Below are 72,089 nucleotides of genomic sequence, written 5' to 3' on the forward strand. Positions count from 1 at the left end.
AGGTATATGTGAAAGTGGTGGCAGCCCCACAGTTCCGCAATGGCCTCTGTCTCAATGTGGGAGTACCGTTGTTCATTGGGAGTTAAAGCATGGAATGCGTAAGCAATCAGCTTAGTTTCTCCTGTCTGGGCAACTTGGACCAGGATCGGCCCGAGGCTGACGGGGCTGGCGTCAACATATAATTCTGTTGACATTGTGGGGTCGTAGAATGCCATTGTGGTATTGGCTGTAGGGACGTCTTGATCTGCTAGAAAGCCTCCTGGCAGTTGGGGCTCCAGACCCATTTTGTGTTTGATTTAGTGAGTTCCCTGAGTGGCTCGGACATCGTTGCCAGGTTGGGGATGAATCTCCCACAGTACGTCGCCATCCCAAGAAGCTGCGTACTTCTGTAGGTGTTGTTGGGGGTGAGGCTTCTTTGATGTCAGCAATTTTTTGTGGGTCGGCTGAGACTCCTGCGCCATTGAACACATATCCAAAAAAAGTGATTTCTTCCTTCATGAACTCGCACTTCTCCCGGTGAATGGTTAGCCCTGCGGTCCCCAGCCTGCTAAGTACCATCTCGAGGCAATGCATGTGTTCTTGCCTGTCGCTGGCGTGGATGAGAATGTCATCACTGCCATTGAGTACTCCCGGGATGCCCTGTATCACTTCCTGGATGGCTTGCTGGAAGACTTTGGCCACTGAGGATATGCCAAAGCTCAGTCTTTTGTTTTGGCTTCTTAGTCACTACCATAGGTGATACCCATGGTGTTGGCCCAGTTACCTCCTCTATGATACCAGCTTTCTTGATCCGCTCGAAAGCCTCCTGGCAGTTGGGGCTCCAGACCCACTTTGTGTTCGATTTAGTGAGTTCTCTGAGTGGCTCGGACATTGTTGCCAGGTTGGGGATGAATCTCCCACAGAACGTCGCCATCCCCAAGAAGCCTCGTACTTCTGTAGGTGATGTTGGGGGTGAGGCTTCTTTTATGTCCGCAACTTTCTGTGGGCCGGCCTGTCACTGGCGTGGATGAGAATGTCATCACTGACATTGAGTACTCCCGGGATGCCTTGTATCACTTCCTGGATGGCTTGCTGGAAGACTTCGGCCGCTGAGGATATGCCAAAGCTCAGTCTTTTGTTTTGGCTTCTTAGTCACCATCATAAATGATACCCATGGTGTCGCCCCAGTTACCTCCTCTATGATACCGGCTTTTTCAAGTTCACGCAGCTCCTTTTTGACTTGGTCTCTCATGTGAAAGGGTGTCCTTCTGTGACGCACCGCTCGGGGCTGTACTGATTCGTCGATATGGAGTTTGATGAGTTTGCCTTTCAGGCATCCGATACCTTTGAGGAGGCCTGGGTGCTTGTTAAGGAGGCTGGCAATGTCCATTGGGTTTGTTATGTTACAGATGAAGCGTATTAATTCTAGGTCTGCATCCCCACTCAGCAGGCACTTGATGCCCTCATCGACGACATATACCTTGGATTTTAGTGTTCGGTCGCCTCTGCTGGGAGTTGTCTGAAAGCGCCCTACCACTGGTAGTGGATTTTTGCACCTGTAGGCAAATAGAAGCGTGTCTGTCTTCTTTAGGACTGGGGTGGCGTAGCTTTCAGAACATGGTCACCGGCATAACGTTCACTGATGCCCCAGTATCGATTGTCATTTTTGTCTCTTGGCCTTGTATGGCCACTAGGCATTTCCGTCTTCTTTGCCTTTTTGTCGACCCTGTGCTTCTCTGGTCAAGTGCTGAGACTAGGTACATTTTCCTCCCTCTTCTCAGTTGTCCACGTTCTGTCTCTTTTGTTGTGACGCCGTCACCATCTCCTTCTTCTTCGGTGGATGAGTTATCTATCTCCACACGGCGGGCATTGGCCTTTTTCTTTTTCCTCTGGGCCCCTTTTTCTTGTTGCGGCTGGGGGCATTGTGTGGGTCCTGACAATCTGCAGACTACCGCATAGTGATTCTTCCGCCACATGCTCCGCATGTGGTTCCTTGTGCTGGGCAGTTTCGCCTTCCATGATGTACGCCTCCGTACCACCCACATTCAGCGGGCCCTGGAGTCCTTGATTGCTGCCACCAGGGTGAGGTGTCATTGGAGTCTTCTCTTGACTGTTGGGGGCTGGCAATTTGTGCTATTGTCACTGTCGTCAGTGTTAGCTGGAGCTTCTGCAGGGTTGTGCTCATGTGTCCGACCCTCGTATGTGATAGTTCCCTCTGACGTCCGTATTCAAGGATTCTGTCTAGTGAGATACCCTTTTTGCTCAACACCATCCCTGCGTAGCTTTTCCGAGTGCATGCCGTTGATGATCTGGCATCTGATTTCTTTTTCGACGTTGTCGAACTTACATGATAGCGCGAGTTTCCGGAGTCTTGTGTGATATGCGTCGAGCATTTCCTATTCTAGCTGGATGTTGGTGCAGAAAATGAAAGTTTCATAGTCCGGGTTTAGTTGTAGCATAAAGTGGGCTGTGAGGGCGTCCTTTGCTAGCTGATAAATGTCTGAGCCATCTCTGATGAGGAATGAGTTAAAGATGCGTAGGACTTCATCAACCTCGTTGAGTAGGACGTGTGACCACATTTTCCTGGGCGTTGTGACGTCCTGGCAGTCCATAGCCATTTCAAATTTCTGGACCCACAACAGCCATCGGGGGCCCACAGATGAGGGGTCAGTGTATGGGTCAAAAGGTCTGAATGCCATCGTGGTTCCCCCTTGCGGTCACGGGGACGGTGTTGTGGGGGATAGATTTGCTGCAATCCTCAATGGCGTGCTAGGCCTGGGTGTGGATAGGCCTGTCGCCATGATGTGCTGACATGTGGGCTGATGTAGAGAGCGTGCAACAAAGTTTTCTCTCCTCAGGGAGATAGTTGCTGGCAGTACTGTGTTGCCTGGTCTGTAGCGTTGTTGTGGGTCACGCACGTTGGTGTGTTGGAATCCGTTCCTCTCCAGATGGTGTGCCGGCGAGGGAGAGAACCTGTGGAGCTCCGGAGGCCGAGGCCTGGCTGCGGAGCGCGAAGAAATGCACACACTCACACACATGGATCTCATTTGAGAGAGAGATAGAGAGAGAGAGAGAGAGAGACAGTCAAAATACAGCTAAGAATAGGTACTTATCCTTTCCTGGCGTGCTGGTCTGCCAGCTTCCTTGTCTTCTGGCCGGGCCCCATCACCTGCTTGATGCATAATTCCTCATAGCCAGAAACTCTTAAGGGTGGTGCTTCCTGATGTGGTCATGGGCAATAGCAACACTTTTTGAAGCAGCAGCTCACCACACCCGAGAAAAATCCCATATGATTGAACCAAGCCACCAAGCAACCACTTGCAGCCCTGTGCTGGCACTACTGGGATCCCACAATGAAATAGAGCAGGAATTTAAGGAACCTGCTGAGCTCGTTTCGCTGGCATGCTTGTGGTCATGACCTGAGGCACTTTGAGAAGCTCTGTCCCTCGTTGCTACTGTGCTAGTCCTTGTGGTGGAGGTTGTAATTTTTGCAGTGGTAGTGGATGTGCTGCCTGAGATAGTCGTCACCGGTGGGGCTGCTGGGCCCTCAGAATCTCTGGAATATTGTGATGTCTTTGCAGGTGTATGGAAATTGTCCACAGTGGAAGCAAATGACAGTTGTAGCAGTATTGCTCATATTAACTCCATGTGGAAAGGCAAAGTGGTTCCAGTTCCATTGCTTTCCTCCAGCGTTGGTGGCGGGGACTGCTGCTCTGTTGGTGCTGACAATGGCTGATGGTCGAGCAGTGCTGGTGGTGGGAGCTGATGGTCCGGCAGAGGTGCTGGGAGCTGATGAAGTGGCAGTGGTGGTGAAACTGATAGTCCCGTATTGGTGGTTGGATCTGATGGTCTAGTAGTGGTGATAGTAGCTGATGGTCCGGTGGCTGCTAGTCCTTTGCTGTAGGGGTGGTTGCAGGCCATGTGTGTGCAGGGCAGAGACTGCTGGCTTGGCAAATATTGGTGCTGTGGTGCCGTTTCTGGACTAGTTTTGGTGGTTACTGCCCCTCTCCGCTCTGTGTTGATTTTGACACTGGGTCATCCTCCTGCTCACAGTTGGTGAGGCAGACATTGCTTCCAGGTACGATGATGGTGGCTCCCTCAAATGCTGATTCAATGGTGGTGTCATCTGCTAGTGCAGTAGTGTTAGCTACTGGCCAGTGCTGATGGTGTTTGTGGTGGTGTTGTCTGCTGGTAGAGTTTGGTGGTGGCGATGTTTGCTGATGCAGTGGTGGCTTCTCTCTTCCACTTCTGTACTTGTGGTGGCTCCTGAGAGTCCTCCTCAGGCCTCTTTACTGGCAATAGATGTTCAAGAGCTGCGAAGTAGGAGGTTGGAGAAGTCTCGACATGGTGTGGTGGTGGCAGCTACTGGTTCAGTGGTGATGGTGGTGGTGGTGTCTGCTGGTATGGTGGTGGTGATGGTTGCTGATGCAGTGGTGGCTTCTCTCTTCCATGTATGTACTGGTAGTGGCTCCTGAGAGTCTCCCTCAGTCCTCTTTACTGGCAGCAAAAGTTTGAGAGCAGCGAAATAGGAGATTGGAGGCGTGTCATCATGGTATGCCACCTCCTCCTACTCCTCTGCTTCATCTTGCTGTTCGATGATGATGGTGGCCTCCTCCTCGGAATTTGATTCCACAGAGGTTGTGCTGGGTTGCCAAATATGCTCTCACTGAAGCCCACATCGGACAGTGAATGGCTCAGGCTATCATCATCTGACGGGACTCTGTTACCAGGAAACTGGTCCTGCTCCTCTTGTAGATGTGTGTTGCTGCTGCTGTTGGCTGCACACAGTGGGAAATCGCCTCCCGTCGCCATGATGAGCTGATGCCGGCTGACGCTGCTCCTCCTGCTGCTGGTGATGGTCCTGCTGCTGGTGGTGGTCCTACTGCAAGAAGGTGCTACTGCAGTGCAAGAAGAAGAAGCCAGTGGTGGTATTGCTGGTGCTGCTGCTGCTGCTAGTACTGCCGTTCTTGACCAAACAGAAATGGTGTGGTGGAGACTTGGATGGAGGTAAGGCTGCATTATATAGGCAGGGTTCAAACAAGGCGAGCAATCACGGGGACACCATTTTGCGTGTCTACTGGTTTTGTGCATGCGTAAAACGTATATTTTGCCTTCTCACTGAGCCCAAGTGCGAAACGAAGCGTGAAGCGCATGTATGAAGCTTTCGCACTGGTACTCATCACGTTATTCATTATATAATGCCCAGGCGCACAAAACTGAAATTCAGAATTTGTCATTCATGGTGACCCACGATGCAAAGCGCATTTATACAATGACCTGGATGTCCTGCAAGGCCCGAAACCAAACTGAACAGGCGAGTGTGCATGTGAAAGCAAATCGTGCGCCGGGCGAAATACAAACACCTTCGAGAAACAAACAACGAAGTGCATCCCGCATGCGAGCAAAACTGCTGAGGCAAAACTTGAGCTTCGCTTCGGGCCGGGTTTGCTAGGGAATCAGGCATGCAAAAGAGACCATTTAGCATTTTTCTGCCCAGCCGGCTGGCGTGGAAATTTGAGACAAATCTATGGGTGCAGCTGGACGGCAGAGCAGGGCGAAGTGGATCGAAATCTGACAGATTTCGTTTTTTGCAGATGGAAGACCGTAATCTAACATTTTCTCCCACCCCCAATCCTCCTACAACGAATCTGAAGAAGGTGATGCACAGTCAGGGGCGTTGCTAGGGGGGGCCAAGGGGGCTATAGCCCCTGATCTTTTGGTTGTAGCCCCGGATAGAATCTCAGGAGCTACAGCCAAAAGACTAGCTAGCCCCCAGTCCCAACAGTTCCGACATCAGCGTAGCCCCGGGTCTTTTCCAGAGCTAGCAACTCCCCTGTGCACAGTTATTAAGCATGTTTAGTCTTGTAGCTCTCAGACAATGTGATGCTATCTCCAACACCTGCCAAGCGTGTCTGTGCACTGAGAGAGTCCTTATGTAGTGATGGGGTCATACCCAATGATCCAAGGCCCATATAAATTACAAGCAGCATCCTATGGTGTGCGGTTCCAATACCATTCTCCAGAGAGCATCATCACAGACAACATGGCCCAACAACTCAGGACATGCTGCCTAGTGTGTGGCACAACATTAGCCGGAGAGAGATATTTTGCAATAGCTGAGATTCTTAAGTGGGTTGCAACATTTTTTAAACCACAAGCCTAGGCCCATTTGAAACAGCGACAGTGTTGTTCTGATGGTCTTATCATTATGGTTTATGTAATTTTTTTGTTTTCTCAATTGCTTCTTTAAAAGGAATCCCAGAATGGATTGTGTAACACTTACTGAGAGCTTTCATGGTCTCTCTGTCCTCTTTGAGATATCCAGCGCGTCATTCACTTGTCGAGTTAGACCCTATAAATGAGGACAGTTATCTTTCCAAACAAAACTAAGAAGGCCCCTTTCCCATTTTATCAGATCACAGTTCTGACTGGATCAACCTTCCCTCTCTCCTACTGTGGGAGTGGAATGCAGATGATTGCAGAGGTCAGTGAAGAGAAGCCAACTATTTGAGACACAGTCACTGGGTATCATTATCAGGGCCACTCTCATACACCTGACCTGCTTGTGCAGTGAAATGGGGTTAAGTATTTGGCAACCTTCCACTGGGTATTGTCACCATGACTGCTCACATACTTCTGTCTCGCTGGCGAAGTGAAGCAACCCACCCAACCAACCTAAACGTAAGGCCATTGCCTGAATACCACCAATGCCATTTTTCTCTGCACCCCAAAAACGTTTCCATTCCCCCAATGTACTGACAATCACAAGTGCTTGCATGTGAGCTAGTCACTCATGCCACAATGCAACCAGGTAACCATCACTGGCTGTTCACCTCCAGTTCAGAGCCACATCGGCAAGGCATTGTGGGTATTCAAGTTAGCCCTAATACATGCCTTTTGCGGAAAAAAACTGCCCTTTGCTTATAGGGCAGTGCTACAGGGCAGTGCTTCGGCCAAGACAGACATTTCTCAAAACTGCAGACAACTACATACCTAGTTTCACCCTTAGGATCATCAGTGTATTACAGTTTGACAGCCCTGTGGTTGGAGCACTAGGACATGTTTAGAAAACATCTGCAAAGCTATGGCGAAGTTTAAAAGGCTTGGAAAAAAAACCTTTCATGTAAAATTTGAATGATCCATTTTCGCCATGTCTCACATGCCACCATGCAACCTAGTAACCATTACTGAAACTTCACACACAGTTAAGAGAGACTTCGGAAAGGCATTGTGGGTATGTATTTTAACCAAAATGCAAGCCTTTTGATACACTATAACATGACTGGTGCTTGCTATATATATATATATATGTATATATATATATATTACATGGCCGCGGTAGCGGCCATGTAGTTATGGTTAAATTGGTGTTTCCATAGGAAGAGCCCTTTTTGGGCGGCTTATAACTTCGCTCCCCCTAGACGAATCCTCACCAAACGTTGCAAAAAAAGTATATGGCCCACTCTGAATTTTTTTGCAAAGTTTGGTGAGGATTCGTCCAGGGGGGGGAAAAGTTATAGGGGGGGTCCCAAAACTTTTTTTTTCCCCATAGACTGAATGGGAAAAAACTTTGCGCACGGCTACAGCCCGAACCGCTAGACGGATTTACACCAAATTTGTGGCAGTAGCGGCGGCCTGGTCCCAAAAGCGTGCTTTTGCAAATTTGGTGTAAATCCGTCCAGTAGTTTTTAAAAAAATGACCAAAATGTAAGGCAAAAAAATTAGTGATATCTGTGTTCGCTTCGCGGACGGACTTCCCTGGTCGCTCCGCGGACAGCACCCGATTGGCCCATGGCCATGCGTCATATCCGCGGACATGTGAGGTGTTCGCTGATTGGACGGCGAGGGGCGTGGAGCGCCTCAGATTTTCTGTGGCACCCGCCATCTTGTATTCGCCGTCGACCGCATACAGCGCGGTGAAACGTGGATAAAAAATTGTATTTAGTGCCCTGTGTTGGTGTGTAATAGTGTTTGGGGAGGGAGGGGGAGTATGAGAACACGGCTGTTCTGACATTTTGTAAATAAACTAAATGGTGGGGTGTTTAGAGGACGGAGTATGTGTCATTTTTGTTTGCAAGGAAGGTAAAAATGAGCTATGAACACTCGCGGTGTACTTAATTGTTCGTAAATACACAAACTGGGGGTGTCCTTAGGACGCTGTCCGTATTGTAATCTGTCTAGTTGAATGTGTTCTAAGAACACTCGCGGTGTCCCGAAATGTATGTATGTATGTATGTATTTAGTTTTATATAGCGCCGGTAGCCCGCAGGCATCAGGGCGCTTGTACATAAAACACTGCTGCTACAAGACCAAAGACAAACAACACGTAAGGGACGAACAAATGGTACAGCTAGCTAAGAAGCTTCACGAATTCTAACTAAGGACCTGCGTCCACGGGTTCTTATCTAAAGAGGTAAGTCTTCAGCCTCTTCCTGAAGATTGGGAGACTGGCTTCGGACCTAAGTGATTCGGGGACGCTGTTCCACAGTTTAGGAGCCAGCACGAGAAAGGATCTACCCAACCCTGTTTTTAGCTTAAACTTGGGCACAAGCAGAAGACATTTTCCACCCGAGCGAAGGTTTCTGGTGGGATTATAGGGCCTTAAGTGTGTTCTCAAATAGGAAGGTGCTGAGCCATACAGGCATTTATGAACCAGGCAGAGGGCTTTGAACTTAATGCGCTCCTCTACCCTGAGCCAATGCAGCGCTAGCCTCTCTTTAGTGACATGGTCTTTCCTTTTCAGATTTTTTACTATTCTGACCGCATTGTTCTGGATCACCTGACAACTAGATAGATCCTTGGATGTGGCCCCCAACAGCAGGGCGTTCCCATAGTCTAGCCGTGAGAGAATGATGGCTCTGGCTATCGTTGCCCTGTTTGCTTCATTAAGCAATGGTTTGATTGCTTTCATGAGCCTAAGATAGTAAGCTGAATTTTTTTGGAGGAAGTTAGTTTGGGCGTGAGAGTCAACAGCTGAATCGACCATCATGCCTAGGGTCTTCACCTTAGGGGCCACTTGGATGGTGGCATTTTTAATTTGAAAAGAGCTATACTCTGCTCCCAGATTCTCCAACTGACGACTGGAGCCGAACAACATCAATTCTGTTTTAGAGTCGTTCAGGCACATACAATTTGCCTGCATCCAGTCGTCAATTATCTTATAAACCTTGATGAGCGTTTCACTATCTGTGGCGTGGCTCCTACCCCCCAACTCCAATATGAGTTGGGTATCATCTGCGTAGTTGGTAAATGACACTCCGGCATTCACCAGGAGGGTGCACAGAGTACGCATGTAAATGTTAAATAGCATTGGGGATAGGCTAGCACCCTGGGGCACTCCAAATAGGATGTCGCAAGAATCGGAGAAACTATTGCCCCAGTGAACTCTCGCTGAAATGGTTGCAATTACACAAAATGGGGGTGTTCTGAGAACGTTGTTTGTATTGTTCGTTGTCAGGGTGAAAGTGTTTTAAGACCACTCCTTTTGTCTGCTAATAGTACAATTTCCTATGGGCGTCAACCGACTTTTTGTTCACTAAAGAAACGATAACTCCGGCTGGTGTGCGCCGACATTATGTAATAATCCTATGACTGGTGCTATTGACCTGGCTGACTTGCTTTTGCGACACTAAATCATATCTCCCGCCCCTAAGCCTGATATTATAAAAGCATTCATATTCCCCGCCTCTCTCCGTGACATTACAGGGTGCGTCATCAAACGCGCCCAGTCCTCTCCAGTCCTAAGTGACTTTACACAGAACCCGGAAGACAACACATATTATGTCACAACACAGCGCTCCACAATTCGGAATATGAAACAGTGATTTAAAAGCAAACAGCAAGATTGTAAATTTTGTAAAGTACATTTATTTGACATCAAATGTTTAGAGAATATTCAGCAATTTGCATTTGTCTTTGTTGTCGATCTGCAAAAGTTCATGTTGAGGCACGCGATGTTCCTTTGCGGTACAGCGGGTGTTAGATCAGCTTACAACTCAGCGCGCCACAATTCGGAATATGAAACTGTGGTTTAAAAGTAAACAGCAGGATTGTACATTTGGTAAAGTACATTTATTTCACATTAAATGTTTAGTGAATATTTAGCGATTTGCTATTGTCTCTGCTGTCAATCAGCAAAAGTTTATTTGGAGCCACGCGTTGTTCCTTTGCGGTAGATAGGCTGTTGGTTTATGATAAAAGCAGTAAATGGTCACTCTGATAATTGGAAGGTTGCTCCAACAACGAGCCATTAGACCACCCTATTGGTTGGTATGTTGTTTGTAGCCGCTAGTACTGCGTAAGGGCATAATGGTCCTTGGCGATTGTCCCATAAAATGGTGAAGGTCATGAAGTTGCATATTTGGACCTGCACCTGGCAGTTGAAGACCCCATCCGCTGGAGTCTGTAAATCGTGACATATGCAAAATGGGGCCATATACCTGTTTTAAAAAACATAAATTAGTCTCACCAGCCGATCTTCATTAAAAATCATCATTTTATTTATTAGGGCGTGAAACTATTTGCTATCGAAGATAGTGCAACTGAGTATGTTAGTAATAAAATAATAATATTTTCCCATTCATATAGCGCTAAGAACCGTGAGGTATCTAAGCGGTGCTTATTATTAACCACGGTGTGTGGTGCTCAACTATCGACCACGGAAGGATGAAAGGCTGAGTTTGGCCTTGCCGGGATTCGAACTTGCGTTAGCAAGCTGTACACGGATGTCAAAGCGAGCGTTGTACTCGCTGTGCCACTTGACAGGCTACAGTGAAGTGGCACAGCGAGTAGAGTGCTTGACCGCCTATAGACCGGTTAAATTATTTATATTAGCCCACCCTGTGTCGTCTGCCTTTTCAGAGCCCTCTAAACGACAGGGGATCAATTCGGCGGTGATAGTGCGCGGTAGAAAACATTATGCCACTTTCAACGAACAAGTTCAACTTGAGCGGTCTTTAATGCTACGCTATTGTAATTATATTTGGTATAAAATAATCTAAAGGGTTACTTACAGTACAATTGCAATTTCCATTGTCTACGAGTGGTGCAGTCCCAAAGTACGACTCCGCGTGTGCCAACGATCTTTCGCATAGTGATATAATATATAAAAGTGGTTTCGTTTCAGAAATTTCATACTTATCTTCTCTTACGTTTTAGCAACACTACTTCAAGAGAAGTCTTTCATCACATTCTTTGTCTGTCAAGGTCAAAACACAATACAACCTTATAGTCCGCTTCGTGAGCCTCTCCGGGGCCCGAGAAAAAAATGGAAGCAGCTGACCTTCACTGTGAACGAGCATAAATTCTTACTTTGCAACATTCTGTGTAAAGCCATCTGTAGAAGTTGGTTTTTGCACGCCATGTTTGTATATTGTTTGCGTGATATTAAAAAAAGTTTGTTTAAAGGACGTTATGGTTCTAAGTACAGCCGAAAGACCCCTGAAAATAGCAAGTTATGGTAAGCTATGAAAAATAACTCGCCCCACCACCGTGCACTGCTAAGACTAACACCCAGGACATCAAAGATGACATCGCAAATGGTATTGATGAAATCACTGATGACACCACATGTGTATGTAATTTTCATGGAATTTGTGTACTAGGGATTTTTATTATAATGTTCCGAAAAAAGTGTCAAGGATATTGCAATAAATATCATACCGTTATAAGTGCTTTGAACGATGCATTGATATAAATAGCATTGTATTATGGGATTCTATCTAGTATACTGAGCTACTAATGGAGAAAGATAGCATTGTGTGCAGAGTACAAGATGAAAGTATAATATTTGTAATGTTAATATGTTGAATAATGAAATGATAATTGTCCTGAAATGTTCGAAAATTCACAAAATGGGGGTGTTCTGAGGACGTTATTCGTATTGTGTGATTGCTTAGCTGTATGCAATGAGGAAATGGCACAGAGAGTAAAGTGCACGCCGTCTGCGGACACCGTGGCTGTTCATGGACAGGGCGTGCTACATCCGGGTTTTTCCAGGAAATCCAACATGGAAAGAAGACTGTACGGATCAGCCAATCAGATGTCGAGGTTGTGGATTTGTGTTGAAAGAGACTGTGTGTGGTGAAGATGGCAGAAGTGGAGAAAGTCAGGGTGTTGGTGCTCGGAGATATGTTTGTGCATGGTTTACAGCAGTACACTGAATGCAGGCACGTTGCAAAGAACTTTGATGTCAAAGGAGTGGAGGTGGTGTGGAGCACTGTGCCTGATTGCAATGTACAGGGAATTGTACAAGTTTGTGAGGATATGGCCACGATGAACAGTCCGCATGTGGTAGTTTTGCACTATGGTGCTTTCCATTTGGGCAACGTCAGTGCCCCTACTTTGTTGGCTGATTTGGACCGCTTGGTTCAAGCCGTAATGAAGATCCTTCCAAATGTGAAAGTAATTTTTTCTGAATTACTACCTAGGGCAATATGGGACAATAGTTCAGTTTTTTGTCCTCAGCAAAAAATTGCTAGGTGTGTCATCAACTGAGGCATGTGTGCCTTCATGCTTAGAGCTGGTATGTTCTTCTGTAACAATGAGAATATTGATGCCAGTAATGCTGTTAATTTTAAAGAAGATGGTATTTCTTTATCTTTTACGGGAAATGCCTTTCTATTTTGGAATGTAAGGGTTGCTTTGGAGAAGGTTATGTGAAGATTTTAGGAGTAAAGTAAGAAAAAAACCAAGAAAAAAAAAATACAAAATAACAGGTGTCTGTCAAGCAACTGTAAAAAAAAAACGGCTCTTTTCAGAGCCAACTTCAAAGGGGAAATGGGGCACACTATTTAAATTAACATTCACCACGCTCAGATTTTCGATATGTCAGCGGACATGAAAATCACTACGAGGGGGTTAGTATGTTCTATGTTACATGTATATGAAGTCAGGGATATTATGGTTAAGTTTTGCTACTAAAAACCTATGAAATTCAGTGAAAAAACTTTGTTGAAGGGACGTTATGGTTAAGTTGCGCTACTAAAAACCTATGAAATTCAGTGAAAAAACTTTGTTAAAGGGACGTTATGGTTCAAAGTAAAACCGAAAAACCCCTGAAATTCGTCAGTAAGATAAGCAACCATAACTCGCTCTGCCACCGTGCACTGCTAACACTAACACCCAGGAGATCAAAGATGACATCACAAATGTCATTGATGAAATCACTGATGACATCACATGTGCATTTACCTTTCATGAAAAGTCTGTACAAGGGATTCTTAGTGTAATGTCAATAAATAAAAGTGTCAAAGATTATTGGAATAAATATCAAGTGCTAATCAGTGCATTAAGCTATGCATTGATATAAATAGCATTCTATTATTAACTTCAATCCAGTATATTAAGGTACTCATGTAGAAACATAGGCATTGTGTGCAGCATACATGATGGAGGTGCAATATTGATAAGCTTGCCATGTTCAATATTGAAATGATAACTGTTTTCATATTAGAGTTTTGCGTACAGTGAAACTTGTGATAAATAGGTAATAAAACCCACTTACTACATAATTGCATTATTATACACAAATCACAAAGAGACAACACCACATACAAATATGAATATATACAAGGGAATTGAAGTAGGAAAAAGAAACAGCAATAGTAGCAGAAAGTGTTCATAACCTAACTGATTACCTTTATGGAGAGAAATGATTGCTCTGTTTCAAAGCTGTTACTTACCCTATCTATATATATCACATGATGTGTCTGGACACTAAGGAAAATAGTGTGAGTACAACATATAAAAATATGAGCATATACAGGGAAAGTACAGTAATAAAAAAACATCAAAAGTATCAGAAAGTGCTGATAAATCTACTGATAATTTTAATGCACAAAAAGGATTGCTGTCTTTCAAGGTTGTGACTTCTCCTATGTATATGTTTCATGTGATATGACTGGACCATAAGTGAATTATTCTAAGAACATACTTGAAAGATAAGTCTACGAATATAGTAGTTTACAATTTTTAGTTCCTGACTGTTACTGAAGAAAATCATGTGGCCTAGATATGTCAGGAAAGGAAAAAAAGGGAGAGCCAGCCACGTGATGTCATCAGTGAGGTCATCAATGACATTTGTGATGTCATCTTTGATATCCTGGGTGTTAGTGTTAGCAGTGCACGGTGGCGGCGCGAGTTATGATTGCTTATCTTACCATAACTGCCGAATTTCAGGGGTTTTTCGGTTTTACTTTGAACCATAACGTCCCGTTAACAAAGTTTTTGCACTGAATATATATATAGTTGAGACATGGAGGAGAAAAACCGCACTCCAAGTGTGAGGTCTGAAAGTCCCAGTAAAAAAGTGACAAACTCGAATCAAATGTGCAAAAACGAGTTTAATAAATCGTAAAAAAATAGGCAAAACACACAGCAAAAGCCAGGGCAGTGTCCTGAACGACACGTTTCGCGCTTCCCCGAGCGCTTGTTCACGTTAGGTAGACGTGAAAACAATCACAATAGATATTACAAATTAGTCCTTTTCCCATGTTACCTAATTCCACAAGCTAACAACTTTGTCACGAAACCATGGCGGCCATTTTGGAATGTAGCAGAATCCTGCATTGGCTATTGAAGAAATAGGTTAAAATTAGCAGTATTATGTATTGCACATTGGAATCTGTCAAGAGACATGTAAAGTAGTAATACTAAAAAGGGACGCATAATGAGATGGGTGTCGACAAATCTCACTTGGAAAAAGACCAGCAGTCCACAGCTGTAGCATAAAGTGCAAGTTCATTCCTATTGTAAACATATGAATATGGTACATGAAAATGCAGCAAATGGCTATAAGATAAAGTACAAGTGCATTACTATTGTGAACATATGAGCATGGTACATGAAAATGCAGCAAATGGCTATAAGATAAAGTGTAAGTACATATCTAGCGCAACATGGCAACTTAGTAACAATGAACAGTAGGAAAACAGCAGGGACAAATTAGTGCTGTCTAATATAGAATCACTATTGACAGTTACAGGCAGTCAATATATGCAACCCTTAAAATAAAAACATGTTTCAGGTAAGAACCATAAAGTGCAAATTGTAGATCTTCATACAGACATAAGCCCAAGGCTACAGTAGTGGCCGTGTAGTTATGGTTAAGTTGCTGTTTCCATAGGAAGAGCGCTTTGTGGGCGGCTTATAACTCTGCTCCCCCTGGACGAATCCTTACCAAACTTTGCAAAAAAAGTATATGGGCCACTCTGAATTTTGTTGCAAAGTTTGTTCCAGGAGGGGATAGTTATAGGGGGGGTCCCAAAACTTCTTTTTTCCCCATAGACTGAATGGGGGAAAACTTTGCGCACGCTTACAGCCGAAACCGCTGAACGGATTTTCACTAAATTTGCGGCAGGAGCAGGGGCTTGGTCCCGAAAGCGTGCTTTTGTAAATTTGGTGAAAATCCGTCCAGTAGACTTATTTAAAACGATCAAAAAGTAGGTCTAAAAAAATTAGTGATATCTATGACCGCTCCGCGGAGACACTTCCCTGTTCGCTCTGCGGGCAGGACACTGATTGGCTAATGGGCTCGCGTCATTGACTGCGGACACACGACATGTCCGTCGATTCGCTGGAGTGAGGCGTGATGTGCGTCAGATTGTTCGGATGCACCCGCCATCTTGGATCCGCCGACAGCGCTGCAATGAACAGAGGCGAAATGCAGTTTTTGGGAGTGTTTTGGTGTGTCAGAGTGCTTGGGGAGGTTTAGGTAGTAAGAGATGGGTGAAATACTGTATTTGTTTAGGTGGCAGGTGCTACTGATGTATTCGCCATGTCCGCGCTGTCCGGGATGTTTGTAATTACTGAAAATGGGGGGTGTCATAAGGATAGTATTTCCATCCGTGCTGTGCACAGGCAGGTTGAAAATGTTCTAAGGACACGCGTGGTGTCAGCGGACATTAAAATTGAGTATATGCCACGGTTAAACATTTTTATTCTATGGGTGTGATACTGATTTATAAGCCACCATGGGTGTGATATGCTGCAGTGGTTGTGGCCAGGGCCTAGAGTCTTGGGTACATGGCCGCAGGCCGTAGGCCATAAGCCATACACCCAAGACTCTAGACTCTGGCCACAACCACCACAGTATATCACACCCATAGAATCAAATATGTATCAGGTGGTTGTGGACAGGGCCTAGAGTGTTGCGTGCAAATTGAGAATATTGCGCACTTAAAATGTTTGATTCTATGGGTGTGGCACTGAGTCATAAGCCACCATGGGTGTGATATGCTGCAGTGGTTGTTGCCAACGTTGGCCTTGGGTGCACGGCCTTCGGCCATATACTCAAGACTCTAGGCCCTGGCCACAACCACTGCAGCATATCACAGCCATAGATACAACCATAGTATTGAATATCTATCAGATGGTTGTGGGGAGGGGCTAGAGTCTTAGGTGCATGGCCAAAGGCCATGCACCCAATACCAAAGTTAGAAGTAGTGAAGTTATAAGCCACATTGGGTGTGATCTGCTGCGGTGGTTGTGGCCAGGACCTAGAAGTTATAAGTACTGAAGTTATAAGACACAAAGGGTGTGATATTCTATAAGGAGTGAAGTTATAAGCCACCATGGGTTTGATATACTGTGGTGGTTGTGTCCAGGACCTAGAGTCTTGGGTGCATGGGCAAAGGCCATGCACCCAAGACCAAAGTTGTAAGTACTGAAGTTATAAGGTAGTATGGGTGTGATATGGTGCAGTGGTTGTGGTTGTGATACGCTGCGGTGGTTGTGGCCAGGGCTTAGAGTCTTGGGTGCATGGCCACAGGCTGTAGGCTATAAACCCATGACTGTAGGGCCTGGCCACAACCACCGCACCATATCACAGCCATAGATCACTTCTATAGATTTGAATATCTATCAAATGTTTGTTTGAAATTATACTTACTGTTTGATTTGTTGAGATTCAATATATTTTTTACATGACTTTGGTACCTGGAGGAAATATTCTTTTTCAATTTCTGTGATAAAAGAAAAGAGCATGTTAGTGTGTGTATTTTATATAGACTTATTACATTGAATAATAGACATTTGGAGCCTCATATTTGGTTTACATACCAGTGTACTGTGCATTTCGCTCAGTTTCTGTGTTTGTTTTTCAAATCATTTGGTTTGTGGGGAAAAGAAATCCTTGTCGGATAAAAAAAAACCCTCTTTTTGTTATGTTACAGTCTATTTGTTTGTTTCCTTTCAGTGTTCACTTGTTGTTTCTGGTTTATGTATGTTCCATCTGTTGGCTTGTTGCAGATTTCTGAAGCAGTTAGATACCTGTTGGCATATTCTAACTGTCTATTTTTTGTTCCAATTTAGTGGTATTCATTTATCTGTTTGGTTGTTATAGAATCTTGGGCCAGTTAGATACCTGTTGGCGTATTCTAACTGTTTATAGTTTTTTATTTGAATTTTTGTTAATGTTGAAGTACAGATTAGTTATTAAATTTTGGTTTTAAGAAGATTAAATAAGCGTTTGTAAGATTTGCTGGTAATCTCTGTTTTTTCTTTTTAATATATGCAGTGTAGTGACCTGCATTGGTTGTGGCTCCTGCATGGTAGATTATTCCTATTGTTGTGAAGGTTTTCTTAACAAGTGATACTTGACCGTGTGTGAATCCAGTCAGCTTGCAGTTGTTTTTGGTACCATTTGCATTGTGACGTAGAAGCATTAGTATTAGGTAGTTACTGTGTGTTTGTATTAGTAATGTGGAGCGTTTATCTGAATTGCAGCTAGTACATAATCTGCCATGGTTTGCATTTTGTACCGGTTGCTGAAATGTAATAGATTCACAATTAGGTATGGATACATACACGTAGCGCTCAATAGGGAGTTGTTCCTGTATCACATTGTTGCAGAGAGTGCATGTATGTTTCCACATGTATGAAATCTGGAAGATTTCATTTATAGGTATGTTTTTGTTTTCCAGTACTTGTAGTAAGTACATTAGACATTCTTGTGGATCTTCTTGTGAGTTTATAGTGAATTTCACCATTCCAGCACAGTAGTCCAATTCGTGTCTTATTCCGTGAACACTGTCAGGCCGATTCATGGAATTAATGTGCGCTGAAAATTACGGCGATTCGCAGTGAAAGAGCAAAAATCGCAGTGCAAGTGCGAATATCGCAGGGAAACCAGCGCACATCTATTCATGGAAGTCCGTGCGCGAGTAAAATCTGGGATGTGCGCTGAAAAAGTACACGGCGCATGCCGGCGCACAGGTCATCTAACGGCGTGCGCTAAGGCCACAGTGAAAGCGCACATAGCCCAGCGCACATAACAAAAGTAGGCAGAACACGAGGCGTAACACTCGGAATGGGGAACAACTGAAAATGTGGGCGTCACGGGGGAAGTACAGGAGGCAAGTGCTCGTAACGCCCACACGCTCGCCTACAACACGTATTCATGGAATCGAATAGGGCAAACCAGCGCACGGGCAAAGACGCGCACAGACCCAAACCCGTCCGCCACACGAAGGCAGGCGGTAGTGGCCCTGCGCAGGAAAAAAATGTGCGCCAAAATGTGCGCTAACAAAAAGCACGAATATACAGCTCTGATGAATGTCCCATACTGTGGCCCCCTATGACAAATGATGTGCAAAGGGGTACGCGACAAACACGGACACCCGCTGTGTGAAAAATAGTGTGTGTGTGTATTTCGGGGGTGCGCAGGAAGTTTTACATGCGATCGGGCCTGGGGGAGCAGGGTACGTGTATTTCAGGGGTGCGCTGGAAGTTTCACACGCGATCGGGCATGGGGGAGCGGTGTATGTGTATTTCAGGGGTTCGTGTGAAGTTTCACACGCGATTGGGCCTGGGTGAGCGGGGTATGTCTATTACTGGGGTGCACAGGATGTTTCACACGCGATTGGGCCTGGGTGAGCGGGGTACGTGTATTACTGGGGTGCGCGGGAAGTTTCACACGCTCGCCTACAACACGTTTTCATGGAATCGTACGTGGCTAAGGCATGCGCCAAAAAAGATGGGCCAATCCGGAAACACGTATGCCAGCAGGAAGCAGGCGTAAGTCGACCCGCGCAGCATAAAAGTGCACGCAAACAACAAACAAGCTCAGACGCCAGGATGAATATACCATTCCTAGCAGCAGTGGGCGTGGGATACCGCAGGAGGAGGATAGTCAGGGCCAGAATTTTTACACCCAGAACCAGCCTTTTTGGGATGCCTGATGACCACGTGAATGGGAGGTACAGGTTTCCACCTCACATAATACTCGACCTGGTGAGTGAGTGGGAGGATGACCTCACATCACCCACCCTGTGCTCCCAAGCACTCAGCCCCCTGGAGAAGGTCCTTAATGTACTGCACTTCTTGGCCACTGGATCATTTCGCAAATAAGTGCCATAGTGGGGGGGGGTGTCACAGGCCACGCAGTCACGCTGCCTACACCAAGTCTTGGCCATCATCACTACACGCCCATCAGTCCGCAGGCACATATACCTGCCCAGAACACCTGCAGAAAGGCAGGCTGCCGCCCAGGATTTCTACGGGGTGGCCCAATTCCCCAAAGTGCTAGGTGCCATTGATTGCACCAATGTGGCTCTACGTCCCCCCAGGGCATCTGGGCACATCTATAGAAACCGCAAGCACTGGCATTCCATCAACGTCCAGGTAGTATGTGATGCCAAGGGAATCATCACTTCAGTATATGCACACTATCCAGGGTCCACCCGCGACAATTTCATCTACAGAATGTCAACCCTAAACCGGGACCTAGAAGCTGGGTGGCATGGCGATACATGGCTGCTTGGTGAGTATAAATGCCACTGCACATGCAGTAATGTCACAACCCGACTAATGATACCCATCACCACCTCCCCAGGGGACAGTGCCTACCCTCTGAGCACCCACATGATGACACCAATTCGGAACCCCACTACGCCACCCAAGGTAAGATACAACACAGCCCACATTGCAACCTGGGGCATAGTGGAGCGCACATTCGGAGTGCTCAAGTCACGCTTTCGCTCCCTTGACCGTTCTGGCGGGCAGCTGTTATACGCTCCCCCAGTAGTGTGCAGGATCATAGTGACAGCATGTGTCCTCCACAACGTTGCAACACGCCGGGGCCTGGCCGTGGACATGGTGGTGCCCCCACATCTCCAACCACATGCACGCCCGGTACGCATGGGAGGGGAAAGGGCATGGGGTGAGGCAGCCCGTACGCAGCTGGTGGCTAATTACTTCACAAAAATCACACCCCTGTGGAGTGCACACAGCCCTGGCACATACCAGCTGACAATAAATGATGATGAGTCAAGTGACAGTCAACTGTCACAACCATACCAGCCTGAGATTGTTCACCTGGCAGTGTTCCATTGTGTGCATCCCTACCTACACAAACACCACCAATGCTGTGTCATCAAAAGACACACTTCTATGCTGCTAAAATCATTACCCCCTTGCAAGATACAACATGGCAACAGTGCCATGTCACCCAACCCCTCCCCAGCACCGCCACGCAACACACCATGGCATGTCCTGCTATGTGAGAGCAAACCAAGTAATCCCCAAAACATGACACAAGTGTCACAAAGTACAGTGTCCCTAATGAAAACTGGCCAAACACAGTATGCTCCCATTAATGTATAATTAACAACACACATGACCAAATACTTACCACAATACAATGCAGCTAGCCAACCCCAAACATAGCATTAACATGACAGTACTAAGATAAAGGATACGTAGTCTTACAACCTGGTGATGCCAGCACATCGACCACTTCCAACTGTACAGTGTTGGTTTCGACGCAAATCTGGAAGTGCATTGCTTACAACATGAACTCCATCGCCAAAGTAGACGGCCTTGTGAAGACATGAGGAATGAACCTGCAAATTAGGAGGGAGACATGGATGCACAAGTACACATCAATACACCATCCAGTGTACAATACAACAACAAAATGCACTAGGAATGTATACACAGTTTTGTCTACAGACTGCCCACACATGTCATGGGAGTCCAACGTCACTGTGTAAGTCACTGGCACTTGGGCACACCCTTTGCAAGCCCATGGAAACGGGAAGCAGGAGGGGTGTGTGTCTTACGAACCCAAGCATCTAACCCAAACTCAGAACAAGCCTGCATGTGCCCAGCTGGAATACAGTGGATGCCCACGGAAGCCACACAAGGCAACACACTGTACCAAAAAATCAAAAATCAAAAATGGCCATGTGGGGGCCAGGGTGTGTGGGGGAGGCCACCCAGGAGGTTCGAGGACAGGGTGCACACCAACAGCCACCTGTGTGGATGTTGCAAAAAAAAAAAAACACCTCCATGGGCTCATGGCCTGCACGGCTACGCTATCGTGAGAGAATCAGAATCGCTGTGGTCGCTCTCATCACCCTGTGCTGCTGCCGCCACAGGAGGTGGTGGTGCTATGGGAGGCAGCCCACACAAAGCCCTAGTCTGGTCCTCCATGGCAGCAAGCATGCAGGTGTAGAAGGTCTCGTTCTGGAGGAATATGGTGCGGAGATCCCCATGCACCACCTGACGTGATGCCCGGACCTCCTCCCGAGTTGCCTGCATCTCTGCTGAGAGCGTCAGTGTGACCCGCTCCAGCAGCTGTTCTGTCCTCGTGTTAGTGGAAGCCTCAAGGTCAACAAGAGTCTCCCTGAGGTGATGGACTTCTACCCTCAGGGCTTCCCTGTGTCCCTGGGACTCTAATGATATCGATTGGCGTAGAGTCTCCAGTGCCGCCCATCTGTCCCTGTTGGACGCCAACATGTCCTCCCTGAGTGATTGGCAAATGGAGTCTGTTGCCTGCTGTAGTTGCTCCATCAGCCTTTCTGGGGGGATAACGGAAGTGGCCACCATCTCCATTGCCTGAGCCATCATCTCAGATGATGCTGCCTGTTGGTTTGCCATACCGTATATGGATTGCTCCCATGCGGTATTGCCTAGTGGTGTACGGCCACCGCATTGGTGGCCACCACACCTGTCTGGGGCAAGGCGAACTGCGCCTTGCTGTGTCGGCACTGCCTGAGGCTGCAGGACTGCATTCCCCCTCTGATCTGCTGGCCCAGGAACAGGATCAGATGTTGCAAAGTGTGGCCCTGCATCCGTAACCACCAAATGCGGACCTACCAACACTGACATCCCCATAGTGGGCCGTACCCCTGGTGCAGGTGGGTCTGACAGAACAGAATCCCTTCCAGAAACACCTACCCGCGAAGCCACATAGGTCTCATCATCCGAATCAACACCTGAATAGAGGTCTGGGGAGGTGCACCCAGAAACACCCCTTGAGAGAATGGTCTGCAGCAAGAGTGGGTTCTCACCCACCACCACACCCCGTCCCCCACTGGTGCCCGGTCGTGCCTGAGATCCCTCCTGGGTCTGCACCATCTCCTCACCCTCAACAGCATCAAGTGCGTCATCCCCTGCAAAAACATGAAAGACAAAAAATGGAAACAGGCATTAGCACCATGGCACACAATTAGGCCTGACAAGCTACAGAACCAGTACTTGATTGACACATGTCCCACATGACTATAACCCTCCCGTGCATGCACTGTCACTGAGTTTGAAGGGGAGGAAAATGTCAGACACTGATGACACCAAGATGGAAGAACAACACATTAGCTGCATGCTGGCTAGCAGTGCCATCACACATTGGCCTGTGAGTGGCATGTCCAATCCACATACATGACACATGCCATCACACAGATGGCATGTACCATAGGCATGTCACATATGTGACAATAGGGCTGAGAAATGCGTACTGAAAGTGGGGGAATTGAAACAATCAGCCTGAATGAACACTGAAAAATATGGAACAATGTTGTTGCAAGATGTCACTTCAAGGTCAACTGGCGCGATGTTGCACAAAATGTCTACTGTGGGCAGAAGGGATACTGTAATACCCAAATCCATGGGCGCAGAATGTTTTGGATGAAGCACATGGGTGACCCAAACCACTCAGGCACACACACACCCTCACCTGGCACTCAATCAGAACCCCTCACACACACAACATACACATGGATCACACACACATGCATATGGACTCACCGGACAATGCCTCGTAATCTGGCAGTTCTCCCACACCTTGGATCTGTTCCTCTGTGACGTAGGTCCCAGGAACAGACCCATGTACAGTGAGTTCAATGTCCTCTTGTGGAGACCCACCTCCAGTCACCAGAGTAGCGGCATGACTTGAGGCCAGCTTTTTCTTTGCCCTGCGCTTAAGGTCATTCCAGTGCTTGTAGCACTCACCAGCTGTGCGCCTCACAAATCCAAGGGCACTTATGATGTCCGCGACGGTCTGTCAGTGTGCCTGACGTCGAGCAGGTGTGGTCTTGCACCCTGAAGTATTCAACATTTCCCTGTCATGTGCGGACACATACTGCACAAGTGCATCACGTTCGGCATCATTGAAGCTAGGCTTCCTTGGCGTGCCCATCAGCCTGTACTGGACAAGCACTCTTCCTCTTTCTTTTGGAAGGTGGTGGGGATCCTGAGTGGCCTACGCCGCTCTGGCCACTAGGGGCAGGAGCACCGGTGGACTGGGTAGTCGGAGTGTGGGAATGCACACTGAGCATGGGACTTGGTGCAGGCATTAGCTGAAGTGTGATGTAGTCAGGGGGAACGTTAGCAAGATGGACTGGGACCAACACTGTCCTGGCTGGGAGAGTCAGAGCTGGGGTGGATGGAGCTGCAGCTGCCCCTGCAGCCTCCCCACCCTGCCTACTCTAGGCAGCAGATGACATAGCTGCCCCTGATCCACGTGACCTGGTGACATCAACTTGCACCGCCCCACGTGGTCTAGACTTGGCGACCTGGAAGTCAGCCTGGGAATCACCCTGTGCCAGGTCAGGTGCCACAATGGGCCGGTCCAACAAGGGCTGAGCAAAGATGGTGTCATCCATGATTCCCTCAACCATGGGGTGGGCATGGGTGTCCCTGACTGGTCCTCCACACATGGGGGCTAGGGGTACCCTGCAAATCCTGGCCACGTCCCCTACCACGCCCACCACGCTCATCTCTTGAGGCTCGGCCACCTTAGCCACCCTTACCGCTTGGTCACCTCCCAACCATGGCACTGATGTTGTTGTGCGTATGGGAGTTGCAGTAAACTATTGTCCTGGGCAATTGGGGGTCAAAGGGGTAGGGTACTAGATGGAATTCGTATCCTAGTGCTCTAGCAAGGCTGTATGTGACCCCTGGAGAAAGATAACGGGTCACGCAACGCACAGGCACCCCAAAAACAGAAAATAATGTGCACGCAACCCCTCGTAGACCATGTGCGTGGAAAAATGAACCCGCACTACGCTGTGGCACCCAGAAACACAAAAATTAACGTAAGCGTGTTACACGCAGCCTACAATGACTTCTGAAGGGGTATGCGACACACGGGGCAAGCACAGTTGTTAAATACGTGCGCGACTCACCGTCTTCCTGGGAAGAGAGCGTGAAAAATACGCACGTGTGCGCGTTGGCAACACCCCCACCAAAAGAAGAATTGTACGCTGTCTGAGGAGACAGGACAAAAGAAGAAGTGAACGCTGTTTGAGGAAACGGGCCCAACAGAAAATCAGAAAAAAGCTGTCAGAGGTAACAGGGAGTACGAACTAGAAACGCTGTGAAGTAAATCGCGTGTGAACCGACAAGAAGTACAGAATTCACCCGCTCGCTCTCCACGAAAAGCACGTACAAGGAAATGACGTCCTACACGTACCTTTTGAACCGGCCCACACATCCAACGTCACGTCCGCGTATACGCGCTAAGGCCCTATCCTCCAATCACACGAGCTGACACTCGGACGTGCAGTTCTTGTACGTGTAACATGCACCTGGGTTCAGGGAAACGCCTGCGCGCATGTCATAGACGCACTTACGTGCTAAGGGCCTTTGGTCAAATGAAATCGCGTACGTGTGCTGACACGCTTACGCGCTAAGGGCCTTTCCTCGAATTACACGCTGACGTGCACAATTTTCATGTGCCAAATCACTCCGTATCAAGCTGGCCATGCGTAAACACACGGAAGACCACGCTCCTGCCCAGAAGGCTGAATTACTGCCCCCAGAGCCCCGAGCACGCTCCCACCTGCCATCTGCTGCTGCCTGACTGCCTGCTGCCCACGTGCCCTGCTATCTGCTGTCTGCACATCAGCCACAGGTGCAGTTGCTGTGACCACCCCTGCTGGAACCGAAGACTCCCGACTGGGATTACATCGCTCCACAGCCCAGCCCCAGGACCCAGTTGTCCACCCACTCCTGCCTCTGGGGTTGCCATGTCGGGCAACACACGCTGGAGACCAAGTAATAATACTGGGTCACACAACCGCTCTCATATGGGGCCCAAGATGGGCACGTATTTATATCTGATTCACGACAATATTTTCAAGTATCCATAATATACCATACTTCTTAGAGAAAGGAAGATGAGTCTTTCTGATTCATATCAAAAATGATTTATCTATAGTAGTTCAAACAAAAAGCTATCACTAATAATCCTTAGTGAGGAAGCAGTTGCCACAATCCACATGTATTAGACTAAAAAAGCCAATGCATTTCGGAAATTATTTCCTTCATCAGGGCGAGTCTCATTGGTGTGGTCAGTGGTGAAAAACAGAACGTCCTGCGTTCATGCCCACTCAGCAGTGGGTTGTAAATGACATTATGCACAAAGGCATGGAGAAAATCCACTCGTGCTTACAAGGAAACCAATCTTGTAATACACAGAGAGAAACGATCCTCCACTGTGCAGCTGCAGGGCAGTGACACAGACTGTCGCCAGTGCCGCCTGCCTGTCCCTGTTGGACGCCAACATGTCCTCCCTGTGTGACTGGCAGATGGAGTCGGTTGCCTGCTGTAGTCGCTCCATCAGCCTTTCGGGGGGGACAATGGAATTGGCCACCCTATCCATGGCCTGAGCCATCCTCTCTGATGATGCTGCCTGTTGGGTTGCCATACCGTAAATGGATTGCTCCCATGCGGTATTGCCAGGTGGCGTACGGCCACAACGTCAGCGGGAACCACACCTGTCTGGGGCAAGGCGAACTGCGCCTTGCTGTGCCGGCACTGCCTGAGGCTGCAGGACTGCATTCCCCCTCTGATCTGCTGGCCCAGCAACAGGATCAGATGTCGCGGAGTGTGACCCTGCATCCGTAACTACCAAAGGCGTAGCTGCCAACACTGACATCCCCATTGAGGGTTCTGACCCTGGTGCAGGTGGGTGGGACAGAACAGAATCCCTCCCAGGAACACTCACCTGCGACGGCACGTAGGTCTCATCATCCGAATCAACACCTGAGTACAGCTCGGGGGAGGTGCAGCCAGAGACACCCCTTGAGAGCACGACCTGCAGCACTTGTGGGTTCTCACCCACCACCACACCACGTCCCTCACTGGTGGTCGGTCAGCCCTCGGACCCCTCCTGGGTCTGCACCATCTCCACAACCCCAGCAGTATCAGGTGCGTCTTCCCCTGCAAAGACATAAAAGCAAACAAATGGAAACAGGCATTGGCACCATGGCACACAATGAGGGCTGAGAAGCAACAGAACCAGTAATTGATTGACACGTGTCCCACATGACTAAAACCCTCCCATGCATGCACCCTCACTGCGTATGAAGGGCAGGCAAATGGCACACACTGATGACACCAAGATGGAAGATGAACACATTTTCTGCATGCTGCCTGGCAGTGGCATCACACATTGGCCTGTGATTGCCAGGTGAAATACACATGCCATCACACAGATGGCATGTACCATTGCTATTGAGTGAAGATGGAGAGGAGGGCAGCACTTATTCATTCAGTCCAGTTCCCGCATGTAATAGCTTTTCTAATTCAAACAGGTCTGATTTTTCACCTGGAGCTGCCAGTCCAAAATGGTCCGATTGCACAGGGACATGTGTGAACAAATGATATCCAGGTAACAAAGTCACTCCACTTTACCATAGCCATGTCAGACATGTGACTAGAGGACTGAGAAATGCCTAGTAAAAGTGGTGGAATGCAAACAATCTGCCTGAATGAACAGAGAAAAATAAGCAACAATGTTGTGTCAAGGTGACACTTCAAGGGCAACTGGCGTGCTGTTGGGCTAGATGTCTACTGTTGGCAGAAGGGATACTGCTATGGCCACATGCTGCTGTGCAGAATGTATTGCATGAAGCACATGGGTGACCCAAATGACTCAGGCGCACACACCCTCACCTGGCACACAAACAGAAGCCCTCACACACACACCATGTACATGGATGACACACACATGCATGTGCACTCACCGGACAATGCCTCATAATCAGGCAGATCTCCCACGCCTTGGATCTGTTCCTCCATGACGTAGGTCCCAGCGACTGACTCATGTGGAGTGAGTTCCATGTCTTCTACTGGAGACCCACCTCCAGTCACTAGAGTTGCGGCATGACTTGAGGCCAGTTTATTCTTTGCCCTGTGCTTTAGGTCATTCCAGCGCTTATAGCAATCATTGGCTGTGCGCCTCACGATTCCAAGGGCACTTACGATGTCCGCAACGGTCTGCCAGTGTGCCTGGCGTTGTGCAGGTGTGGTCTTGGATCCTGCAACAATGACCATCTCGTTATCATGTGCGGACACATACTCGACAAGTGGATTCAGTTCGGCATCCGTGAAGCTGGGCTTCCTCGACGGGCCGGACTGTGTAGACGGTATGCGAAGGTAATTCCAATTTGACAGCCACCGGATTAATTATAGCAGAGATGAGATAGGGTCCAAGGTATCTCGGAATGAAGGTGCGGGGTCCTTTTAGAGGCAGGTGCATAGTGGATAACCAGACTTGATCTCCTACTGCGTAGTGAGGGGCCTCTTTACGGTGTTGATCTGCTCCTTTCTTGAATTGAGCTTTAGCTCTTTGCAGATGGGCAGTGGCTTCCTTAAAAGCACGAGTGATCTCAGAGTGCAAGTGATCCACAGCAGGTGCTTCAATTTCTTGGGGAGGATCCAGGTTCGAGGTTCTAGGATGGTGTCCATATAAAAGGAAGAAGGGAGTCTTCCCGGTTCCAGAATGAGTCGAATTGTTATAAGCGTACTCCGCGATCCAAAGAATGTCCTTCCAATGGTTTTCAGTTTGTTGGAGCATGCAACGTAGATATTGCTCTAGAGTTTGATTTGTCCTCTCGGTTTGTCCGTCAGTTTGGGGATGGTGACTGGTTGAAAGTCTCACATCAATTTGGGCTAATCGACAGCAACTTCGCCAAAAGTGGGAGATGAATTGACTTCCCCTATCGGAGACCAAAACCGAGGGAAAACCGTGTAGCCGAACGATGTTTTCTAAGAATTCTCGGGCCAATACTGAAGCTGAAGGTAGGCCTTTCAGGGGAATGAAGTGAGCCATCTTGGAGAATAGATCCACGACTACTAAAATGGTATTATACCCTGAGCATGGAGGTAAGTCCGTGATGAAATCCATGGACAGGGTATGCCATGGACAGGGAGGGATGTCAAGTGGATGTAAGAGGCCGGCTGGTTTCTCCTTCTGACTTTTATTTTGGGCACATACACCGCAGGAGATTACGAAGTCTCTAATATCCTTCTTCCATGATGTCCACCAGAAATGTCTTATGACCTTTTCCATGGTTTTGGTAATGCCAGGGTGACCCTCCATTAGTGAGTCGTGATAACAGGAGATCACTTGTTTTTGTATTTTCTCACTGGGCAAGTAGAATCGTCCTCGGAAATATGGAAGGTCTTGATCCACAGAGAATTCTTTTCCCTTTAATTGCCAGTCCTGTAATTCGGCCGGAGTTAGGATTGATTTGACTGTAGTCTTGATGTCTTCAAAGGATTGAGCGCTGACCAAGCCCAAAATCCTTTGTTCTGGAATTATGGGTATTGGTTCTGGATTGGTCAAGTGTTCATCTATTCCCATCCGGGAGAGGGCATCTGCTTTTCCGTGTTTACTGCCTGGTCGATAAGTAATTATAAAGTCAAACTCAGCCAAAAATAGAGCCCAGCGAAGTTGCCTGGAAGACTGAGCTTTGGCCGTCTTCAGATATTGTAAGTTGCGGTGATCTGTCATTACGGTGACTGTGTGTCTGGCTCCCAAAAGATAATGCCGCCAGGCTTTAAAGGCCGATCTGATAGCTAAAAGTTCCTTGTCTGTAATTGAATAGTTGATCTCGGGAGCCGAGAATTTGCGAGACCAAAAGGCTACAGGATGTAATTGGTGTGTGACCGGATCTCTTTGTGATAAAACTGCCCCCATAGCTAGACTAGAAGCATCCGTTTCCACGATGTAGGGGAGTTCTGGGCGAGGATGTTTTAGAACAGGTGCAGAAATGAATTTAGCTTTTAAGTCCTGAAAGGCTTGTTCTGCCTCGGTAGACCACTCAAAACGTTTGTTCTTCTTTAACAGAGCGGTGATGGGTTGGACAATTCGAGAGAATTCAGGAATGAATCTACGGTAAAAGTTAGCGAAGCCTAACATGCTTTGAACTCCTTTTACAGAGGTTGGTGAAGGCCACTTGATGATCGCATCGACTTTTTTTGCATCCATATGGACTCCGTTAGGTGACAATATGAATCCCAGGAACTCAACTTCAGTTACGTTGAAAACACATTTTTCAAGCTTAGCAAAAAGGTTATTTTGACGTAATCTCTCGAGGACTTCTTTAACGTGTTTCTGATGTTCCTCTTCAGATGATGAATAGACGAGGATGTCATCAATGTAGACAACAACACACACATCTATGAGTTCTCTAAGGACATTGTTCATAAAATACTGGAAGGCGGCAGGAGCGTTACAAAGTCCAAAGGGCATAACTTGATACTCAAACAGCCCATACTTGGTGCGGAAGGCCGTCTTCCATTCATCGCCCTCCTTTATTTTTACCAAGTGGTAGGCTCCTCTGAGATCCAACTTTGTATATATACATGCGTCTTTGACTTGGTCCAGGAGTTCAGGAATCAAAGGTAACGGGTATCTGTTTTTAACGGTGATCTGATTCAGGGCGCGGTAATCTATACAAGTTCTAAGGTCTCCTTCCTTTTTCGGAACGAAGAACAAAGCCGAGGAAGCTGGAGATTTAGAAGGACGGATAAACCCGTTAGCTAGGTATTGGTCCAGATATTGTCTGAGGTGAAGATTCTCTGGCTCGGTGAGGGCATAAATTCTACTGCAAGGAGGAGTTGTTCCGGGTATCAGATCTATTTGACAGTCGTAAGACCTATGAGGAGGCAGGGTGTTAGCTTGGTCCTTCCGAAAGACGTCCTGGAATTCCTGGTATTCGGGAGGTAATTTGGGAACCTCGGAAGAGATTGCCGCCAGTGAAACATCAGGCCGAGGATAACAAGTGGTAAAACATTCTGGAAACTGAACCGTCTTTGCTCGCCAATCGATCTGAGGATTGTGCTTCTCTAACCAAGGAATTCCCAGAATGATCTGGAACTGAGGGGCCTTGATCACATCGAACACGATTTTCTCCCAGTGTCCATCTTGGCTCACTAACGTCACTTCTTGGGTGGCGCGCGTTACTGGTCCGGAGGCTATCTCCGTGCCATCCACTGTAGTAATGACGTCTTTTACTGCCTTAGGGACAAGAGGTAGATTCATCCTTGATACCATTTCACGGTCCACATAATTACTGATTGCGCCGCTGTCGATGTAAGCTTCAATTGCATGTAAACAATCCGGACGTTCAGGGCTAATGAGGACCATAGGCACCACGAAATGCGAGGTCACGGGACAGATTTTAACGCTCGGCAAGAGGACCTCTACACTTGTCGGGCTAGGTCGTTTCCCTGCTCAGAATTTGTGGTACTGGTATCTGCGGCTCCTACAGCCTTCTTAGCTGGTTTCACTGGACAGTCTCGAAGAAAGTGCCCCGAGTTTCCGCAATAGAGGCATAATTGCAGCTGTCTTCTTCTTTCCCGCTCTTTTTGGGTTAAAGGTCCTTTCATGCCCCCTATTTGCATGGGTTCCCCGGTATCAGCTCCCCTAGTAGAGGTCTGTGGTTTAGAAAACACTCGGGTATCGAATTTGGAACGATCAGCCTTCCTGTTCTGTAATCTGTGGTCCAATTGGACAACTAAGTCAATATAGTCTGAGCATTCTTGTGGAGGGTTCACAACTTGAGCTAAAACTTCCTTGAGCTCTCCACGCAGGCCTCTGTAGAAAAGCGTTATTCTTTTATCCTCAGGCCATTGAGTTTCCACTATAAGTCTGTTGAAAGAAGCAATATAAGTCAAGAGGTCTTGATTACCCTGTCGTAACGAAAGGAGTTCATTGTCCAAGGCCTGCCCTTGTGCATGTCTTGCGAACAGTTTCTCCATGCTGGACTGGAAGGCCTGGAAATCATGAAGAACCGGATCGTCCTGAGTAACTAAAGGGATCGACCAATCTGCGGCACTGCCACTGAGATAAGAAAGCACGAAAGCCACCTTGGTCTGATCTGTTGGGAAGGCAGCTGGTCGACATAAGAAGTGTAGGCGGCACTGGTTAATAAACACTGCAAATTTCTTTGGGTCACCAGAAAAGCGTTCGGGCGGAGCCAAAGGCACATTACCAGGTAGATTGATTTGCACTGGATTTGAGTATGCTGAAGGATAACTTCCTCCTGGAGCGGGCAAAGGTGTCTGTCCTGCCTGCATTTGTAGCAATTGCCTAGCGAGGTCCTCTGTTCGCTCCTTGGATATTATCAGCTCTCTTCTTAGAGAGTTTGTTTCCTGACGAGCCGCATGTACTTCTGCTCTGAGTTCCCCAAGCAATTGAGCCAATTGATCAGTGTCCGAGGTTTCCATTGCGCCTGGGTAGGAGTTTTGTGGTGGGCTTCGTGTTCTGTAACGCTCACCTGATTCCCACGGAGGCGCTGGTCTAGGCAGGAAGGTGTCTGTGACTCGAAAAGTGATGTGCAGGACTCGATTGGCTTCTGGGGCTGAGCCTCTTCCCACTGTGTGTCGAACTCGAAGGGTGAGATTTCTGCAGGTGAAAGAATATGGGGGTTAATGATCTGAGCTGTTGAGTGTCCCTCTCTCCCTCTCTCTCTTCCTAGCTTCTCCGTAGAGCCCCCAGGTCAACGTGCTCACCTTAGATAGGTGAATGCTGGACTCTCCATCTGCGTCTGGTGCAGGGTGCCGTTGCCAGTTCCTTCACTGGGTGAAACGTAGGCCTCTTGACATCAGAGGATCGCTACCGCCGTTAACTGCACGAGCGGTGAGTTTCCGGACACCTTTTTAGTCCTTATAGTCTTTAGGTGCGAGGGCACGTAATATAGAACAGGGCTTGATATGATGCTTTCTCCTATTTGTTTTGCAGGGCTCTTGGAATAGAAGATGGTGTGAAGAGAGCCGAAGCTGGAGCCAGAGCCTTGGGACGAAGCGCTTGGAGATGCGTAAGTAATTGCAAGCGCTCTAATTGTCTCTTTTCTCTTGCAGCTGTGAGTTCATGCTGAAGAGTTACTGGAAAACGCCGGAGTATTTGCAGGCGTTCTATTGTGGCGAGCGCGATGGGCGTAAGTAAATACCTGTCTAATGTCTTTTCTTTTGTATTTCAGATGCTGAGTCGCAGCGTTGAAAACATCCGGAATGCACAGAGTGCTGGTAAGTAATAACTATGCTTCTGTTTTCACAGGCGGAGATGCAGCGTGAAGAAATGGTCGCTGCCGATGAATCAGGTGAGGAATGCGCCGCATGTGAAGGTTGCCGTGCTAACCTGTTGTTTCTTATCTTTACAGGTGCTGCTGAAGACTGGATTCAGGAATGGTAAGTATTGTTCTTGCAGGTTCTGCTGAAGAGTGGATACAGGAGTGGTAAGTATTGTTCTTGCAGGTTCTGCTGAAGACTGGATACAGGAGTGGTAAGTATTGTTCTTGCCGGTTCAGGATCGGAGGAAGAGAAGCTGGAACAGACTCGGTGAGCGTTCTGCTGCAGATGCAGAATAACGAGAAGCACGTTTCATCAATCGAGTGTGGTTTAAATAGCCTTGGAGTGATGATGCGTCTTCCTCCACGGCCCCGCCTAGGTAAGAAAAGAGTTCCTGTTCCAGAAGAGTTCCAGTGTTGTATCCAGGGAGTGGTTCTTGCCCCACCCAGGTAAGAAAGTAGTTCCGGCTTACTGAGGATTCCTATGCAGCTGGTAAGTAAGCAGCATGGTCTGCTGCAGGTAAGTCCACCCAAGCATCTTCATATATATTATGAGCCCGGCGCTTCCAGTGCCGGGACCGATGGCATTGATGAGCCTGGCGCCACTGGCGCCAGGACAAGGTCCAAAAGGTCCCAGTGGGGACTGGCTGGTGCCTAGGATTAAGGTTAGGGGACTGCTTCCAAGGACGTTGGGCTGGTCCTGGCTCCTTGGAAGCAGTGATCATGACACCCAGCCCATTCGCGTGGGAAACTTCCCGCGCACCCCTGAAATACATGTACCCAGCCGATTTGCATGGGAAACTTCCCGCGCACCCATGAAATACACGTACCCAGCCCATTGGCGTGGGAAACTTCCCGTGCACCCCTGAAATTCACGTACCCAGCCCATTTGCGTGTGAAACTTCCCGCGCACCCCTGAAATACACGTACCCAGCCCATTAGCGTGGGAAACTTCCCGCGCACCCCTGAAATACAAGTGCCCAGCCCATTCGCGTGTGAAACTTCCCGTGCACCCCTGTAATACACGTACCCAGGCCAATTCGCGTGTTAAACGTCCCGTGCACCCCTGAAATACACGTACCCAGGGCATTCACGTGTTAAACTTCCCGCGCACCCCTGAAATACACGTACCCCGGGCATTCGCGTGTGAAACTTCCTACGCACCCCTGAAATACACGCACCCAGCCCATTGGCGTGGGAAACTTCCCGCGCACCCCTGAAATACACATACCCAGCCCATTCACGTGTGAAACTTCCCACGCACCCCTGAAATACACGTACCCAGCCCATTCGCCTGTGAGACTTCCCGCGCACCCCTGAAATACATGTACACAGGGCATTTGCGTGTTAAACTTCCCACGCACCCCTGAAATACACGTACCCAGCCCATTTGCATGTGAAACTTCCCGCGCAGCCCTGTAATACACGTACCCAGGCCAATCGCATGTGAAACTTCCCGCGCACCCCTGTAATACACGTACCCATGCCAATTCACGTGTTAAACTTCCCACGCACCCCTGAAATACATGTACCCAGGGCATTCGCGTGTTAAACTTCCCACGCACCCCTGAAATACACGTACCCAGCCCATTGGCGTAGGAAACTTCCCGCGCACCCATGAAATACACGTACCCAGCCCATTGGCGTGGGAAACTTCCCGTGCACCCCTGAAATTCACGTACCCAGCCCATTCGCGTGTGAAACTTCCCACGCACCCCTGAAATACAGGTACCCAGCCCATTCGCGTGTGAGACTTCCCACGCACCCCTGAAATACACATACCCAGCCCATTCGCGTGGGAAACTTCCCGCACACCCCTTAAATACACGTACCCCACTCGCTCAAGGCCTATTGCGTGTGAAACTTCCCGCGCACCCCTGTAATACACATACCCATGCCAATCGCGTGTAAAACTTCCCGCGCACCCCTGTCACCCCTGTAATACACGTACCCAGGCCAATCGCGTGTAAAACTTCCCACGCACCCCTGAAATACACGTTCCCCGCTTGCCGTTTGCTGTTTGGCAGCCCTGTGAACTGGTCCAGGGTTAGCGCAGCCCTTTGTGATGGTTTGGGGATTTTGATGGCTTTTCCTTGAGCGAGGGCGTTCTTGGGGGCGTAACTGGTGCTGCTGCAGGGTCGCTGCGCCACTCTGCACCACGGCTGGTTTTGGCTAAAATCCATGAATACGCTGTATGCGGAATTCGATTTTAGCGCCCGCGGCTGGCGCAGACATTCGCACGGGCACACTGTGCGCCAGCCGCGTGCGACACTTTTGTGCGAAATTCTATGAATTACCCTATGTATGTGTTGTCAGGATTGTTTGTTGCATTTCTATGAAGGATTAACATTTGCAAACACAATTGGTCTGTACTGTGTAAGTAAATGTTCTCAATAATTGGTGGCAATTGAAATAGAATATTCATTGCTAAATTTGCAGTCATTTTTTCAGAGTGTCTGTTGCTTCTTTGAAGAAGTACCTGAGTTACTTTGCCTAATAGGTTCTTCTTTGGTTGTGGTAATTGATGAAGTATTAGCTTCTTTTACTATGTTTGGAGGATTTGCAGTCCAATCCTGTTGCATTTCAGTTTCAATTACTTTTCTTTTACAACGTCTTTATTTCTGTGGCACAGGATATGATTTTAGATGGGGGTATATAGTGAACGTAGTCTATTGTATTCTAAAATGCAAGGAATATCAGCGTTTACTTTACTTGCATCAATGTTGATTAGAAATAGACCCTCAAGAGTACGTAAGCGTGATAGTGCTACGTAGCTCATGCCTTCTTTAATGACTGTGTTACCAATATCTATCATGCTTTGTCTAGGGTAAGACCTTGGGATTTATGAATGGTGACTGCATATGCAAGAGTTAGAGAAAATTGTTCTCTGCATACATGCATGTCTTTGAAGAGAAGGAATCGAGCTGTTGAGTGCCCAATCCTTTTTACTTCTAAAAGTTTGTCAAGGAGAATATTGACAAACTGAATGTTGTTGTCACGTGGGTATGTTTGAAAGCCATCAACTGTATTCAACGCTCCATTAACTAGTCCTTGCTCCACGTCAAGATTACATTTAAGTATTACTCTACAGTTTAAGGATCATTTTAATATTTTCTCCAACCCAGCTGTGTTGGAGATAGAATTTCCTAAGGTATTTAGTCTTGTTGTGGCTTGTTGACACATGGGTAGTATCATACCATGTACGTCCAGATTGTCTGTGGAGCAAATTTCAATTATTGGTTGCATTTCTTTTTTCAACATTGTTTCATTGAATTTGGAACAGCTTGCAAGTGTTGGCATTACGGCCATACAATTGACATTTTTGTGTGCTAATTGTTCCATAACATCAGTAGCACATGCGTTATCACCATAAAGTGCATGGATGTGCTGGGTTTTCAATATTGCTTGTGATTCTTGAGATAGAACACCAACTCTAATACTTTTTAAAATGTTGGCGTAAGTGAGGTGTTTAGATTGACACATGTTTTCTGTTAATTCTCTGTATTAGAAATGTTGCCAAAGGTTGACATTTCCTATGCTGCCAACAGTTTTATGGCAGAGTTGTGTCCTAATGTTTTAAAAATAGGTTCACCTTTCACTGGTGTCAATTGCAGAAGATCTCTGAAAACAATAATGTGTTTTCCTCCAAAGAGCTCTTCATGGTTTGTTTTAAGTACTTCTTGCAATCTGAGGTGAATCAAAGCTAACATTAGTTGGAGACCATGCTCACTTCATCTATTAGTAGAAATTTCATTTGTTTTAATACTCTGCATAGTTCCATTGCAGCTTCTGTAGAAAGTTTGTAATAGTCTAATTTGTTTTGGTGTTCTACTGGAAGGAGTAGTAATCAGTGTAAAGTGACTCCGCCTATGTTGTAGGCAGCTAAACCTGTGGGGGCAGTTACAACAGCTGACAGTTTGTTGTTTGTCAATTCTTGAAGGAACTTGCTGATGATTTTGATTAAGAATGTTTTGCCTGAACCAGCTTTACCACTGACGTATAGCAGTATAGGTTTGCAATTTTGGCAGGTGCATTCTTTATTTTCGTGTTGTACACCATGTGCAAATTCTTTTGTTACTTCTTCAAAAATGGTGCGCTGGTCTTTGTTAAGTTTTGATTGTAGTACAGTTAAGTCTTCTGTATATTCTTCATAGTGACACATGCTGTTTTTTACTTCTGTCATAGCTAATTCTGCCTCATTTGCTATTAGTGGCTGTCCCAGTAGTTCTTGGCCTTCTGTTACAGAAGGTTGACTACTGTTGGAAGTGTCCTTATCTAGTTGGGCCTGGAGTTCTTCTTCGTGTTCATTGTGCAACATTGTTTTGTACTGCGTAAAGTTCACATCGGTGATAGTGCTTTCATTTGCTTTGAAAGTGTCTTCTTAGCAGTCATTGGGCCTCATTACACGGAAGGCGGTAAGGGTTAACGATCACTGGTAATGGTACCGGTGACCGTTAACACTTACCGCCTTACAACAAGGTCCCTTTGTGGGACCCAACATTAACGGCTGGTGTAGACCAGCCGTTAAAGAAGGGACCCGCAAAGGGACCAGGGTGCTAATTACGGTACCGCAATTTGCGGTACCGTAATTAGCACCTTCCCCATTCCCATTATGCCCTATGGGGCAAAAATGGGAATGGGGAAGGGCAATGGAGGAAGGGGGAATTACCGCCCCGCCAACCTTGGAATAGGGCGGTAATTCCCCTTTCCTCCAAGGCGGTGCCGGTAATTTACCCGCATGGACCAAGGTGCTAGTAGCACCTTGGTCCACCGCCTACCGTGTAATGAGGCCCACAGTTATCTAGTATCTCTTCTTCGGTTCTCCATTGTTTAAAAAGTTGTAGCAGGGACATGTAATATAGTTCTTTCTGTTGAGGAGTTGTTAATGAAAATTTGACCTGATTAATTAAGCTTGGTTTGGTAAGTTTCACTAAGCTGCCTTCACAATCTGGCACCCTATATCTACCTTTGTTTTCATCGGGTTTTATATTATTTTTGTATGCAAAGTTTTGGGCTATTTGGTATATACACATGGTTTCCAAGGTGGTACTCCTGTTTGGGAAGTATGTGTCCAGTAAATTGTTTTTCAAAATGTCTTGGCTGTTGGGATCATTTTTGGCTATTGTTTCTATGTCCTCATATGATTTGAGAACTTTTTTTCTAGATTTAGTAGGACCAAGACTTAGCCATACTATATTTTCAGATTTTCCATACAAAGCAGTACCGGTTAAACGATCTGCAGCTTCATATGCACCACATTCTCTATGCCTAAGCTGTACAATTTCGGAGATAGTGTTTTCTCTGATGATAGGTCATTCCAGAGGTTTTGAAGCTCTGTTTTTTCTGCTTTTGTTAAGTAGGCTGTAACATATCGTTCAACTGCAGTGGAATTGTCTGCAATGTACTGCACATCTATGTTTGCATTCCATAAGAGGGCAATGATTTAATTGAAATCATGAATATATTTTGATTCTTCTGTTCTTTTTATGTAATACGTGTTCTTAGGTGATTTACCTTTAACACTATGTCTAACTGAAGACATGAAGTTGTTCACTTCACCTGAATTAAAGGTGCTCCTAAATTTGGTAACTGGTCTAGGGAAACCAAAACGGCATTTGGTGTAGTATTTCCCTTTGTTTTTGTATTTGCGATGACAATATTTGCCCCATTTGTGTCTTTGAAATTGTACAATTTGTGCATGAAGGTCACTATGTCTCGTTTGTGAAGGGATTTCACAAGTGACATATTTTTGGATGAACTGCAAAACAGTGGCATCACTGTCCTGACCAAATTTAGGAGCACCTTTAATCCATAAAAGCATGTGGATATGTGGTGCTCCTCTGGCTTGGTATTCTTTTCTCCAAAAGAAGTGTTGCACTTCTCCGAGGGGAGGAACAGTTTTATTACAAATAAAGTGCAGCATTGCAATGAAACGATGGTGGAAATATCTTGAAACATTTACAGGATCTAGAGAGCAAAGTTCTCCAGGTGTTAGTATATCCATGTTGGTTTTGTTTTTGTTTGATATGCGTAGGAAATCATGTAAATCTTCCCATGCACATTCTTCACAACTTAATGTAACAAACCAAGTGGGTGGTCCAAGGTTTCTTATCATACAATATACACCTCTGTGACATCGTAACCAGTATTCTTTCGTATCATCCATGTTTGCAAACAGATTTGTTATGCTTGATTGTAAAACCTCATCTTTGTCTTGCACTTTTTGTATTAATTGCGTAGCTGATATATTTTGAAAGTGGGTTCCCGATTTCAATATGTGTGCAACTCCATAACATAGGGTTGCTAGTTCACCTTCAAAGAGAAGGTGGAATATGTATTCCACATTTTGTCTAAATCTGGGATCTTCAGAATACATTCGTAATGAATGGTATTCTGATGCTGTTATCTGAGTGGGTCTATCATCGTATCTTCCTCCTTTGCCAGTGGGAAATAGTAGAGGAAATATGAAGGAATATGCTTCTATATTTTTTCCCATATGCTCATTGGTGAACCTTTTGTTTGTCACATTTGGTAAGTTTCTAGTGCATCATCTATGCTGTCATTATAGTGCAATGGATGAATTGTATAATGGTCCAAAATATTGGATACTGCAGCAGGATCCAGAAGTTCAAATTGACCAGTTTCTGGTGACTATTGAATTATTTCAGTTGTTTCCCTTAAGCTTTCTTCAATATTTATTTATTTGTAGTATTCATTATTGTCTTTCAGATATTGCAAGGCTTGTCTAGCGTTATGTAAGTCCACAAGTTGTTGCCAATTTTATTTTGTCTTTTGTGGGTACACCATTTACTAAGACAATTACAGATTGCTCTATTGGACGTGGCACTCCTACAGGCCGATTCATGGAATTAATGTGCGCCGAAAAAACGGGGCAAGCGTGCGAAAACGTGCGATTCGCAGTGAAATAGCAAAAATCGCAGTGCAAGTGCGCACATCATCATCATCATCGCACATCATCATCGCACATCAATTCATGGAAGCCCGTGCACGCGCAAAATGTGGGCTGTGTGCTGAAAAAGAGCGCGGCGCACGCTGGCGCACGCTGGCGCACGCTGGCGCACAGGTCATCAAACGCCGTGCGATAAGGCCACAGCGAATTCGCACATAGCGCGGCGCACATAACAAAAGTAGGCGTAACACGGGGCGTCACACGCAGAATGGGGAACAACTCGTGAAAATGTGGGCATCACCGGGGAAGTACAGGAGGCAAGTGCGCAGAACGCCCACACGCATGCCTGCAACACGTATTCATGGAATCGAATAGGGAAAAACAGCGCACGGCCAAAGACGCGCACAGGCCCATACATGTCCGCCACACGAAAGCAGGCGGTAGCGTCCCTGCGCAGGAAAAAAATGTGCGCCAGAGAAGGCCCACATGCGATCGGGCCTGGGGGAGCGTGTGCGTGTATTTCAGAGGTGCGCGAGAAGTTTCACACGCGATCGGGCCCGGGGGAGCGTGTGCGTGTATTCCAGAGGTGCGCGAGAAGTTTTTCACACGCGATTGGCCTGGGTGCGTGTATTTCAGGGGTGCGCAACAAGTACCACACGCGATTGGCCTGGGCGCGTGTATTTCAGAGGTGCGCGAGAAGTTCCACACGCGATTGGCCTGGGCGCGTGTCTTTCAATGGTGCGCGAGAAGTTCCACATGCGATTTGCCTGGGCGCGTGTATTTCAGGGGTGCGCGAGAAGTTTCACATGCGATTGGCCGTGGCGCGTGTATTTCAGAGGTGCGCGAGAAGTTCCACACGCGATTGGCCTGGGCGCGCGTCTTTCTGAGGTGCGCGAGAAGTTTCACACGCAATTTGCCTGGGCGCGTGTATTTCAGGGGTGCGCGAGAAGTTTCACACACGATTGGCCTGGGCACGTGTATTTCAGAGGTGCGCGAGAAGTTCCACACGCGATTGGCCTGGGCGCATGTATTTCAGGGGTGCGCGAGAAGTTTCACACGCGATTGGCCTGGGCGTGTGTATTCCAGGGGTGCGCGAGAAGTTCCACATGCGATTGGCCTGGGCGCGTGTATTTCAGAGGTGCGCGAGAAGTTCCACACGCGATTGGCCGGGGCACGTGTATTCCAGGGGTGCGCGAGAAGTTCCACACGCGATTGGCCTGTGTACGCGATTCCATTGGACCAAAGGCCCTGACAGCGCAGGCGCGTCTGTGACGTGACACGCGCGGGCGTGTCCCTGTACCCGGGGGAATGTTACAAGACCAAAAACTGCACGTCCGAGTGTCAGTCCGCGTAATTGGAGGATAGTGCCTCAGTGCGTATACGCGGAAGTGACTTTGGACGTGTGGTTTAAAAGGTGCGTGTAGTACGTCATTTCCGTGTACGTGCTTCCCGTGGAGAGCGAGTGGGTGAAATCTGTACTTCTTGTCGGTTCACATGCGATTTACTTCACAGCGTTTCTAGTTCGTACTCCCTGTTACCTCTGTCAGTATTTTTCTGATTTTCTCTTTGACCTGTTTCCTCAAACAGCGTTGACTTCTCCTTTTGTCCTGTCTCCTCAGACAGTGTACAATTCTTCTTTTGGCGGGGGTGTTGCCAACGCGCACATGCGCATATTTTTCACGCTCTTTTCCCAGGCAGACGGTGAGTCGCGCACGTATTTACCAACTGTGCTAGCCCCGTGTGTAGCGTACCCCTTCAGAGGTCATTGTAGGCTGCGTGTGACACGCATATGTTCATTTTTGTGTTTCTGGGTGCCACAGCGTAGTGCAGGTTCCTTTTCCCACGCACGTGGTCTACGAGGGGTCGCGTGCACGTCATTTTCTGTTTTAGGGGTGCCCGTGCGTTGCGTGACCCGTCATCTTTCCCCAGGGGTTCCATACAGCCTTGCTAGAGCACTTGGGTACGAATTCCATCTAGTACCCTACCCCTTTGACCCCCAATTGCCCAGGACAATTGTCCACTGCAACTCCCATACGCACAACTCCATCAGTGCCATGGCTGGGAGGCGAGCAAGTGGTAAGGGTGGCAAAGGTGGCCGAGCCTCAAGAGGTGGGCGTGGTGGGCGCGGTAGGGGACGTGGCCAGGATTTGCAGACTCCCCCTAGCCCCCCACGTGTGGAGGACCAGTCAGGGACACACATCCCTCCCCCCCATGGTTGAGGGAAACGTGGCTGACACCATCCCTGCTCAGCCCTTGTTGGACCGGCCCGTTGTGGCACCTGACCTAGCACAGGGTGACTCCCAGGCTGACTTCCAGGTCGCCAAGTCTAGGCCACAGGTGGCGGCGCAAGCCAGTGTCACCAGGCCACATGGTACAGGGGCAGCCATGTCATCTGCTGCCCCGAGTAGGCGGGGTGGGGAGGCTGCAGGGGCAGCTGCAGCTCCGTCCACCCCAGCTCTGACTCCCCCAGCAAGGACAGTGTTGGTCCTGGTATATTAGACTGAGGTTCCCCCTGCCATCATCACACTTCAGCTAATGCCTGCAGAAAGTCATGTGGTCAGTGTGCCATCGCACACTACTACTACACAGTCCACCGGTGCTCCTGCCTCTAGTGTCCAGAGCAGCGTAGGGCACTCCGGATCCCCACCAGCCACAAAAAGAAAGAGGAAGAGTGCTCGTCCAGTACAGGCTGATGACCCCGACACGGCTACACGGTCCGGCACGCCAAGGAAGCCTAGCTTCAATGATGCCGGACTGGATGCACTTGTGCAGTATGTGTCCGAACATGACGCCGAAATGTTGGTCACTTCAGGGTGTAGGATTACACCTGCTAGATGTCAGGCACACTGGCAGTCCATCGCGGACAGCATAAGTGCCCTTGGGTTTATTAGGCGCACAGCTGTTGAGTGCTACAAGCGCTGGAACGACCTTAAGCGTAGGGCAAAGGAAAAGCTGGCCTCAAGTCATGCCGCAACTCTGGTGACTGGAGGTGGGTCTCCACAAGAGGACATAGAACTCACTCTACATGAGCATGTTGCTGGGATCTACGTCACAGAGGAGCAGATCCAAGGTGTGGGAGAACTGCCAGATTACGAGGCATTGTCCGGTGAGTGCACATGCATGTGTGTGTGATCCATGTGTATGTTGTTTGTGGGAGGGGTTCTGGTTGAGTGCCATGTCAGGGTGTGTGTGCCTCAGTGTTTTGGCCCACCCATGTGCTTCATCCAATGCATTCGGCGCCCCAGGATTTGGGTATTACAGTATCCCTTCTGGCCACAGTAGGCGTTTTGCACTACATCGTGCCAGTTGCCCTTGAAGTGGCATCTTGCTACAACATTGTTCCGTATTTAGCTGTGTTCATTCAGGCTGATTGTAGGAATTCACCTGGTTCTACTGCGCATCACTCTGCCCTATTGTCACATATATGACATGCCTATGGTACATGCCATCTGTGTGATGGCATGTGTCATGTATGTGTATTGGACATGCCACTCATAGGCCAATGTGTGATGGCACTGCTAGCCAGCATGCAGCTGATGTGTTGCTCTCCCATCTTGGTGTCATCAGTGTCTGACATTTTCCTCCCCTTCCAACTCATGGAGAGTGCATGAATGGGAGGGTTATAGTCATGTGGGACATGTGTAAATCAAGTACTGGTACTGTAGCTTGTCTGGCCTAATAGCGTGCCATGGTGCTAATGCCTGTTTCCATTTTTTGTCTTTCATGTTTTTGCAGAGGATGACGCACCTGATGCTGTTGAGGGAGAGGAGATGGTGCAGGCCCAGGAGGGATCTGAAGCACGACCAGGCACCAGTGGGGGACGTGGTTTGGTGGTGGGGGAGAACCCTCTCTTGCTGCAGGCCATACTGTCCAGGGAGGGGTGTCCCTGGCTGCACCTCCCCAGAACTCTTTTCAGGTGTTGATTCGGATGAGGCCTATGTGGATTTGCAGGTATGTGTTCATGGAAGGGATACTGTTCTGTCCGACCCACCTGCACCAGGGGTAGAGCACACTATGGGGATGTCAGTGTTGGTAGGTGCGCCTGTGGTGGTTACGGATGCAGGGCCACACTCCGCAACATCTGATCCTGTTCCTGGGCCAGCAGTTCAGAGGGGAAATGCAGTCCTGCAGCCTCAGGCAGTGCCGACACAGCAAGGCGCAGTTCGCCTTGCCCCAGACAGGTGTCGTGCCCGCCAACGCGGTGGCCGTCCGCCACCAGGCAATACCGCATGGGTGCAATCCATTTACGGTATGGCCAACCAACAGGCAGCATCATCAGAAATGATTGCTCAAGCCATGGAGAGGGTGGCCACTTCCATTGTCCCCCCAGAAAGGCAGATGGAGCTACTACAGCAGGCAACAGACTCCATTTGCCAATCAGTCAGGGAGGACATGCTGGCATCCAACAGGGACAGACAGGCGGCCCTGAACAATCTGAGGGAATCAATTTCTATAGATGCCCAGGGACAGAGGGAAGCCCTGAGGGGAGAGGTCCGGCACCTCAGGCAGACTCTTGTGGACCTTGAGGCTTCCACTGTCACCAGGACGGAACAGCTGCTGGAGCGCGTCACCCGTACGCTCTCAGCAGAGATGCAGGCAACTCGGGCGGAGGTCCGGGCAACACGTCGGGTGTTGCATGGGGATCTCCGCACCATATCCCTCCAGAACGAGGCCTTCCAGACCCGCATGCTTGCTGCCATGGAGGACCAAACTAGGGCTTTGCGTGGGCTGCCTCCCATAGCACCACCACCTCCTGTGGCAGCAGCAGCAGAGGTTGAGGAGAGCAAATCCAGCAGTGAATCTCCCACTATTTAGTAGCCGTGCAACATTCACGCTGGTGGCTGTTGGTGGGCACCCTGTCCTCGGACCTCCTGGGTGGCCTCCCCCACACCCCTGGCCCACACATGGCCATTTTTGATTTTTGATTTTTTGTTGCAGTGTGTTGCCTTGTGTGGCTCCCGTGGGCATCCACTGTATTCCGGCTGGGCACATGCAGGCTTGTCCTGAGTTTGGGTTAGATGCTTGGGTTCGTGAGACACACACCCCTCCTGCTTCCCGTTTCCATGGGCTTGCAAAGGGTGTGCCCAAGTGACAGTGAATTACACAGTGACGTTGGACTCCCATGAGCTGTGTGGGCAGTCTGTAGTCAATACTGTGTATACATTCCTAGTGCATATTGTTGTTGTATTGTGCACTACATGGTGTATTGATGTGTGCTTGTGCATCCATGTCTCCCTCCTAATTTGCAGGTTCATTCCTCATGTCTTCACAAGGCCGTCCACTTTGGAGATGGAGCTCATGTTGTGAGCAGTGGACTTCCAGATGTGCGTGGCAACAACACTGTACAGTTGGAGGTGGTGTCTTGCAAGGTGGTGGATGTGCTGGCATTCTCATGTTGTAAGACTACATATCCTTTGCCTTAGTACTGTCATGTTTATGCTATGTCGATTGTATTGTGGTAAGTATTTGGTCATGTGTGTTGTTGTTTCTACATTTATGTGGGCATATTGTGTGTGGCCAGTTTCCATTAGGGACACTGTACTTTGTGACACGTGTCATGTTTGGGGGATGACTTTGTTTGCTCTCACATGGCATGTCATGCCATGGTGTGTTGGGTGGCGGTGCTGGGGAGGGGTTGGGTGACATGGCACTGTTGTCATGTTGTGTCTTGCAAGGGGGTAATGATTTTAGCAGCATAGACGTGTGTCTTTTGAACACAGCATTGGTGGTGTTTGTGTAGGTAGGGAAGCACACAATGGAACACTTCCAGATGTACAATCTCAGGCTGGTATGGTTGTGACAGTTGACTGTCCATTGACACATCATAATTGTCAGTTACAATCATCATTGATTGTCAGCTGGTATGTGCCAGGGCTGTGTGCACTCCACAGGGGTGTGATTTTATGTGAAGTAATTAGCCACGAGCTGCGTACGGGCTGCCTCACCCCGTGCCCTTTCCCCTCCCATGCGCAGTGGGCATGCATGTGGTTGGGGATGTGGGGGCACCACCATGTCCACGGCCAGGCCCCGGCGTGTTGCAACATTGTGCAGGACACATGCTGCCACTATGATCCTGCACACTACTGGGGGAGCGTATAACAGCTGCCTGCCAGAACGGTCAAGTGAGCAGAAGCGTGACTTGAGCACTCCGAATGTGCGCTCCACGATGCCCCGGGTTGCAATGTGGGCTGTGTTGTATCTTACCTGGGGTGGCGTGGTGGGGTTCCGAATTGGCGTCATCATGTGGGTGCTGAGAGGGTAGGCACTGTCCCCTGGGGAGGTGGTGATGGATATCATCAGTGGGGTTGTGACATTACTCAGTATCTGACATGCATGCATGCGCAGTGGCATTTATACTCACTGAGCAGCCATGTATCGCCATGCCGCCCAGCTTCTATGTCCCGGTTTAGGGTAGACATTCTGTAGATGAAACTGTCGTGGGTGGAGCCTGAATAGTTGGCGTATACTGAGGTGATGATTCCCTTGGCATCACATGCTACCTGGGCGTTGATGGAATGCCAGTGCTTGCGGTTTCTATAGATGTGCTCAGTTGCCCTGGGGGGACGTAGAGCCACATGGGTGCAATCAATGGCACCTAGCATTTTGGGGAATTGTGCCACCCTGTAGAAATCCTGGGCAACAGCCTGCTTTTCTGCAGGTGTTCTGGGCAGGTATATGTGCCTGCGGACTGATGGGCGTGCAGTGATGATTGCCAAGACCTGGTGTAGGCAGCGTGACTGCGTGGCCGGTGACACCCCCCTCACTATGGCACTTGTCCGCTGAAATGATCCAGTGGCCAGGAAGTGCAGTACATTGAGGACCTTCTCCAGGGGGCTGAGTGCTTGGGAGCACAGGGTGGTTGATGTGAGGTCATCCTCCCACTCACTGACCATGTCGAGTATTATGCGAGGTGGAAACCTGTACCTCCCATACACATGGTCATCAGGCATCCCAAAAAGGCTGGTTCTGGGTGTAAAAATTCGGGCCCGGACTATCTTCCTCCTCCTCCTGCGGTATCCCACGGCCACTGCTGCTAGGAACGGTATGTTCATCCTGGCGTCTGAGCTTGTTTGTTGTTTGCGTGCACTTTTATGCTGTGCGTGTGGACGTACGCCTACTTCCTGCTGGCGTACGTGTTTCCGGATTGGCCACGTTAGTTTCAATGAATACGTGTTGTAGGCGAGCGTGTAAAACTTCCCGCGCAGCCCTGGAATACCCGCACCCAGCCCAATCGCGTGTGGAACTTCTCACGCACCCCTGAAATACATGTACCCCGCTCCCCCAGGCCCGATCGCGTGTAAAACCACCCGCGAGCCCCTGAAATACATGTACCCCGCTCCCCCAGGCCCGATCGCGTGTGGAACTTCTCGCGCACCTCTGAACTACACGCGCCCAGGCCAATCGCGTGTGGAACTTCTTGCGCACCCCTGAAATACACGTACACGCTCCCCCAGGCCCGATCGCGTGTGGAACTTCTCGCGCACCCCTGAAATACACGTACCCCGCTCCCCCAGGCCCGATCGCGTGTAAAATCACCCACGAGCCCCTGAAATACACGTACTCCGCTCCCCCAGGCCCGATCGCGTGTGGAACTTCTCGCGCACCTCTGAAATACACGCACACGCTTCCCCAGGCCCGATCGCATGTGGAACTTCTCACGCACCTCTGGACTACACGCACCCAGGCCAATCGCGTGTGGAACTTCTCGCACACCCGTGAAATACACGCACACGCTCCCCCAGGCCCGATCGCGTGTGGAACTTCTTGCGCACCTCTGAACTACACGCGCCCAGGCCAATCGCGTGTGGAACTTCTCGCACACCCGTGAAATACACGCACACACTCCCCCAGGCCCAATCACGTGTGGAACTTCTCACGCACCCCTGAAATACACGCACACGCTCCCCCAGGCCAGATCGCGTGTGAAACTTCTAGCGTACGTGTGTTCCCGAAACCCGTAATACGCGTTCCCCGCTTTGCGTTTGCTGTTTGCCAGTCCAGTAAACTGGTACAGGGTTGGCACGGCCCTTTGCGATGGTTTTGCGATCTTGATGGCTTTTCCTTGCGCAAGGGTGTTCTTGGGGGCGTAACTGGCGCTGCTGCAGGGTCGCTGCGCCACTCTGTGCCACGTCTGCTTTTGGAGGCGAGAATCCATGAATACGCTGTGCGCGGAAATTGATTTTATCGCACGCGGCTGGCGCAGACATTCGCACGGGCACGCTGTGCGCCAGCCGCGTGCGACACTTTTGTGAGGAATTCCATGAATCGGCCTGCTAGAGGGTGCACATTTTCTTTCAGATCTAATTGTAAACCACAAATGCCTTTCACCAATTCAGGGGGAGGTAATTTTGCTGTTTTTGGTTGAAGGCGTATTATTGCTTGAAATGGGTGTACTGTTTAAATTATGATGCTCTCATACAAATTGAGTTGTTGCAGGGGTTTAGGTAGTGGGGATAATTCCAAGTTATTTGTGATAGCACGTGAAGGTATTTGGTTGTTGTCAAGTTTTGTAGTGCAGTAACTGTAAACTATTAAGGGTTCACTTATTTCGTATTTGTTTTCTGCTAAAAGGTAGAGAGCTAATTCAAACCATTTGGAATCTTCATTGTCTTCTATTTTGTATGTTACGGCTATAGTTTTTGTGTTACTTTTGTGGATGTACTTTTACATTTTAGTATTTCTTTTTTGTATGTGTGCAATAGAAGGTTGCCATGTGCAGAATTATTGCTAGTCTGTTCTAAAGCTATTGCATTTTTTAGGTGGCTTTCACTTCCAAAATATTTTCTCTGGATACGGTCGATTTCTTCTTGTAGGTATTTGGGTGTACCATGCAGAAGAGTGTTCTTTAAATCGGCTAGTTCTAAAGCAGGACTTTTAGCATAGTACAGTTTATACACTAGATGTCTTACATTTGAATGATGTGTTGATATCATTTTGATATCTTGGAAGGTGCTTTTGCAAATAGGTCCTGAAATGCATGCAAATGAATGTCCTTGTAGTCCTGTGTATTTGCGCACTGGACAGGTATCCATATTTTGCAGCACTTTCATTTTGAGTTTGTCTTTACCTTTCACATATTGATTGAGGAACTGTCGTAAAGATTTGAAAGATGTGTTGGGAATGTTACACATTGACGTGCACGGCCATTTGTATACTGGACGTTCTGGTTCAGTCGAATGGAGAGGTCATTCTGAGTTTTCTGGGGATATTTTTGTAAGCAGTGTTTCTTGTCCATGATGGTATTATTAATTTTTTCATACCTTTGTCCACTGCTGTGGATGGCAATTGTGTTTGTTTGGTTTTGTTTGTATGCTTCTTCATTAAAGTATGGTTCTGTTGTCGTGGTGTGACTCCATTCACCTCCACAGATATTTACGAATTTATTTTTGTTGGCATTTCGCTTATTGAGAAGTTTTTTTGTTGTTTAGTACTTAATTTTGTTAGTGGTTTCATCCTGTTTAAACCTAAAATAAATAACTTCCTTTTGAGAAGGATTGCACTGTGTACGAGAGCTTCTAAGATTAATTTGCTAAAGTAGGTTTTAAGGGTTGTGCATGATTTTGCTCCTGTTCTTATTAGATTCTGAAGGACTCTGTGGCGGAACATTTTTGCTAAAATACTTTTTTTAGTATGGTTAGTTGCTAGTATATGAGGATTTATAGGAGCAGTGTTAGCAGTAGTGTTAGCCGAATTCTTGTTAAGCATTTTCTGTTTTGTTTCACATTTTGAGAGACGAGGCAACGTTTCTGTAGTAGAAGCTTCTTTTGTTTCGCTAAATGACTGCATTAGCTGTTTTGTTTGAACGTTTTGTACAAACTCTGCTAGAGATGGATGCTTATTTTGGACACTTTTATTTCCATTTGCTCTATTTCTGCGGCGCTTTCTACAGACTTGCTTTTTGGTAGGCATTCTTTGGGGTCTGTTGAAAAAAAAAGAAGGTATGGGTTGGTCTGTTTTACAATGTATGTGTGCTGTGTGCATGCGTTTATGAGTTCGATGGGGAAGAGGTATGTGGTGGTGTGTGAATGTGCATTGGGCAGTTACAATGAGTTGGGAAGCCTATTTTTCTGTTTGTATGTTACTACACTGTGGTTCAGATGAGAGTAGAAAGTGAGCTAGTGGTGAGGAGAAGCATTAATAGTAAATATAATGGTATAACATGAAAACAGTTCTTTGTTTTGGAGTACTAACATTCTAAGGCTTGAGTATGTTATTTGTGTTCCAAAGAAATGGGGATTTGTGTGCCATTCTGCCTTCTAATCTCTGTTTAATAAATGAGGATTTGTGGGCAGAATGGTTCAGAAATCAATTTTTTTTTTTTGGTGCACAGATTAAATGAATGAAGCACACAGTCTCTTTGAGGAACAGTAAGAATATAAAGGTAGTATTGTAATTACTTTTTTTGTGGAATTAGGAGGTTTCTTTTGATATGTTGTTTGTAGTTTAGATGATGCTGATTTTCAGGAGAGTTGTCTTCACTGCAATTGTAAAAGGAAGAAGTTAGTCATTTTGTGTGTTTACAGCACTGATGTTAATGTACATGTTAATTTTTATGTTTTCGTGGTAGTATTCTTGTTTGATATCTGAACATAGTGTATGCCTGCATTTCATTTGACTATGTGCAGCTTTTATATGTTATTTTCAGTATGTTAGTTCAACCTGCTACGCGAATGAGTAAAATTTTAAGCTCATGAAATTCACTTTCATGAGCTTAAAAAGCTGTGTTGTAGAAAGCAGAGAGGTTTGGAAGTGATAGTTCAATATAGTACATGGGAAAAATTTGAATAATTTCATATTATAACTAGACATGCGAACAATCGGGAGCACCTGAGAGGGAGATTTCACCACAGCAATCGAAAACATTTATTTTTCTCATACCATTGCATTGGGATTAGCATTAATTTAGGCAGGAGACAGTAAAAAAGTGTGACATTTTTTAATGAAAAATCGAGTTTCACGCGTAAATTGGGAGGGTTGGCATGTATGTATAGGTTATGCAGGAGACAGTAAAATTAGTGCGATTTTTCAATGAAAAATCAGGAGTCTCGCGCTTAAATCGGGAGCGTTGGCATGTATGTATTGGCTATGCAGATTTAGTGGCATTACTTTGTTTATATGGAATCATAAGAGTTGTACATGTACTTTGAATAAAATATGCATGCCTGTACTTTGTAATCATGCATGTGGATATGTATGGAGCTGTAAGTAGAAATCTTCGAGACTTGCACAGTAGTTTTTGTAGTAGGTGCTTTCCAATGAAATGAGACTTGTATTCAGAGTGATAAACAGTACATTTGAAGTGCGGAACTCTGATGATGGAGTTAGATGTAGAGGTCTTGGATGTGATTGGTGGATGGTTGTGTGACTGCTTAGCTGTGTCCAATGAGGGAATGGAATCGCAAGTGATGTGGAAAGGGTAGAAGGGCTGGCTAAGAGTTACGTGCCACGCGGACACCGCGGGTAGGGCGTGCCACATACAGGGTTTTCCAGCAAATCCAGCATGGAAAGGGGACTGTGGGGATCAGCCAATCAGATGTTGATGTTGTTGATTTGTGTAGAAAGAGAGTGTGTGTAGTCAAGATGGCAGAGGTGGAGACAGTCAGGGTGTTGGTGCTCGGAGATATGTTTGTCCATGGTTTATAGCAGTATTCTCAATGCAAGCATGTGGCAAACAATTTCGAAGTTAGAGAAGTGGAGGTGGTGTGGAGCGTTGCGACTGACTGCAATGTAGAGGCAATTCTCCAAGTTTGAAGAGATATACGTAGGATGAACAGTCCCCATGTGGTAGTTTTGCACTGTGGTGCTTTCCATTTGGGGTACGTGAGTTCCCCTACTTTGTTGGGAGATTTGGAACAGTTGGTTCAAGAAGTGATCAACATCATTCCAAATGCAAAAGTAATTTTTTCAGTATTACTTCCTAGAGCAAAATGGGACAACAGTTCTGTTTTTTGTCCTGATCAAAGCATTGCTAGGTGTGCAATTAATCGAGGCATGCGTGCTTTCATGCTAAGAGCTGGTATGTTTTTCTGTTGCAACGAGAACATTGTTTCGAGTAATGCAGCTTATTGTGAAGCAGATAGTGTTTCTTTATCTTTTTTGGGAAATGCCATGTTCTTTTGGAATGTAAGGGTTGCTTTGGAACAGGTTATGTGAAGATTTTAGGAGTAAACTAAGAAGAACCCCCTCCCCCCAAAAAAAATACGAAATAACAGGTGTCTGTCAGGCATCTGCAAAAAAAAAAAAAAAGCTCTTTTCAGAGCCCACCTTAAAGGGGAAATGGGGAACACTATTTTAATGTGCATTCACTACGCTCAGATCTTCCACATGTCTGCGGACATGGCGGTAGTCTGCGGACAGTGCGTATTACATATGGGCATTCTGGGGTGGAGAGGCATGCAAATGAGAATGAGCGGAGCTAGGGATTGGTCAGTAAAGTTTAGTGGGTGTGTTTTGTAAGGAGAGTTTTCCTGAGAGAAGAACAGATAGCTATGGCTGTGTGTTTTCAAAAACAGATTATCTGGATTTTAGGAGACTCATGGATACATTGGTTGGAGGTGCATGCAGAACATTGTGGTGTTTCTGCAGATCTTGGATTCCCTCATGTGGAAGTGCACTGGCATGGAGTGCGTGGAATGAAGTGGCTGGACTTATTACCTCTCTGTGCTACTTTACAGACAGAGCGTCATCCTGACATAATTATAATTCATTGTGGAGGGAAAAGTTTAGGACATGTGTCTGGAATTTCTTTGCAATTTGCAATGAAAGAAGGACTTGAGAAGGTCATGGACATGTTTCCAAATTCCCAAGTAATGTTTTCTCGTATTGCGCAAAGACAAATGTAGCTGCGTTCTTCTTCATTTGGTCCACAAATGGAGAAAGCGAGGCACAATGTCAATAAGGCTGTCTGTGCCTTTCTAAGAGATGTTGGCATGTCCTCTTTTCACAATGAAAATATTATGTTTCGTAGCACATTCATTTTTCACAGAGAAGGAGTCCATCTTACATATGCTGGCAATCAGATTTTCCTTAGAAATGTACAAAATGCATTGCGACCTTCTTTGGAATTATAGTCATCTATTTTGGATTAGATGTTGATGAATCTAAGTTTTTCAAACACACAAAACACCACCAAAAGGCTCTTTTCAGAGCCACCACTTACTCCCAGAGAAAAGTGCATTGGTTTTGCTAGGGGAGCACCCCAAAACTTTCTCTGTCCTAGGAGTGTCCGCAGACTTTTTAAAAATGCGCAGGGCCCTGCACTGCTTATTTGACACATCTATTTTTAATCTGTGAAAGGTGGCTCTGAAAAGAGCCTTTTTTTAGGATTTTTGTTGTTTTATATATTTTTTCCTTTTTTATACATGACAAACTAGGAGAGGAGGGGAAAGGAGGGTAAGGAAGGGACACCAAACACGGGGATAAGAAAGTGCAGGTGGCTAGAGGAAGATGTAGGGTGGGCCTTATTCAGGTAGGTAGCAGGTCTTCTGGTGGTCCATGACCGTAGTCTCGAAAGCACTTCGAAGACTCTCCCCCCTGCTGAGTACTGCATCACAGTACATACACAATATTGTGACCCTCGAAAGGTAAGGGTGAACTGCATCTCAAATAGCCTATGAAGCAGCTGGAGGGATGCGCTCTCCCACAGGAGTGTCTCTTGTGGTGAGAGGAGCGGAAACGGAGGATGCTGTGGAGGAACTCAACCTACTACGTTTATCACAAGGTACAACTTTGCGAACGTCCGCACCATGGAACGAAGTTAGGTGTCGCCTCATGGATGTCGTACCAAAGCTGTATGCACCATGTCTCCCATGACTTAGCACTAAATTGCACTGGTTACAGGTGTCCTTGTACGCACGTGCTTTTGGTACGTTACCATGAATGGTAAATAACCGCCACACCCAAGACTCCCGGCGAGTGCTGGTAGTAGGGAGTTCTTCGACCTCATTCTCTTCATCCTCATTCTCTACAACCTCACGCATGTTCCCCTCTGCAGGCCCTTGGGGAGGTGGTGGTGGTGGAGGGTTTGGGGGTGGTGCTGAGGCTGATGTAGCAACAGCAGCCATGGATGCCATTAGGGTTGATGCGGTAATCTGAGCTAGAGCACTAAAGGCAGCAAAAGTCAATCTGCAATAGCCTGAAGATCAGCTCTGGGGTGTGGCCTTTTATAGGTGTGGAGGGGTGCGCGTCTCAAACATATCGAACACCCAAAAAGGTTCAAAAAGTTACAAAAAGTATGTGGAAAGCCAGGGCCATTGTCTGGGACATGTGAAATGGTGATCTTTTACTGTCAAATAATTTGAATTGTCTAAATAAGTTCTTTTAAAATGTTGGCCATCTGGACAGAGTCCGCACATTAGGACACAGGCTCAGCGTGGGTGCGGTCAGATGATGACGTTGGGAACACGTCTGCGAAGGGAATGGGTGTCCGCAGAACAGCAAATGCGCAGGGGCGGTCGTGCGCATGCATGCAGTTGTTCTACGGACAGTGTCCGGGTCCTGAAACTAATTAAAAGTGCGAAACAAGTGAGACGGACAGTTACGGACAGGCGCAATGTTCGCAGGACTTATGGGTATGGTGCGCATGTGCGTAGATGTTCTACAGACTGTACGGCCAGGTATAGTGTCCTTTGGACACCTCCATTTTGTTTGACTAGTGACATCCCGGACACCGTGCCTGTTCTACGGACAGTTCCATGTTGTTGCAAACGGTACGGATAGGTATATTGTCCTTAGGACACTTCCATTTTGTTCATTTACGGACAACCCGGACACCTGGTGTGTTCTAAGAACAGTTTCATCTTGGTAGCGAATGTTGCAGAGAGGTATAGTGTCCTTCGGACACCCCCATTTTGTTAATTTACTGACATTCCGGACAGCTGGTGTGTTCTGAGAACAGTTCCATCTTGGTTGCAAATGGTACGGACAAGTGTAGTGTCCTTAGGACATCCACATTTTGTTAATTACGGACTGGCCAGACAGGCGCGCTGTCCACCGACATTTCAGCTGCTTTAAAAAAATAAAATAAAAAAATAAGACACAAAGGATTTCATTAAAAGAAACATTATATATACACAAATTATAATAATAATAATAATAATAATTAGGCTTTTATATAGCGCTACAAACCCTCAGGTATCTGAGCGCTGCTTTTTATTACCCACGGTGTGTGGTGCTCATTTATCGACCTCGGAAGGATGAAAGGCTGAGTTTGGCCCCGCCGGGATTCGAACCTGCGTTAACAGGCTCTGCACGGGTGTCAAAGCGGGCGCTCTACTCGCTGTGCCACTTGACCATTATGAAAGAGAGGGTGAAGCAGAAACTGATACAAAAATAGGGGAATTAGGGTTTTGGAGAGGATGGATGGGAGGGGATGAAGGGATGGAAATCTCATCAAAACGTTTATTTTGTTGTTCACGGTTTGGGGATAGTTCACTGGGACATGGAGAGGGGGCAGAGGTACGGGTGGGACAATGGTACTTAATTTTTTCTTTGATGTGGTCCTCCACTAACTGTTTAAAACTATCGAAACTTTCCTTAAGAATGTCTACTTTTTGTTCAATGCGTTCAAAAGTCTTTTCGATTGTGTCTTTTGGAGTTACATTTTCAATCTTTCTGTGGTCTGTAAGAAATAAACATATATATGTTAAATACACATTAGGTAATGATTATTAATTTCCTTGTATAGACAAGTGTCTACCATTATTATCACTCTCTTCAGACATTTCTAAAAACCTATCCATATTATGGTTATAAGTAAACCCAAAAAAACCCAGAAATAACCTAAGCAACCATAACTTGTGCCACCATTGTGCACTGCTAAGACTAAAACCCATGACATCAAACATGACGTCACATGTACATGTCAGCCTTTGCTCAGTGCGCACAGTAATGGAGAAAAGTATTAACGGCCCTTCCTGAGACCCAAACCCTCAGTTCTGATAGTCGCAAATGACCCATTCTCATTGGTAGCATGCTAGTAAATGGTAGTATGTGGCACATGCATTTCCTGAAGTACGGCAAGGGACATGCCTCAATAAAGCAAAAATATTCCTTCTTCCCTTTCCACTTTCTTCTTTCCAGCATGCCGCCATTGGATACTGGTAAAATATTCCACACGCATCCACCAATCACATTGAAGAGCTCTCCATGTAACAGTATCAGTTCTGTACAACAGTCCTCTGCCTGCACACCACACCCAGAAAATGTTAGTGCGCAATACCTCAGCCTCCAGAGTCCCATTTCCATGGCCATCCTCTAAATCCTTGGATGTGGATTTCGTGCTGCATGTGGGTGTGGGGGAATAAATTGCAACCAGAGTAAAGGAGTTCATTTTTAGTGGCGGCTCTGAAAAGAGCCTTTATTTTTTTAAGGTGCTTGTAGAGAAACACCTTTATTTCAGTTTCTATTTGCTATTTGTATGTTCTTGTGCTCATATTGTTACAGTAAACTCTTCACTGCATCCTGTAGATGAGCAAACAAAACAGCATTACCATTGGGCGACAACGCAATGCCATTTGCATGGAAAAACTCAGCATTTCCACAACTAATGAGGTAATTGTTGCAGAAGAACATCCCACGAGCAGACAAAAAATCACACATGCTTCTGTTGATGAGACACCTTCCAACCTCTGGCTCGGAACAACATACATTAGCATTGTCCGATACTCTTTTTGGTGTTATGGCTGGCTGACATGGTTACCATTACTTGCAAAGGCAATTTCGCACCTCAGATTTGGTGCACCATCACTTATAGGCAAAACAATGTGGCCTGCTACTCTGTTCTAAAAAGCTGCAAACAGATTGCAGAGCAGCTCTGGGGTGTGGCCTTTTGTAGGGCTGCTGTGGAGAACTTGCCCCCGGAAAGCAGGCCAACATTGTTGAAAACCATATATACATGGGCAGTGGCAAATTGTGGTGTGTTTGTAAGCATGTGCTTTCCAAAAAAACTGTGGGGAAAAGCCTCTTCACTACATTCAGAAACCTCTTCAGTCGACAGAACAAACCCAAACAAGCCAAGTAACCCAAATGCATGCTCCGTACTGCACGAATACATCAACACGAGCCGAAGTGGCCAGGCCTCTGCAAAGTGCATGCATATTGGCGAAACTGCTGTCATAGACAGCGCTCCTCAATGCGTCCACTCCTTCCTAATTGAAATTGCCATCAAAGTGTCTTTCCAGGGCATACTTGTGCAGATCTATCACAAAGGCATCGCCCAAAGTCAACAGAATGCATTTCTCCATGTCAGCCAGCCTCACTATGCAGGGTAATGTAAAACGGTATGACCACCCCTTCCTGTGAACCACACCATCAGTACCTGATTGGATAATCCCCACAGTTCCATTTCCATTGGCTAGCATGGTGAGAAGGACAGAATGTGGCACGTGTGCTTACCAAAGTACTGCGAGGGCAACGCTCCAGTAAAGCAGGAGCAGTCCTTCTTCCCTTGCTACTATTTTTTGTCCAGCACTACCTCTTTGGATATGGGTAAATAGTCACACACGCATCCATCAATGACATCCAAGATGTTAGCATCTAACAGTGTCAGTTCTTCATAACACTTCATATGTACCGTTACAAAATCAGCCTGCAAGTGTCCTGCCATTGGAAAGCATGCCAAGCAGAAAGTTCAGTAAAATATTGCAAGATTTGTGCATCCATATTCATCCACATGTGCACCCATCACCACAAAATGGAGGCATGAATACCTTTTCACAGTATGTTTACAACTCTGTTATAAGTGCCTCTGAGCACGGTATCTGGCACTGGGCGTCCATTACGTTCTTAAAAAGCATACGGTTTCTTCTCCCACCCCCTACCGTCAAGTGGGACTTCAATGGTATGTGCTTACAACATTTTAATTTACCCATATCATACATTGTAATATTGAAACAGGAACTCTCTTCTTTGCTCCCGACAATGTTACAAATTGTTTTGCCCACTAATCCATCTCCTCCGTAAATGGTAAAAATATGGCACCTATACCAGCACTGAATGTATCCTACCAAAGTAAAGCAACTTCCCAAAAGGTCACTGTCTGTACAGCTGTGGTTCTCTCTAGGCTGGACTATTGCAACAGCCTCATTTAAATCTGCCCGCATCTACTCTCTGCCTTCTGCAATTCATCCAGAAGAGGACTGCACAACTTGTCTTTGACCTCAAGCCCAGGGATCGTATCTCTCCTGGACTGAAATGTCTGCAATAGCTCCCAGTGGCTGTGAGGAATAAGATCAAAACCCTCTGCATTATGCACAACGCCTTCTGCGCCCTGGGACCTCAATACCTTCAACTCTCACTTCCTATATATCTCCCTGTTCAACCTCTTCCCTCATCCGCCTCCACCTCCCTCAGGGTCAGTCCCTTCTGCAAGCAACCAGTTGGTGGTAGATCTCTTTCTATGGCTGGGGCCTCCCTCTGAAACAGCCTCCCTGTCTCTCTGCCACTTGAGGAGAACCATCCCCGGTTCCGGAAGCACCTCAAAGCCTTTCTCTTTGCAGCTGCTTTATCTCCTCCTCTCCCCGGCTGACTTCCTGGCTGAAACTGATTTTGGACTGGTTACTTGGCCACTCTCGGATGTCGGGCTCAGGCCACATCCCCCCGCCAGTGCACCCCTGCACTGCCTTTCTGGCAAACCCAGGACTTGGGGACTGTTTTCTGTATCCCTAACAGTTCCACCACCACCTGAAGTCTGCACTTATCCTTGCACTTGGCACAATTGGGCCGTATTTTTACTTAATGTCATTTGTTCTTCTTCCCATGTAGTGCCCTTTCCCCTCCCCCTACCCATGCAGTTGGGCGATGTGAGTAGGTTTGTTGTCTCTGTCTCCCCTCTGTTCCGCCTCCCTTGCCTCGTTGCGCATTATAAATGCTGTATCATACAATTACACATCATATGCTATCATACACACATTGCATTCATAACAACAGGATACCTGCCAGTTACCTGGTACAATTCACCGTTTTTTTTTCCTCAGTACCCAACTTACTACACATTTTTCAAAAATGATCGCACAAAAGCAGCACTGAATGCATGTTACCAACTTCAAACAAGTACATACAGTGCATGCATATAAACAGGATGACTGCCCTTTACCTTGCACACTTCCACCATAGGCTTCTGCACTTCTTTGTTCAAAGAGACCTTCTGCCACAGTTTTTGGGTACACACCACAACCACAAAACTTATTGAGCAATGCCGTACCTCCACATTCCCATTTCCATGGCTCCCATCCTGAAAATGGCCGGATGTGACACGTGTAATCTTGAAACTACCACAGAATCTGCTGAGTTTTCGTGCTAGGAAAGTGGGGGGCTGGAATGTGAAGCAGGGTAGGGGATTGGGTCTTTAGTGGTCTGTCTGAAAAGTTTTTTTGTGTGTTTTTTGTGTTTTTTTGTGATTTTTTTCATGGTTTTTTTACATGCTTGCAAACCTTTTCTGTTTTTTTCTCTTTCTATGAGTTTCTGTTTGATTCTCCTCCTTCAATTTCTACCGATTTATGGTCAACTCTTCTTGCACAGTGTAAAAGAAAATAGTATTGCCAATGGGGTTTAAAGCAACTTCATGCTCTCATAGTGGGCGGGGAACATCCCATTAGTGCACATAAATGCAGACATGCTTCTGTTTAGTGCACATAAATGCAGACATGCTTCTGTTTATAAGATACCTTCCGAGCTCTGGCTAGGGACAAATTACATCAGCATGGTCCCATACTCCTCTTGGTGGAATGGTTGAGAAAACAACCTTCGCAGTGGGAAAAATCTGCATCAATACATTCATCAACTTCTTCAGGTGACGGAGCAAACGTCCACATGACCTGTAACCCAAATGTAGACCTCCATAATGCACCACGACAACTTGAACACTAACAGTAGATGCCACATATCTGCAAAGGTGAACCATACCGCCGAAACTGCACGCATAGAGACTGGCCCAAAAAGCGTCCACTACTTCCAACCCGAAATTACCAGCCACGGCATACCTGTGCAAATCTTGTACAAAGGTATCACCCATAATCAGCACTGTGCGTCTCGCCATCTTTACCAACCTCATTACAGAGAGAGTATTGGGAAAAAGTAGTACTGCCCCTTCCTGTGAACCACACCCTTGACACTTGATTCCATAATCCCCACCATTCTATTTGCATGGCCCCCATGCTCAGAATGGCAGGATGCGGCCCATGTGCTTTCCCAGTTACAGCGAGGGCTACACCCTAGTAAAGCAGGGATAGTCCTTCTCCCCTCTCCACGGTTCTTCTTCCCGCACTCCCTCATGGAGTACTGTGAAATATTCATGCATGCTTGCAGCATTCACAGCCAAGAACTCTGCATCCAACACTATCATTTTTGTACAGTACTACATATTTACCGTTGAACACTCCGAGTACACGTCATGTGTGCTTCCAAAGCACCTTCAGTACAAAGTTCTGGAAAGAAATCCACAATTTCAGCATCCGAAATCATCCAGAGTGGCACCCATCAATAGTCTACTGCTTGCCCCCACCCAGCACAACATAATGGAGCCATGCATGCAAACATGTGGCCAGAAACCACACTCCACAAATGTAACATAGCCCGCAGCACTTCTACCCAACCCCAGTACCATAACACAATGATGCATGGAAACATGTAACAGTTAGCAGATTCCGCAAACATTCCACTGCCTCCGCCACCCATACCCACTTCCATTCACAAAGTTTTGTGTCACTGCCAACCAAACCACACAATCTTCACAACATTGGGCCTACTCCCAGGAAGCTACACAAACCAGAATATCCAAGCACATAGAGAATTCACTTCAACCCTACCCTCTTCTATACTGACAGTGTTCCAACATTGCACCCAGTGGGCACACTGCAGGACTTTTCACTGCACAATCTCCAGCCGAAAACCATAGGATCTTCTAACAATGACCGCACCCATGGAAACAATGTAAGCATGTTAGCACACTTCTAGTGCGCTATTACGAGTAGAATGGGCTCCACAACCATTCAGTGAAGGTGACCACCCTCTGAGAGATGCAGTCAAAACTGCATTGCTGCAGTGGGTGTGGTGAAGGTCTTGGCCTTTGGGTGCATGGCCTACAGCCTACGACCTTTGGCCATGCACCCAATAGTCTAGGCCTTGGCCACACCCACCGCAACATAATCCAGCCATTCATAGCAACATGTCACCAAGAACTACAATCCACACACCTACCACAGCCACTGGCACCCCTACCGCACCGTTATACAGCTCTGCATAGAAACATGCACCTTTTAGCAGAATGTACAAACTTAACACAGCCTCCGGCACCCCTACCCACTTTCATTCACATACGATGCGGTTACTGTCAACCGAACCAACCAACAATATATGCATGTCAGCTGAATTCTGGTGCTCAATGAAGTCTACAATATGCTCCACAACTATTCGGTAAAGGTGAGGACACTGTGACAGATGCATTCTAAACTGCATTGCTGCTGTGGGTGTGGGCAAGGCCCAGACTATTGGGTGCATGGCCTATGGCCTTTGGCCATGCACCCAATAGTCTAGGCCTTGCCCACACCCACTGCAACAGAATGCAGCCATGCATGGCAACCTATGACCAAGTACCACAATCCACACACGTACCACAGCCACCACGACTGCTACCCAACCTCTGCACCGTAATACAGCTATGCATGGCAACATGCGACAGTTAGCAGAATCTACAAACATAACACAGCCTCGGTACCCATACCCACTTTCATTCACATAGTATGGGTTTACTGCCAACCAAACCAAACTCTGCGCAATGGACACTACACAATCCTCTGAAATAGGCAGTTCACCCCTATCCAATTCTATGCACACACTTTTCAAATATTGCACTTCACACACTGCATTATCCAAGCACATAGAAGATGCACTTCAAGCCTAACCTCTTCTATACTGACAGTACTGCAACACTGCACTCAGGGCACACACTGCAGAACTGGTCACTCCATTAGCTGTAGCCATGGAGTAAACACTGTAGGATGTGCTACCAAACACCACATCCATGGAATGGATACTGTATGGAATGCTGACGAACCACACACAGAAGGCAACATTGTCAAACATAATTGCTACCACAGCACATAGTTGGTGGTGCAAGGCCTCCATCCGTGCATCAAATGGGCTACGGCTTACCACATGCAACACTCCGGAGTACACGCTATCTTACAATGTGCATGTCATGAGCAAAGCACTCCCCTTCTGCAATTGAGCTCCCACCACTCACCACGGAAAGAGGTCTCGGCACCAGCTATCGTGCCGTAACGAAGCATGCCTGTATTCAGCACACATGATAGTCACCTGTGCAGAGACCCGCAAATTGGCACTGTGTGCACGGATACTGCAGGCACATCAACGTTTTCATCCACCTATTGACATATCTCAGATTAACGATTTCTCACTCCCCCACCCTTTCTATCCCTTCTTCCCACCACCACATGGGGTAATATATGTTTTGCAATGCACTCCGCTTCTGCAAATCAGCTCCCACCAGTCACCACGCAGAGTAAGAGTTTGCGGCACAAGCTATCATGCAGTAACGATGGCTGCCTGCATTCACCACACATGGTCATAACCTGTGCAGGGACCGGCGAATTGGCGCGGTGTGCACGGATACTGCAGGCACACCACTGTATCCGTCCACATAATAAACATTCATCTCAGATGAACCACTTCTCTATCCCCAACCTTTCCATCCCTTCTTCCCACCACCACATGCCGTACATTAGGTTTGTCAGTCCCTTTTTCCACACTGTCCTCCGATACACCATGGCAGTGTTTCGCAAAAACTTTGCTGCACTGCACGCTTCCCTCCAGCCAACCACCGGCCGTGTCCAAAGTTCGCCGACATCACAATGTACTCCAAGCCAATGAGACTTCTGACCGCGGAGTGAACAGAGAAATGGGTCAGCGGAGCGGAGCCAGATATGAAAAAAATGTTTAGACGTACATTTCAGTTCTTTGCAATGAAAGTACTGGTCGAATTTCCCCCAAACACACAAAAGCACGCTTACAGAACTAAGCCCCCGCTCCTGCTGCAAATTTGGTGATAATACATCCAGCCGATCGGGCTGTAGCCGTGTGCAAAGTTTTTTCCTATTCAGTCTATGGAGAAAAAATAAATGTGGGGACCACCCCTATCACTTTCCCCCCTGCACAAAACCTCACCAAACTTAATGCAAAAAAGAACGGGCCACATACTTTTTTTTGTAAAGTTTGGTGAGGACTCCCCCATGGGGAGCGAAATTATAAGCTGCCGAAAAAGTGGTCTTCCTATGGGTTTAGCAACTTAACCATAACTACACGCCGGCTACTGCGGGCTGTGTAATATATATATATATATATATATATATATATATATATATATATATATATATATATATATATATATATATATATACATATATATGTATAGTTTTTTAATTGAAGTTTTGTTAATGTTTAAGTACATATTAGTCATTAAATTTTGGTTTTAAGAAGATTAAATATGCGTTTGTAAGATTTGCTTGTAATCTCTGCTTTACAGTAACCACCCACATTTCTTTTTTATATATGCAGTGTAGTGACCTGCATTGGTTGTGACTCCTGCGTGGTAGATTATATCTGTTGTTGTGAAGGTTTTCTTATCAAGTGATACTTGACCATGTGTGAATCCAGTCAGCTTGCAGTTGTTTTTGGTACCATCTGCATTGTACTGTAGAAGCATTAGTATTACGTATTTACTATGTGTTTGTATTAGTAAGGTGGAGCGATTATCTGAATTGCAGGTAGTACATTATCTACCATAGTTTGCATTTTGTACAAGTTGCTGAAATGGAACGGATTCACAATTAGGTATGGATACATACATGAAGCGCTCATTAGGGATTTGTTCCTGTGCCACATTGTTGCAGAGAGTGCATGTATGTTTCCACATGTATGAAATATGGAAGATTTCATTTATAGGTATGTTTATGTTTTGCAGTACTTGCGGTAAGTACATTAGAAATTCTTGTGGATCTACTTGTGAGTTTATAGTGAATTTCACCATTCCAGCACAGTAGTCCAATTCTTGTCTTATTCCATGAACACTATATGTGTTGACAGGATTGTTTGTTGCGATTCTATGAAGGACTAACATTTCAAACACAAATGGTCTGTACTGTGTAGGTAAATGATGTCAACAATTGGTGGCAATTGAAATAGAATGTTCATTGCTACATTTGCGTAGCAACTTACACCAGTTATATTTGAAAATTTTAATGGACCAGATAGTTCTGTGTCCAAGTAATTTTTTCGGGGAGTGTGTTGCTTCTTTGAAAAAGTACCTGAGTTACTTAGTAACTGAGTAATAGGGTCTTCTTTGGTTGTGCTAATTGATGGAGTATTAGCTTCTTTTACTCTCTTTGGAGGATTTGCAGTGAGATCCTGTTGCATTTCTGTTTGAAATAGTTTTATTTTACAACGTTTTCCTTTTTGTGGAACAGGATATGTTTTTAGATGGGGGTGTACAGTGAACGTAGTCTATTGTATTCTAAAATGCAAGGAATATCAGCGTTTACTTTACTTGCATCAAAGTTGATTAGAAATAGACCGTCAAGTGTATGTAAGCGTGATAGTGCTACGCAGCTCATGCCTTCTTTAAAGACTCTGTTCGCAATATCTATCAATGCTTTGTCTAGGGTAAGACCTTGTGATTTGTGAATGGTGACTGCGTATGCTAGAGTTAGAGAAAAGTGTTCTCTGCGTACATACATGTCTTTGAAGAGAAGGAATCGAGCTGTTGAGTGCCCTATCCTTTTTACTTCTGAAAGTTTGTTAAAGAGAATATTGACAAACTGAATGTTGTTCTCATGTGGGTATGTTTGAAAGCCAACAACTGTACCTAGTGCTCCATTAACTGGTCCTTGCTCCACGTCAAGGTTACCTGTAAGCATTACTCTACAGTTTAAGGATAATATTAATATTTTCTCCAAGCCAGCTGTGTTGGAGATAGAATTTTCTAAGGTATTTAATCTTGTTGTGGCTTGTTGACACATGGGTAGTGTCATACCATATACGTCCAGTTTGTCTGTCGAGCAAATTTCAATTATTGGTTGCATTTCTTTTTTCAACATTATTTCATTGAATTTGGAACAGCTTGCAAGAGTTGGCATTAAGGACATACAATTGACATTTGTTCCATGACATCAGTAGCACATGAATTATGGCCATAAAGTGCATGGATGTCCCGGGTTTTTAATATTGCTTGTTCTTCTTGAGATAGTACACCAACTCTAATACTTTTTAAAATGTTGGCGTAAGTGAGGTCTGCAGATTGGCACATGTTTTCTTTTAATTCTCTGTATTGGAAATGTTACCAAAGGTTGACATTTCCTATGCTGCAAACAGTTTTATGGCAGAGTTTGTGTCCTAAGGTTTTAAAAATAGGTTCACCTTTCACTGGTGTCAATTGAAGAAGATCTCCGAAAACAATAATGTTTTTCCTCCAAAGAGCTCTTTGTAGTTTGTTTTAAGCACTGCTTGCAATCTGAGGTGAATCAAAGCTAACATTAGGTTGGAGACCATGCTCACTTCATCTATTAGTAGCATTTTCATTTGTTTTAACACTCTGCGTAGTTCCATTGCAGCTTCTGTACAAAGTTTGTAATATTCTAATTTGTTTTGGTGTTCTATTGGAAGGAGTAGTAATCAGTGTAAAGTGACACCGCCTATGTTGTAGGCAGCTAAACCTGTGGGAGCAGCTACAACAGCTGACAGCTTGTTGTTTGTCAATTTTTGAAGGAACTTGCTGATGATTTTGATTAAGAATGTTTAGCCTGAACAAGCTTCACCACTGACGTATAGTAGTATAGGTTTGTAATTTTGGCAGGTACATTCTTTATGTTCATGTTGTACAGCATGTGCAATTTCTTGTGTTACTTCTTCAAAAATGGTACGCTGCTCTTTGTTCAGTTTTGATTGTAGTACAGTTAAGTCTTCTGCGTCTTCTTCATAGTGACACATGGTGTTTTCTACTTCTGTCATAGCTAATTCTGCCTCATTTGCTATTAGTGGCTGTCCCAGTGGTTCTTGGCTTCCTGTTACTGAAGGTTGACTACTGTCGGAAGTGTCCTTATCTAGTTGGGCCTGGAGTTCTTCTTCGTGTTGCTGTTCATTGTGCAACAAGGTTTTGTACTGTGTAAAGTTCACATCGGTGATAGTGCTTTCATTTGCTTTGAAAGCGTCTTCATAGGAGTCACAGTTTTCTAGTATCTCTTCTTCTTTTCTCCATGGTTTAAAAATTTGTAGCAGGGACATGTAATATAGTTCTTTATGTTGAGGAGATTTTAATGACCATTTCATATGATTAATTAAGCTTTGTCTGGTAAGTTTCACTAAGCTGCCTTCACAATCTGGCACTCTATATCTACCTTTTTTTCATCGGGTTTTATTATTTTTTTGTATGTGAAGTTTTGGACTATGTGGTATAGACACATGGTTTCCAAAGTGGTACTCCTGTTTGGGTAGTATGTGTCTAGTAAATTGTTTTTCAAAATGTCTTGGCTGTTGGGATCATTTTTGGCTATTGTTTCTATGTCGTCGTAGGATTTGAGAACTCTTTTTCTAGATTTAGCAGGACCAAGACTTAGCCATACCATTTTTTCAGATTTTCCATACAAAGCAGTACCGGTTAAATGATCTGCAGCTTCATAGGAGCCACATTCTCTATGAGAGAGCATTTTTTTGCCTAAACTGTACAATTTCTGAGATAGTGTTTTGTCCGATGATAAGTCATTCCAGAGGTCTTGAAGCTCTGTTATTTCTGCTTTTGTTAAGTAGGCTGTAACATATGCAACTGCAGTGGAATTGTCTGCAATGTACTGCACATTGTTGTTTGCATTCCATAAGAGGGCAATGATTTCATTGTAATCATTGATATATTTTGATTCTTCTGTTCTTTTTATGTAATACGTGTTCTTAGGTGATTTACCTTTAACACTATGTCTAACTGAAGACATGAAGTTGTTCACTTCACCTGTTTCTGTAACTGTTCTAGGGAAACCAAAGCAGCATTTGGTGTAGTATTTCCCTTTGTTTTTGTATTTCTGCTGACAATATTTGCCACATTTGTGTCTTTGAAATTGTACAATTTGTGCATGAAGATCACCATTTGTTAGTTCTGATGGAATTTCACAAGTGACATATTTTTCGATAAACTGTAAAACAGTGGCATCACTGTCTTGACCAAATTTAGGAGCATCTTCAATCCATAAAAGCAAGTGGATATGTGGTGCTCCTCTGGCTTGGTATTCTTTTCTCCAAAAAAAGTGTTGCACTTCTCCGAGGGAAGGAACAGTTTTATTACAAATAAAGTGTAGCATAGCAATGAAACAATGATGGAAATATCTTGAAACATTAACAGGATCTAGAGAGCAAAGTTATCCAGGTGTTAGTTTATCTATGTTTGTTTTATTTTTGTTTGATATGCGTAGACAATCATGTAAACCTTCCCATGCATATTTTGCACAACTTAATGTAACAAACCAAGTGGGTGGGCCAAGGTTTCTTATCATACAACATACATCTCCGTGATGTCGGAACCAGTACTCTTTCGTACCAGACATGTTTGCTAACAGATTTGTAATGCTTGATTGTAAAACCTCACCTTTTTATTGCACTTTTTGTATTAATTGCGTAGCTGACATATTTTGAAAGTGTGTTCCTGATTTCAAGATGTGTGCAACTCTGTAACATAGAGTTGCTAGTTCACTTTCAAAGAGTAGGTGGAATATGTATTCCACATTTTGTCTAAATCTGGGATCTTCAGAATTCAATCGTAACAAGCGGAATTCTGATGCTGTTATCTGAGAGGGTTTATCATCAAACCTTCCTCCTTTGCCAGTAGGAAAGAGTAGAGGAAAATCACATGCTTCTATACTTTTTTCTCATATGCTGATTGGTGATCCTTTGGTTTGTTGCATTTGGTACGTTTCTAGTGCATCATCTATGGTGTCATTAGAGTGTAATGGATGAATTGTATAATGGTCTAAAATATTGGATACTGTAGCAGGATTTAGAAGTTCAAATTGACCAGTTTCTGGTGACTCTTGAATTATTTCAGTTGTTTCCCTTACGTTTTCTTCAATATTTATTTCTTTGTAGTAGTCATTATTGTCTTTTAGATATTGCAAGGCTTGTCTAACTTTATGTAAGTCTATGAGTGTTGCCAAATTATTTTGTCTTTTGTTGGTACACCATTTACTATGACCATTAAAGATTGCTTTATTGGACCTTGCACTCCCAGAGTGTGCACATTTTCTTTCAGATCTAATGGTAAATAAACTACTTTGCCACAAATGCCTTTCACCAATTCAGAGGGAGGTAATTTTGCTGTTTTTGGTTGAAGGCGTATTATTGCTTGAAATGGGTGCACTGTTTGAATCATGATTCTCTCATATACATTGAGTTGTTGCAGAGGTTTTGGTAGTGGGAATAATTCCAAGTTATTTGTGATAGCACGTGAAGGAGTTTGGTTGTTGTTAAGTTTTGTAGTGCTGTAACTACAAAGTATTAAGGAGTCAGTTATTTTGTATTTGTTTTCTGCTATAAGGTAGAGGGCTAATTCAAACCATTTGGAATCTTCATTGTCTTCTATTTTGTATCTTACGTCTACAGTGTTTGTGTTACTTTCATAAAAAGTTCTGCGGCAACACACACACACACATGGTTTGGTACTTCAGCGGATGTACCTTTAAAATTTAGTATTTTTTTTGTATGTATGTAGTAGAAGGTTGCCATGTGCAGAATTGTTGCTAGTCTGTTGTAAAGCTATTGCATTTTGTAAGTGGCTTTCACTTCCAAAATATTTTCTCTGGATATGGTTGATTTCTTTGAGTAGGTCTTTGGGTGTACCATGTAGAAGAGTGTTATCTAAATTGGCTAGTGCTAAAACAGGACTTTTAGCATAGTACAGTTTATAGACTAGATTTCTTATAGCTGAATGATGTGTTGATATCATTTTGATATGATGAAAGGTGCTTTTGCAAATAGGTCCTGAAATGCAGGATAATAAATGTCCTTGTAGTCCTGTGTATTTGCGCACTGGACAGGTATCCATATTTTGCAGCACTTTCATTTTGGTTTTCTCTTTGCCTTTCACATACTGATTGAGGAACTGGCATAAAGATTTTAAAGATTTTTTGGGAATGTAACACATTGACGTGCATGGCCATTTGTATACTGGACGTTCTGGTTCAGTCGAATGGAGAGGTAAATCTGAGCTTTCTGGGGATATTTTTGTAAGCAGTAGTTCTTGTTCCATTATGGTATTATTAATTGTTTTATGACTGCGTCCACTGCTATGTATGGCAATTGTGTTTGTTTGGTTTTGTTTGTATGCTTCTTCATTAAAATATGGTTCTGTGCTCGTGGTGTGACCCCATTCACCTCTACAGATATTTAAGAAGTTATTTTTGTTGACATTCCGTTTATTGAGAAGTTTTTTTTGTAATTTAGTAGTTAGTGCTATTATTCTGTTTAACACTAAAATGAATAACTTTCTTTTGAGAAGGATTGCACTGTCTATCAAAGCTTCTAAGATTAATTTTCTATGGCAGGTTTGTAGGGTTGTGAATGATTTTTCTCCTGTTTTTATAAGATTCTGAAGGACTCTGTGGCGGCAAATTTTTGCTAAAATACTTTTTTTGGTACAGTTACTTGCTAGTTTATCAAGATTTATAGGAGCAGTTTTAGCAGTAGTGGTAGCCAAAGTCTTGTTAATCATTTTCCATTTCGTTTTACATTTTGATAGAGGTAGCAAAGTTTCTGTACTGGAAGCTTGTTTTATTTCGCTAGATGACTTTATTAGCTGTTTTGTTTAACTTTTTGTACAAACCCTGGTAGAGATGGATGCTTATTTTGGACACTTTTATTTTGATTTGCTCTACTTCTGCGTTGCTTTATACAGACTTGCTTTTTGGTAGGCATTCTTTGGGGTCTGTTGAAACAAGAAAGTATGGGTTGGGCCATTCTGAAATGTATGTGTGCTGTGTGCATGAGTGTCTGAGTATGATGGGAAAGATGTATGTTGTGGTGTGTGATTGTGCATTGGGCAGCTACAATTAGTTGGGAAGGCTATTGTTCTATTTGTGTGTTACTAAACTACGGTTCAGATGAGAGTAGAAAGTGAGCTAGTGGTGAGGAGAAGCATCAATAGTAAATCTAATGATATAAAATTAAAACAGTTCTTTGTTTGGTAATACTAACATTCTAGGGGTTGAGTATGTTATTTGTGTGGGAATTTGTGTGCCATTATGCCTGCTAATCCCTGTTTAATAAATGGGGATTTGTGGGCAGACTTGTTCAGAAATCTCAGTTTTTATTTGGTGCGCAAATTACAAGAATGAACCATACAGTGTGTTTGAGGAACAGTAAGAATATTAAGGTAGTATTGTACTTAATCTTTTTGTGTGGAATGAGCAGGTTTCTTCGGATATGTTGTTTGTAGTTCAGATGCTGCTGATTTTCAGGAGAGTGGTCTTCACTGCAATTGTAAAATAAAGAAGTTAGTAATTTTGTGTGTTTATAGCACTGGCGTTAATGTAGATGTTGATTTTTATGTTTTTGTAGTAGTATTCTTGTTTGATATCTGCACATAGGGTATGCATGCATTTAATTTGACCTTGTGCAGCCTTTTATTTTATTTACAATATGTTATTTCAACATGCTTTGCAAATGAGTAGAATTTTAAGTGTATGAAATTCACTTGGTTTTTTAAAGGTGTGTTGTAGATAGCAGACAGGTTTGGAAGTGACAGTTGATTATAGTAGATTGGAAACATTTCAATAAATTCATTTTAAAAGGGTATGCAGGTTTAGTGGCCTTACTCTGTTTATATGCATTCATAAGAGTTCTACATGTACATACATGCCAACATTGTGAAGCAGCAGGGAGGGAGATTCTCTCCAAGCAATCGGGAGAGCTGAATTTCCCCATTAGAATGAATTGGGATTAGAATTATTTTACGAGGGAGGCAGTACAAAACAGCAACATTTTTGCTAATGAAATCGGGAGTCTCCTGCCTAAATCGGGAGGGTTGGCATGTATGCATGTACTGTGAATACAACATCGGGAACATGTATCTTTCTCATAGGATTGCATTGGGACTAGCATTAATTTAGGTGGGAGATAGTAAAAAATTGTGTGATTTTTCAATGAAAAATCGTGAGTCTCATGCCTAAATCGAGAGGGTTGGCTTGTATTGTATAGGTTATACAGGTTTAGTGACATTACTCTGTTTATATGGATTCATAAGAGTTGTACATGTACTGTGAATAAAATATGCATACCTGTAGTTTGTATTCATGCATGTGGATATGAATGCAGCTGTAAGTAGAAATCTTGGAGACTTGTAGAGTATTTTTTGTAGTGGTGCTTTCCAATGATATGAGACTTGTACTCGGAGTGATCAACAGTACATTTGAAGTGCGGAACTCTGATGATGGAGTTAGATGTAGAGGTCATGGATGTGATTGGTGGATGGTTGTGTGACTGCTTGGCTGTATCCAATGAGGGAATGGCACCGAGAGTGATGTGGAAAGGGTAGAAGGGCTGGTAAGAGTTACGTGCCGCGTGGACACCGCAGCTGTTCGCGGATAGGGCGTGCCACATCCGGGGTTTTCCAGCAAATCCAGTATGGAAAGGGGACTGTAGGGATCAGCCAATCAGATGTTGACGTTGTGGATTTGTGTAGAAAGAGACTGTGTGTAGTGAAGATGGCAGAGGTGGAGAAAGTCAGGGTGTTGGTGCTTGGAGATACGTTTGTGCATGCTCTACAGCAGTATGCTCAATGTAGGCATGTGGCAAACAATTTCGATGTTAAAGGAGTGGAGGTGGTGTGGAGCGCTGTGCCTGATTGCAATGTAGAGTGAATTCTACAAGTTTGTGAAGATATGGGCAGGATGAATAGTCCCCATCTGGTAGTTTTGCACTATGATGCTTTCCATATGGGCTATGTCAGTGCCCTTACCTTGTTGGCAGATTTGGAACAGTTGGTGCAAGCAGTAATGAACATTGTTCCAAATGCGAAAGTAATTTTTTCTGGATTACTACCTAGGGCAATATGGGACAATAGTTCTGTTTTTTGTCCTCAGGAAAACATTGCTAGGTGTGCAGTCAAACAAGGCATGTCTGCTTTCATGCTTAGAGCTGGTATGTTTTTCTGTAATAATGAGAATATTGATTCGAGTAATGCTGTTTATTTTGAAGAAGATGGCATTTCCTTATCTTTTTTGGGAAATGCCATGATGTTTTGGAATGTAAGGGTTGCTTTGGAGAAGGTTATGTGAAGATTTATTAGTAAAGTAAGAAGAAAACCCCCCCAAAAAATACAAAATAACAGGTGTCTGCCAGGCATCTGCAAAAAATACAAAAAAAAACGGCTCTTTTCAGAGCCAACCTCAAAGGGGAAATGGGGCACACTATTTAAATTTACATTCACCACGCTGAGATTTTTTTGATATGTCCGTGGACATGGCGGTAGTCTGCGGCCAGCGTGTATTACATACGGGGATTCTGGGGTGGAGAGGCATGCAAATGAGAATGAGCGGAGCTAGGGATTGGTCAGCAAAGTTTACTGGGTGTGTTGT

This window comes from Ambystoma mexicanum, chromosome 6p (genome assembly GCF_040938575.1).
Source record: "Ambystoma mexicanum isolate Mex_15411 chromosome 6p, UKY_AmexF1_1, whole genome shotgun sequence".
Lineage (NCBI taxonomy): Eukaryota > Metazoa > Chordata > Amphibia > Caudata > Ambystomatidae > Ambystoma > Ambystoma mexicanum.